The sequence below is a fragment of the Struthio camelus genome, chromosome 7 (genome assembly GCF_040807025.1).
Source record: "Struthio camelus isolate bStrCam1 chromosome 7, bStrCam1.hap1, whole genome shotgun sequence".
In the NCBI taxonomy this organism is placed as follows: domain Eukaryota; kingdom Metazoa; phylum Chordata; class Aves; order Struthioniformes; family Struthionidae; genus Struthio; species Struthio camelus.
Genome location: NC_090948.1, coordinates 44,230,015 through 44,299,304, shown reverse-complemented (window position 1 = coordinate 44,299,304; position 69,290 = coordinate 44,230,015). Strand labels below are relative to the sequence as shown.

Below are 69,290 nucleotides of genomic sequence, written 5' to 3'. Positions count from 1 at the left end.
GTGTCAGGAGGAGAGTGGTAAGTTGTAGGAGGTGAGGGAAAGGAAGACGGGAGTGCTTGTGGGAGAGCCGTGTGGATGTCAGGGGCAAAAGCGTGGAGGCAATGGTGCTCCCCGTGTGGGCCTGTACATGCTAGGCAGGCTTTGGAGGAGAGCGGCTGCTCCAGTCCGAAAGTGTGAGGAGGGCTGCTGTAGGTTGCAGGAGGTGAGTGGAAGGAGGGCGGGAGTGCTTGTGGGAGAGCCGTGTGGATGTCAGGGCCAAAAGGGTGGAGACAATGGTGCTCCCCCGGTGGGTCTGTACGTGTTAGGCAGGCGTTGGAGGAGATTGGCTGCTCCAGTCCGAAAGTGTGAGGAGGGCTGTCGGAAGTTGTAGTAGGGTAGGGAACGGAGGGTGGGAGTGGTTGTGGGAGAGCCGTGTGGATGTCAGGGTCTAAAGGGTGGAGGCCATGGTGCTCCCCGTGTGGACCTGTGCATGGTAGGCAGGCTTTGGAGTAGATTGGCTGCTCTAATGGGAAATTGTGAGGAGGGCAGTGGCAAGTTGTAGGAGGTGAGGGAAAGGAAGACGGGAGTGCTTGAGGGAGAGCCGTAGGCATGTCACGGCCTAAAGGGTGGAGGCAATGGTGCTCCCCGTGTGGGCCTGTACATGCTAGGCAGGCTTTGGAGGATAGCGGCTGCTCCAGGCAGGAAGTGTGACGAGGGCTGCTGTAGGTTGTAGGAGGTGAGGGAAAGGAGGATGGGAGTGCTTGTGGGAGAGCCGTGTGGATGTCAGGGCCAAAAGGGAGGAGGCAATGGTGCTCCCCGTGTGGGCCTGTACATGTTAGGCAGGCTTTGGAGGAGAGTGGCTGCTCTAATGGGAAAGTGTGAGGAGGGCAGTGGTAAGTTGTAGGAGGTGAGGGAAAGGAAGACGGGAGTGGTTGTGGGAGAGCCGTAGGCATGTCAGCGCCAAAAGGGTGGAGGCAATGGTGCTCCGCGTGTGGGCCTGTACATGTTAGGCAGGCTTGGGAGGAGATTGGCTGCTCAAGTCCGAAAGTGTGAGGAGGGCAGTCGTAAGTTGGAGAAGGGTAGGGAAAGGAGGGCGGGAGTGCTTGTAGGAGTGCCGTAGGCATGTCAGGGCCAAAAGGGTGGATGCCATGGTGCTCCCCGTGTGGGCCTGCACATGTTAGGCAGGCTTTGGAGGAGAGTGGCTGCTCCAGTCCGAAAGTGTGAGGAGGGCAGTTGTAAGTTGTAGGAGGTGAGGGAAAGGAAGACGGGAGTGCTTGTGGGAGAGCCGTGTGGATGTCAGGGCCAAAAGGGTGGAGGCAATGGTGCTCCCCGTGTGGGCCTGTGCATACTAGGCAGGCGTTGGAGGAGAGTGGCTGCTCCAGGCAGGAAGTGTGAGGAGGGAAGTGGAAAGTTGTAGGAGGTGAGGGAAAGGAAGACGGGAGTGCTTGTGGGAGAGCCGTGTGGATGTCAGGGCCAAAAGGGTGGAGGCCATGGTGCTCCCCGTGTGGGCCTGTACATGTTAGGCACAGGTTGGAGGAGATTGGCAGCTCCAGTCCGAAAGTGTGAGGAGGGCTGTCCTAGGTTGTAGGAGGTGAGGGGTAGGAGGATTGGAGTGCTTGTGGGAGAGCCGTAGGCATGTGAGGGCCAAAAGGGTGGATGCAATGGTGCTCCGCGTGTGGGCCTGTACATGTTAGGCAGGCGTTGGAGGAGATTGGCTGCTCTAATTGGAAAGTGTGAGGAGGGCAGTGGTAAGCTGTAGGAGGTGAAGGAAATGCGGATGGGAGTGCTTGTGGGAGAGCCGTAGGGATGTCAGGGCCAAAAGGGTGGAGGCAATGGTGCTCCCCGTGTGGGCTTGTACATGTTAGGCAGGCTTTGGAGGAGAGTGGCTGCTCCAGTCCGAAAGTGTGAGGAGGGCAGTGGTAAGTTGTAGGAGGTGAGGGAAAGGAGGATGTGAGTGCTTGTGGGAGAGCCGTAGGCATGTCAGGGCCAAAAGAGCGGAGGCCATGGTGCTCCCCGGGTGGGCCTGCACATGTTAGGCAGGCTTTGAAGGAGAGTGGCTGCTCCAGGCAGGAAGTGTCAGGAGGAGAGTGGTAAGTTGTAGGAGGTGAGGGAAAGGAAGACGGGAGTGCTTGTGGGAGAGCCGTGTGGATGTCAGGGGCAAAAGCGTGGAGGCAATGGTGCTCCCCGTGTGGGCCTGTACATGCTAGGCAGGCTTTGGAGGAGAGCGGCTGCTCCAGTCCGAAAGTGTGAGGAGGGCTGCTGTAGGTTGCAGGAGGTGAGGGGAAGGAGGGCGGGAGTGCTTGTGGGAGAGCGGTGTGGATGTCAGGGCCAAAAGGGTGGAGACAATGGTGCTCCCCCGGTGGGTCTGTACGTGTTAGGCAGGCGTTGGAGGAGATTGGCTGCTCCAGTCCGAAAGTGTGAGGAGGGCTGTCGGAAGTTGTAGTAGGGTAGGGAACGGAGGGTGGGAGTGGTTGTGGGAGAGCCGTGTGGATGTCAGGGTCTAAAGGGTGGAGGCCATGGTGCTCCCCGTGTGGACCTGTGCATGGTAGGCAGGCTTTGGAGTAGATTGGCTGCTCTAATGGGAAATTGTGAGGAGGGCAGTGGCAAGTTGTAGGAGGTGAGGGAAAGGAAGACGGGAGTGCTTGAGGGAGAGCCGTAGGCATGTCACGGCCTAAAGGGTGGAGGCAATGGTGCTCCCCGTGTGGGCCTGTACATGCTAGGCAGGCTTTGGAGGATAGCGGCTGCTCCAGGCAGGAAGTGTGACGAGGGCTGCTGTAGGTTGTAGGAGGTGAGGGAAAGGAGGATGTGAGTGCTTGTGGGAGAGCCGTGTGGATGTCAGGGCCAAAAGGGAGGAGGCAATGGTGCTCCCCGTGTGGGCCTGTACATGTTAGGCAGGCTTTGGAGGAGAGTGGCTGCTCTAATGGGAAAGTGTGAGGAGGGCAGTGGTAAGTTGTAGGAGGTGAGGGAAAGGAAGACGGGAGTGGTTGTGGGAGAGCCGTAGGCATGTCAGCGCCAAAAGGGTGGAGGCAATGGTGCTCCGCGTGTGGGCCTGTACATGTTAGGCAGGCTTGGGAGGAGATTGGCTGCTCAAGTCCGAAAGTGTGAGGAGGGCAGTCGTAAGTTGGAGAAGGGTAGGGAAAGGAGGGCGGGAGTGCTTGTGGGAGAGCCGTAGGCATGTCAGGGCCAAAAGGGTGGATGCAATGGTGCTCCCCGTGTGGGCCTGTACATGCTAGGCAGGCTTTCGAGGATAGCAGCTTCTCCAGGCAGGAAGTGTGAGGAGAGCTGTTGTAGGTTGTAGGTGTTGAGGGAAAAGAGGGCGGGAGTGCTTGTGGGAGAGCCGTAGGCATGTCAGGGCCAAAATGGTGGAGGCAATGGTGCTCCCCGTGTTGGCCTGTGCATGCTAGGCAGGCTTAGGAGGAGATTAGCTGCTCAAGTCCGAAAGTGTGAGGAGGGCAGTCGTAAGTTGGAGAAGGGTAGGGAAAGGAGGGCGGGAGTGCTTGTAGGTGTGCCGTAGGCATGTCAGGGCCAAAAGGGTGGATGCCATGGTGCTCCCAATGTGGTCCTGCACATGTTAGGCAGGCTTTGGAGGAGAGTGGCTGCTCCAGTCCGAAAGTGTGAGGAGGGCAGTTGTAAGTTGTAGGAGGTGAGGGAAAGGAAGACGGGAGTGCTTGTGGGAGAGCCGTGTGGATGTCAGGGCCAAAAGGGTGGAGGCAATGGTGCTCCCCGTGTGGGCCTGTGCATACTAGGCAGGCGTTGGAGGAGAGTGGCTGCTCCAGGCAGGAAGTGTGAGGAGGGAAGTGGAAAGTTGTAGGAGGTGAGGGAAAGGAAGACGGGAGTGCTTGTGGGAGAGCCGTAGGCATGTCAGGGCCAAAAGGGTGGAGGCCATGGTGCTCCCCGTGTGGGCCTGTACATGTTAGGCACAGGTTGGAGGAGATTGGCAGCTCCAGTCCGAAAGTGTGAGGAGGGCTGTCCTAGGTTGTAGGAGGTGAGGGGTAGGAGGATTGGAGTGCTTGTGGGAGAGCCGTAGGCATGTGAGGGCCAAAAGGGTGGAGGCAATGGTGCTCCCCGTGTGGGCCTGTACATGTTAGGCAGGCGTAGGAGGAGATGGGCTGCTCTAATTGGAAAGTGTGAGGAGGGCAGTGGTAAGCTGTAGGAGGTGAAGGAAATGCGGATGGGAGTGCTTGTGGGAGAGCCGTGTGGATGTCAGGGCCAAAAGGGTGGAGGCAATGGTGCTCCCCGTGTGGGCTTGTACATGTTAGGCAGGCTTTGGAGGAGAGTGGCTGCTCCAGTCCGAAAGTGTGAGGAGGGCAGTGGTAAGTTGTAGGAGGTGAGGGAAAGGAGGATGTGAGTGCTTGTGGGAGAGCCGTAGGCATGTCAGGGCCAAAAGAGCGGAGGCCATGGTGCTCCCCGGGTGGGCCTGCACATGTTAGGCAGGCTTTGAAGGAGAGTGGCTGCTCCAGGCAGGAAGTGTCAGGAGGAGAGTGGTAAGTTGTAGGAGGTGAGGGAAAGGAAGACGGGAGTGCTTGTGGGAGAGCCGTGTGGATGTCAGGGGCAAAAGCGTGGAGGCAATGGTGCTCCCCGTGTGGGCCTGTACATGCTAGGCAGGCTTTGGAGGAGAGCGGCTGCTCCAGTCCGAAAGTGTGAGGAGGGCTGCTGTAGGTTGCAGGAGGTGAGTGGAAGGAGGGCGGGAGTGCTTGTGGGAGAGCCGTGTGGATGTCAGGGCCAAAAGGGTGGAGACAATGGTGCTCCCCCGGTGGGTCTGTACGTGTTAGGCAGGCGTTGGAGGAGATTGGCTGCTCCAGTCCGAAAGTGTGAGGAGGGCTGTCGGAAGTTGTAGTAGGGTAGGGAACGGAGGGTGGGAGTGGTTGTGGGAGAGCCGTGTGGATGTCAGGGTCTAAAGGGTGGAGGCCATGGTGCTCCCCGTGTGGACCTGTGCATGGTAGGCAGGCTTTGGAATAGATTGGCTGCTCTAATGGGAAATTGTGAGGAGGGCAGTGGCAAGTTGTAGGAGGTGAGGGAAAGGAAGACGGGAGTGCTTGAGGGAGAGCCGTAGGCATGTCACGGCCTAAAGGGTGGAGGCAATGGTGCTCCCCGTGTGGGCCTGTACATGCTAGGCAGGCTTTGGAGGATAGCGGCTGCTCCAGGCAGGAAGTGTGACGAGGGCTGCTGTAGGTTGTAGGAGGTGAGGGAAAGGAGGATGGGAGTGCTTGTGGGAGAGCCGTGTGGATGTCAGGGCCAAAAGGGAGGAGGCAATGGTGCTCCCCGTGTGGGCCTGTACATGTTAGGCAGGCTTTGGAGGAGAGTGGCTGCTCTAATGGGAAAGTGTGAGGAGGGCAGTGGTAAGTTGTAGGAGGTGAGGGAAAGGAAGACGGGAGTGGTTGTGGGAGAGCCGTAGGCATGTCAGCGCCAAAAGGGTGGAGGCAATGGTGCTCCGCGTGTGGGCCTGTACATGTTAGGCAGGCTTGGGAGGAGATTGGCTGCTCAAGTCCGAAAGTGTGAGGAGGGCAGTCGTAAGTTGGAGAAGGGTAGGGAAAGGAGGGCGGGAGTGCTTGTGGGAGAGCCGTGTGGATGTCAGGGCCAAAAGGGTGGATGCCATGGTGCTCCCCGTGTGGGCCTGCACATGTTAGGCAGGCTTTGGAGGAGAGTGGCTGCTCCAGTCCGAAAGTGTGAGGAGGGCAGTTGTAAGTTGTAGGAGGTGAGGGAAAGGAAGACGGGAGTGCTTGTGGGAGAGCCGTAGGCATGTCAGGGCCAAAAGGGTGGAGGCAATGGTGCTCCCCGTGTGGGCCTGTGCATACTAGGCAGGCGTTGGAGGAGAGTGGCTGCTCCAGGCAGGAAGTGTGAGGAGGGAAGTGGAAAGTTGTAGGAGGTGAGGGAAAGGAAGACGGGAGTGCTTGTGGGAGAGCCGTAGGCATGTCAGGGCCAAAAGGGTGGAGGCCATGGTGCTCCCCGTGTGGGCCTGTACATGTTAGGCACAGGTTGGAGGAGATTGGCAGCTCCAGTCCGAAAGTGTGAGGAGGGCTGTCCTAGGTTGTAGGAGGTGAGGGGTAGGAGGATTGGAGTGCTTGTGGGAGAGCCGTAGGCATGTGAGGGCCAAAAGGGTGGAGGCAATGGTGCTCCCCGTGTGGGCCTGTACATGTTAGGCAGGCGTTGGAGGAGATGGGCTGCTCTAATTGGAAAGTGTGAGGAGGGCAGTGGTAAGCTGTAGGAGGTGAAGGAAATGCGGATGGGAGTGCTTGTGGGAGAGCCGTGTGGATGTCAGGGCCAAAAGGGTGGAGGCAATGGTGCTCCCCGTGTGGGCTTGTACATGTTAGGCAGGCTTTGGAGGAGAGTGGCTGCTCCAGTCCGAAAGTGTGAGGAGGGCAGTGGTAAGTTGTAGGAGGTGAGGGAAAGGAGGATGTGAGTGCTTGTGGGAGAGCCGTAGGCATGTCAGGGCCAAAAGAGCGGAGGCCATGGTGCTCCCCGGGTGGGCCTGCACATGTTAGGCAGGCTTTGAAGGAGAGTGGCTGCTCCAGGCAGGAAGTGTCAGGAGGAGAGTGGTAAGTTGTAGGAGGTGAGGGAAAGGAAGACGGGAGTGCTTGTGGGAGAGCCGTGTGGATGTCAGGGGCAAAAGCGTGGAGGCAATGGTGCTCCCCGTGTGGGCCTGTGCATGCTAGGCAGGCTTTGGAGGAGAGCGGCTGCTCCAGTCCGAAAGTGTGAGGAGGGCTGCTGTAGGTTGCAGGAGGTGAGTGGAAGGAGGGCGGGAGTGCTTGTGGGAGAGCCGTGTGGATGTCAGGGCCAAAAGGGTGGAGACAATGGTGCTCCCCCGGTGGGTCTGTACGTGTTAGGCAGGCGTTGGAGGAGATTGGCTGCTCCAGTCCGAAAGTGTGAGGAGGGCTGTCGGAAGTTGTAGTAGGGTAGGGAACGGAGGGTGGGAGTGGTTGTGGGAGAGCCGTGTGGATGTCAGGGTCTAAAGGGTGGAGGCCATGGTGCTCCCCGTGTGGACCTGTGCATGGTAGGCAGGCTTTGGAGTAGATTGGCTGCTCTAATGGGAAATTGTGAGGAGGGCAGTGGCAAGTTGTAGGAGGTGAGGGAAAGGAAGACGGGAGTGCTTGAGGGAGAGCCGTAGGCATGTCACGGCCTAAAGGGTGGAGGCAATGGTGCTCCCCGTGTGGGCCTGTACATGCTAGGCAGGCTTTGGAGGATAGCGGCTGCTCCAGGCAGGAAGTGTGACGAGGGCTGCTGTAGGTTGTAGGAGGTGAGGGAAAGGAGGATGGGAGTGCTTGTGGGAGAGCCGTGTGGATGTCAGGGCCAAAAGGGAGGAGGCAATGGTGCTCCCCGTGTGGGCCTGTACATGTTAGGCAGGCTTTGGAGGAGAGTGGCTGCTCTAATGGGAAAGTGTGAGGAGGGCAGTGGTAAGTTGTAGGAGGTGAGGGAAAGGAAGACGGGAGTGGTTGTGGGAGAGCCGTAGGCATGTCAGCGCCAAAAGGGTGGAGGCAATGGTGCTCCGCGTGTGGGCCTGTACATGTTAGGCAGGCTTGGGAGGAGATTGGCTGCTCAAGTCCGAAAGTGTGAGGAGGGCAGTCGTAAGTTGGAGAAGGGTAGGGAAAGGAGGGCGGGAGTGCTTGTAGGAGTGCCGTAGGCATGTCAGGGCCAAAAGGGTGGATGCCATGGTGCTCCCCGTGTGGGCCTGCACATGTTAGGCAGGCTTTGGAGGAGAGTGGCTGCTCCAGTCCGAAAGTGTGAGGAGGGCAGTTGTAAGTTGTAGGAGGTGAGGGAAAGGAAGACGGGAGTGCTTGTGGGAGAGCCGTAGGCATGTCAGGGCCAAAAGGGTGGAGGCAATGGTGCTCCCCGTGTGGGCCTGTGCATACTAGGCAGGCGTTGGAGGAGAGTGGCTGCTCCAGGCAGGAAGTGTGAGGAGGGAAGTGGAAAGTTGTAGGAGGTGAGGGAAAGGAAGACGGGAGTGCTTGTGGGAGAGCCGTAGGCATGTCAGGGCCAAAAGGGTGGAGGCCATGGTGCTCCCCGTGTGGGCCTGTACATGTTAGGCACAGGTTGGAGGAGATTGGCAGCTCCAGTCCGAAAGTGTGAGGAGGGCTGTCCTAGGTTGTAGGAGGTGAGGGGTAGGAGGATTGGAGTGCTTGTGGGAGAGCCGTAGGCATGTGAGGGCCAAAAGGGTGGATGCAATGGTGCTCCGCGTGTGGGCCTGTACATGTTAGGCAGGCTTGGGAGGAGATTGGCTGCTCTAATTGGAAAGTGTGAGGAGGGCAGTGGTAAGCTGTAGGAGGTGAAGGAAATGCGGATGGGAGTGCTTGTGGGAGAGCCGTAGGGATGTCAGGGCCAAAAGGGTGGAGGCAATGGTGCTCCCCGTGTGGGCCTGTACATGCTAGGCAGGCTTTGGAGGATAGCGGCTGCTCCAGGCAGGAAGTGTGACGAGGGCTGCTGTAGGTTGTAGGAGGTGAGGGAAAGGAGGATGGGAGTGCTTGTGGGAGAGCCGTGTGGATGTCAGGGCCAAAAGGGAGGAGGCAATGGTGCTCCCCGTGTGGGCCTGTACATGTTAGGCAGGCTTTGGAGGAGAGTGGCTGCTCTAATGGGAAAGTGTGAGGAGGGCAGTGGTAAGTTGTAGGAGGTGAGGGAAAGGAAGACGGGAGTGCTTGTGGGAGAGCCGTAGGCATGTCAGGGCCAAAAGGGTGGATGCAATGGTGCTCCCCGTGTGGGCCTGTACATGCTAGGCAGGCTTTCGAGGATAGCAGCTTCTCCAGGCAGGAAGTGTGAGGAGAGCTGTTGTAGGTTGTAGGTGTTGAGGGAAAAGAGGGCGGGAGTGCTTGTGGGAGAGCCGTAGGCATGTCAGGGCCAAAATGGTGGAGGCAATGGTGCTCCCCGTGTTGGCCTGTGCATGCTAGGCAGGCTTGGGAGGAGATTGGCTGCTCAAGTCCGAAAGTGTGAGGAGGGCAGTCGTAAGTTGGAGAAGGGTAGGGAAAGGAGGGCGGGAGTGCTTGTAGGTGTGCCGTAGGCATGTCAGGGCCAAAAGGGTGGATGCCATGGTGCTCCCAATGTGGTCCTGCACATGTTAGGCAGGCTTTGGAGGAGAGTGGCTGCTCCAGTCCGAAAGTGTGAGGAGGGCAGTTGTAAGTTGTAGGAGGTGAGGGAAAGGAAGACGGGAGTGCTTGTGGGAGAGCCGTGTGGATGTCAGGGCCAAAAGGGTGGAGGCAATGGTGCTCCCCGTGTGGGCCTGTGCATACTAGGCAGGCGTTGGAGGAGAGTGGCTGCTCCAGGCAGGAAGTGTGAGGAGGGAAGTGGAAAGTTGTAGGAGGTGAGGGAAAGGAAGACGGGAGTGCTTGTGGGAGAGCCGTAGGCATGTCAGGGCCAAAAGGGTGGAGGCCATGGTGCTCCCCGTGTGGGCCTGTACATGTTAGGCACAGGTTGGAGGAGATTGGCAGCTCCAGTCCGAAAGTGTGAGGAGGGCTGTCCTAGGTTGTAGGAGGTGAGGGGTAGGAGGATTGGAGTGCTTGTGGGAGAGCCGTAGGCATGTGAGGGCCAAAAGGGTGGAGGCAATGGTGCTCCCCGTGTGGGCCTGTACATGTTAGGCAGGCGTAGGAGGAGATGGGCTGCTCTAATTGGAAAGTGTGAGGAGGGCAGTGGTAAGCTGTAGGAGGTGAAGGAAATGCGGATGGGAGTGCTTGTGGGAGAGCCGTGTGGATGTCAGGGCCAAAAGGGTGGAGGCAATGGTGCTCCCCGTGTGGGCTTGTACATGTTAGGCAGGCTTTGGAGGAGAGTGGCTGCTCCAGTCCGAAAGTGTGAGGAGGGCAGTGGTAAGTTGTAGGAGGTGAGGGAAAGGAGGATGTGAGTGCTTGTGGGAGAGCCGTAGGCATGTCAGGGCCAAAAGAGCGGAGGCCATGGTGCTCCCCGGGTGGGCCTGCACATGTTAGGCAGGCTTTGAAGGAGAGTGGCTGCTCCAGGCAGGAAGTGTCAGGAGGAGAGTGGTAAGTTGTAGGAGGTGAGGGAAAGGAAGACGGGAGTGCTTGTGGGAGAGCCGTGTGGATGTCAGGGGCAAAAGCGTGGAGGCAATGGTGCTCCCCGTGTGGGCCTGTACATGCTAGGCAGGCTTTGGAGGAGAGCGGCTGCTCCAGTCCGAAAGTGTGAGGAGGGCTGCTGTAGGTTGCAGGAGGTGAGTGGAAGGAGGGCGGGAGTGCTTGTGGGAGAGCCGTGTGGATGTCAGGGCCAAAAGGGTGGAGACAATGGTGCTCCCCCGGTGGGTCTGTACGTGTTAGGCAGGCGTTGGAGGAGATTGGCTGCTCCAGTCCGAAAGTGTGAGGAGGGCTGTCGGAAGTTGTAGTAGGGTAGGGAACGGAGGGTGGGAGTGGTTGTGGGAGAGCCGTGTGGATGTCAGGGTCTAAAGGGTGGAGGCCATGGTGCTCCCCGTGTGGACCTGTGCATGGTAGGCAGGCTTTGGAGTAGATTGGCTGCTCTAATGGGAAATTGTGAGGAGGGCAGTGGCAAGTTGTAGGAGGTGAGGGAAAGGAAGACGGGAGTGCTTGAGGGAGAGCCGTAGGCATGTCACGGCCTAAAGGGTGGAGGCAATGGTGCTCCCCGTGTGGGCCTGTACATGCTAGGCAGGCTTTGGAGGATAGCGGCTGCTCCAGGCAGGAAGTGTGACGAGGGCTGCTGTAGGTTGTAGGAGGTGAGGGAAAGGAGGATGGGAGTGCTTGTGGGAGAGCCGTGTGGATGTCAGGGCCAAAAGGGAGGAGGCAATGGTGCTCCCCGTGTGGGCCTGTACATGTTAGGCAGGCTTTGGAGGAGAGTGGCTGCTCTAATGGGAAAGTGTGAGGAGGGCAGTGGTAAGTTGTAGGAGGTGAGGGAAAGGAAGACGGGAGTGGTTGTGGGAGAGCCGTAGGCATGTCAGCGCCAAAAGGGTGGAGGCAATGGTGCTCCGCGTGTGGGCCTGTACATGTTAGGCAGGCTTGGGAGGAGATTGGCTGCTCAAGTCCGAAAGTGTGAGGAGGGCAGTCGTAAGTTGGAGAAGGGTAGGGAAAGGAGGGCGGGAGTGCTTGTAGGAGTGCCGTAGGCATGTCAGGGCCAAAAGGGTGGATGCCATGGTGCTCCCCGTGTGGGCCTGCACATGTTAGGCAGGCTTTGGAGGAGAGTGGCTGCTCCAGTCCGAAAGTGTGAGGAGGGCAGTTGTAAGTTGTAGGAGGTGAGGGAAAGGAAGACGGGAGTGCTTGTGGGAGAGCCGTAGGCATGTCAGGGCCAAAAGGGTGGAGGCAATGGTGCTCCCCGTGTGGGCCTGTGCATACTAGGCAGGCGTTGGAGGAGAGTGGCTGCTCCAGGCAGGAAGTGTGAGGAGGGAAGTGGAAAGTTGTAGGAGGTGAGGGAAAGGAAGACGGGAGTGCTTGTGGGAGAGCCGTAGGCATGTCAGGGCCAAAAGGGTGGAGGCCATGGTGCTCCCCGTGTGGGCCTGTACATGTTAGGCACAGGTTGGAGGAGATTGGCAGCTCCAGTCCGAAAGTGTGAGGAGGGCTGTCCTAGGTTGTAGGAGGTGAGGGGTAGGAGGATTGGAGTGCTTGTGGGAGAGCCGTAGGCATGTGAGGGCCAAAAGGGTGGATGCAATGGTGCTCCCCGTGTGGGCCTGTACATGTTAGGCAGGCGTTGGAGGAGATTGGCTGCTCTAATTGGAAAGTGTGAGGAGGGCAGTGGTAAGCTGTAGGAGGTGAAGGAAATGCGGATGGGAGTGCTTGTGGGAGAGCCGTAGGGATGTCAGGGCCAAAAGGGTGGAGGCAATGGTGCTCCCCGTGTGGGCTTGTACATGTTAGGCAGGCTTTGGAGGAGAGTGGCTGCTCCAGTCCGAAAGTGTGAGGAGGGCAGTGGTAAGTTGTAGGAGGTGAGGGAAAGGAGGATGTGAGTGCTTGTGGGAGAGCCGTAGGCATGTCAGGGCCAAAAGAGCGGAGGCCATGGTGCTCCCCGGGTGGGCCTGCACATGTTAGGCAGGCTTTGAAGGAGAGTGGCTGCTCCAGGCAGGAAGTGTCAGGAGGAGAGTGGTAAGTTGTAGGAGGTGAGGGAAAGGAAGACGGGAGTGCTTGTGGGAGAGCCGTGTGGATGTCAGGGGCAAAAGCGTGGAGGCAATGGTGCTCCCCGTGTGGGCCTGTACATGCTAGGCAGGCTTTGGAGGAGAGCGGCTGCTCCAGTCCGAAAGTGTGAGGAGGGCTGCTGTAGGTTGCAGGAGGTGAGGGGAAGGAGGGCGGGAGTGCTTGTGGGAGAGCCGTGTGGATGTCAGGGCCAAAAGGGTGGAGACAATGGTGCTCCCCCGGTGGGTCTGTACGTGTTAGGCAGGCGTTGGAGGAGATTGGCTGCTCCAGTCCGAAAGTGTGAGGAGGGCTGTCGGAAGTTGGAGTAGGGTAGGGAACGGAGGGTGGGAGTGGTTGTGGGAGAGCCGTGTGGATGTCAGGGTCTAAAGGGTGGAGGCCATGGTGCTCCCCGTGTGGACCTGTGCATGGTAGGCAGGCTTTGGAGTAGATTGGCTGCTCTAATGGGAAATTGTGAGGAGGGCAGTGGCAAGTTGTAGGAGGTGAGGGAAAGGAAGACGGGAGTGCTTGAGGGAGAGCCGTAGGCATGTCACGGCCTAAAGGGTGGAGGCAATGGTGCTCCCCGTGTGGGCCTGTACATGCTAGGCAGGCTTTGGAGGATAGCGGCTGCTCCAGGCAGGAAGTGTGACGAGGGCTGCTGTAGGTTGTAGGAGGTGAGGGAAAGGAGGATGTGAGTGCTTGTGGGAGAGCCGTGTGGATGTCAGGGCCAAAAGGGAGGAGGCAATGGTGCTCCCCGTGTGGGCCTGTACATGTTAGGCAGGCTTTGGAGGAGAGTGGCTGCTCTAATGGGAAAGTGTGAGGAGGGCAGTGGTAAGTTGTAGGAGGTGAGGGAAAGGAAGACGGGAGTGGTTGTGGGAGAGCCGTAGGCATGTCAGCGCCAAAAGGGTGGAGGCAATGGTGCTCCGCGTGTGGGCCTGTATATGTTAGGCAGGCTTGGGAGGAGATTGGCTGCTCCAGTCCGAAAGTGTGAGGAGGGCAGTTGTAAGTTGTAGGAGGTGAGGGAAAGGAAGACGGGAGTGCTTGTGGGAGAGCCGTAGGCATGTCAGGGCCAAAAGGGTGGAGGCAATGGTGCTCCCCGTGTGGGCCTGTGCATACTAGGCAGGCGTTGGAGGAGAGTGGCTGCTCCAGGCAGGAAGTGTGAGGAGGGAAGTGGAAAGTTGTAGGAGGTGAGGGAAAGGAAGACGGGAGTGCTTGTGGGAGAGCCGTAGGCATGTCAGGGCCAAAAGGGTGGAGGCCATGGTGCTCCCCGTGTGGGCCTGTACATGTTAGGCACAGGTTGGAGGAGATTGGCAGCTCCAGTCCGAAAGTGTGAGGAGGGCTGTCCTAGGTTGTAGGAGGTGAGGGGTAGGAGGATTGGAGTGCTTGTGGGAGAGCCGTAGGCATGTGAGGGCCAAAAGGGTGGATGCAATGGTGCTCCCCGTGTGGGCCTGTACATGTTAGGCAGGCGTTGGAGGAGATTGGCTGCTCTAATTGGAAAGTGTGAGGAGGGCAGTGGTAAGCTGTAGGAGGTGAAGGAAATGCGGATGGGAGTGCTTGTGGGAGAGCCGTAGGGATGTCAGGGCCAAAAGGGTGGAGGCAATGGTGCTCCCCGTGTGGGCTTGTACATGTTAGGCAGGCTTTGGAGGAGAGTGGCTGCTCCAGTCCGAAAGTGTGAGGAGGGCAGTGGTAAGTTGTAGGAGGTGAGGGAAAGGAGGATGTGAGTGCTTGTGGGAGAGCCGTAGGCATGTCAGGGCCAAAAGAGCGGAGGCCATGGTGCTCCCCGGGTGGGCCTGCACATGTTAGGCAGGCTTTGAAGGAGAGTGGCTGCTCCAGGCAGGAAGTGTCAGGAGGAGAGTGGTAAGTTGTAGGAGGTGAGGGAAAGGAAGACGGGAGTGCTTGTGGGAGAGCCGTGTGGATGTCAGGGGCAAAAGCGTGGAGGCAATGGTGCTCCCCGTGTGGGCCTGTACATGCTAGGCAGGCTTTGGAGGAGAGCGGCTGCTCCAGTCCGAAAGTGTGAGGAGGGCTGCTGTAGGTTGCAGGAGGTGAGGGGAAGGAGGGCGGGAGTGCTTGTGGGAGAGCCGTGTGGATGTCAGGGCCAAAAGGGTGGAGGCCATGGTGCTCCCCGTGTGGGCCTGCACATGCTAGGCAGGCTTTGGAGGAGAGCGGCTGCTCCAGTCCGAAAGTGTGAGGAGGGCTGTCGGAAGTTGGAGTAGGGTAGGGAACGGAGGGTGGGAGTGGTTGTGGGAGAGCCGTGTGGATGTCAGGGTCTAAAGGGTGGAGGCCATGGTGCTCCCCGTGTGGACCTGTGCATGGTAGGCAGGCTTTGGAGTAGATTGGCTGCTCTAATGGGAAATTGTGAGGAGGGCAGTGGCAAGTTGTAGGAGGTGAGGGAAAGGAAGACGGGAGTGCTTGAGGGAGAGCCGTAGGCATGTCACGGCCTAAAGGGTGGAGGCAATGGTGCTCCCCGTGTGGGCCTGTACATGCTAGGCAGGCTTTGGAGGATAGCGGCTGCTCCAGGCAGGAAGTGTGACGAGGGCTGCTGTAGGTTGTAGGAGGTGAGGGAAAGGAGGATGGGAGTGCTTGTGGGAGAGCCGTGTGGATGTCAGGGCCAAAAGGGAGGAGGCAATGGTGCTCCCCGTGTGGGCCTGTACATGTTAGGCAGGCTTTGGAGGAGAGTGGCTGCTCTAATGGGAAAGTGTGAGGAGGGCAGTGGTAAGTTGTAGGAGGTGAGGGAAAGGAAGACGGGAGTGGTTGTGGGAGAGCCGTAGGCATGTCAGCGCCAAAAGGGTGGAGGCAATGGTGCTCCGCGTGTGGGCCTGTACATGTTAGGCAGGCTTGGGAGGAGATTGGCTGCTCAAGTCCGAAAGTGTGAGGAGGGCAGTCGTAAGTTGGAGAAGGGTAGGGAAAGGAGGGCGGGAGTGCTTGTAGGAGTGCCGTAGGCATGTCAGGGCCAAAAGGGTGGATGCCATGGTGCTCCCCGTGTGGGCCTGCACATGTTAGGCAGGCTTTGGAGGAGATTGGCAGCTCCAGTCCGAAAGTGTGAGGAGGGCAGTTGTAAGTTGTAGGAGGTGAGGGAAAGGAAGACGGGAGTGCTTGTGGGAGAGCCGTAGTCATGTCAGGGCCAAAAGGGTGGAGGCAATGGTGCTCCCCGTGTGGGCCTGTGCATACTAGGCAGGCGTTGGAGGAGAGTGGCTGCTCCAGGCAGGAAGTGTGAGGAGGGAAGTGGAAAGTTGTAGGAGGTGAGGGAAAGGAAGACGGGAGTGCTTGTGGGAGAGCCGTAGGCATGTCAGGGCCAAAAGGGTGGAGGCCATGGTGCTCCCCGTGTGGGCCTGTACATGTTAGGCACAGGTTGGAGGAGATTGGCAGCTCCAGTCCGAAAGTGTGAGGAGGGCTGTCCTAGGTTGTAGGAGGTGAGGGGTAGGAGGATTGGAGTGCTTGTGGGAGAGCCGTAGGCATGTGAGGGCCAAAAGGGTGGATGCAATGGTGCTCCCCGTGTGGGCCTGTACATGTTAGGCAGGCGTTGGAGGAGATTGGCTGCTCTAATTGGAAAGTGTGAGGAGGGCAGTGGTAAGCTGTAGGAGGTGAAGGAAATGCGGATGGGAGTGCTTGTGGGAGAGCCGTGTGGATGTCAGGGCCAAAAGGGTGGAGGCAATGGTGCTCCCCGTGTGGGCCTGTACATGCTAGGCAGGCTTTGGAGGATAGCGGCTGCTCCAGGCAGGAAGTGTGACGAGGGCTGCTGTAGGTTGTAGGAGGTGAGGGAAAGGAGGATGTGAGTGCTTGTGGGAGAGCCGTGTGGATGTCAGGGCCAAAAGGGAGGAGGCAATGGTGCTCCCCGTGTGGGCCTGTACATGTTAGGCAGGCTTTGGAGGAGAGTGGCTGCTCTAATGGGAAAGTGTGAGGAGGGCAGTGGTAAGTTGTAGGAGGTGAGGGAAAGGAAGACGGGAGTGGTTGTGGGAGAGCCGTAGGCATGTCAGCGCCAAAAGGGTGGAGGCAATGGTGCTCCGCGTGTGGGCCTGTACATGTTAGGCAGGCTTGGGAGGAGATTGGCTGCTCAAGTCCGAAAGTGTGAGGAGGGCAGTCGTAAGTTGGAGAAGGGTAGGGAAAGGAGGGCGGGAGTGCTTGTGGGAGAGCCGTGTGGATGTCAGGGCCAAAAGGGTGGAGGCAATGTTGCTTCTCGTGTGGGCCTCTGCATGTTAGGCAGGCGTTGGAGGAGAGTGGCTGCTCCAGGCAGAAAGTGTGGGGAGAGCTGTTGTAGGTTGTAGGTGTTGAGGGAAAAGAGGGCGGGAGTGCTTGTGGGAGAGCCGTAGGGATGTCAGGGCCAAAAGGGTGGAGGCAATGGTGCTCCCCGTGTTGGCCTGTGCATGTTAGGCACACGTTGGAGGAGATTGGCTGCTCTAATGGGAAAGTGTGAGGAGGGCAGTCCTAGGTTGTAGGAGGTGAGGGAAAGGAGGACATGAGTGCTTGTGGGAGAGCCGTAGGCATGTGAGGGCCAAAAGTGTGGAGGCAATGGTGCTCCCCGGGTGGGCCTGTACATGTTAGGCAGGCTTAGGAGGAGATTAGCTGCTCAAGTCCGAAAGTGTGAGGAGGGCAGTCGTAAGTTGGAGAAGGGTAGGGAAAGGAGGTTGGGAGTGCTTGTAGGAGTGCCGTAGGCATGTCAGGGCCAAAAGGGTGGAGGCCATGGTGCTCCCCGTGTGGGCCTGCACATGTTAGGCAGGCTTTGGAGGAGAGTGGCTGCTCCAGGCAGAAAGTGTGAGGAGGACAGTGGTAAGTTGTAGGAGGTGAGGGAAAGGAAGACGGGAGTGCTTGTGGGAGAGCCGTGTGGATGTCAGGGCCAAAAGGGTGGATGCCATGGTGCTCCCCGTGTGGGCCTGCACATGTTAGGCAGGCTTTGGAGGAGAGTGGCTGCTCCAGTCCGAAAGTGTGAGGAGGGCAGTTGTAAGTTGTAGGAGGTGAGGGAAAGGAAGACGGGAGTGCTTGTGGGAGAGCCGTAGGGATGTCAGGGCCAAAAGGGTGGAGGCAATGGTGCTCCCCGGGTGGGCCTGTGCATACTAGGCAGGCGTTGGAGGAGAGTGGCTGCTCGAGTGCGAAAGTGTGAGGAGGGCAATCATACGTTGGAGGAGGGGAGGAAAGCGAGCTAGGAACTTGTGAGTGTTGCCTAAGCATGTGAGGGTGCCATGGGTTGAAGCATTGCGCCACTTGCTGGCCATTTTCAGTGGTGCGGAATTGGTTGGAGGAGGTTGGCAATGCTGGTGGGGAAATGAGAGGAGGGCAGGCGTTGGTTGTATGAGGGGCGGAATGCGAGCTAGGTACTTGTTGTAAATGCGCCCTAAGGATGTGCGAGTGCCATGGGTTGAGGCATTTTGCCGCGTGGTGGCCGTTTAGAGTGGTGCGAAAGGTGGTTGTAGGAGGGTGGCAATGCTGGTGGGGAAGTGTGAGGTGGGCAGGTGTAAGTTGGATGAGGGTAGTGAGTGGAGGGCGGGAGTGCTTGTGGGAGAGCCGTAGGTGTGGCAGGGCCAAAAGGGTGGGCCCTTTGCTGCTCCTTGTGGGGGCCTGTGCATGTTCGGCAGGTGTTGGAGGAGAGTGGCTGCTCGAGTGGAAAAGTGTGAGGAGGGCAGTGGTAAGTTGGAGGAGGGGAGGAAAAGGAGCTCAGCAGTTGTGGTGAGTGTGGCCTAAGCATGTGAAGGTGCCATGGGGTGAGGAATTGCGCCGCCCTGGGGTCGTTCTGAGTGGTGCGGAAGAGTTTGGAGGAGAGTGGCAAGGCTGGTGGGCAATTGTGAGGCAGGCAGGCCTAAGTGGGAGGAGGTGAGGGAAAGGAGGAGGGGAGTGCTTGTCGGAGAGCCGTAATTGTGGCAGGGCCAAAAGGGTGGAGGCAACGGTGCTCCCCGTGTGGGCCTGTGCATGTTCGGCAGGTGTTGGAGGAGAGTGGCTGCTGTAGTGGGAAAGTGTGAGGAGGGCAGTGGTCGGTTGGAGGAGGGGGAGGAAAGCGAGCTCGGCACTTGTTGTCAGTGTGCCCTAAGGATGTGAAGGTGCCATGGGTTGAGGCATTGCGCTGCCTTGTGGCAGAGCCATATGCATGGCAAGGCCAAAAGGGTGGGTGCTCTGGTGCTCCTTGTAGTGCCTGTCCTTGGTAGACAGGTGTTGGAGGAGGGTGGCTGCTCTAGTGGGAAAGTGTGAGAAAGTCTGGGACTGAAGGTATGTGCCCCACAGTAGTGTAACATCGCTCCCGTCGCTGTGCTCTGTGCAGGAGCCTGAACGGCAACTGAATGGTTGCTGCACCTCCACATTCAAAAACATGAATGTTTTCATTTTTTCATGTCCTTTCCTGCAGGAAGTGCAGCTACCTCAGTGTGCATGCGCGCACCTCAGCGGCAGCTGCTTCCAGACATTCATTGGCATTGAGACAGTTACCCTGGTAGGCCAGCCAGACTTCCTTAGAGTCTTGGCTTTCTGGCCTGGAAAGCATTTCAGTGCTTTACAAGGGCCTTTCGGGCCGGCCTGTGTGCCTCTTCAGGACTCCTACCTTCTCCTCTGGGGCTTGCTTCTCCCCCTCCTCCAGGTACTGTGGCTCAGCACAGCCTGCACAAGGCAGGTCCCCATCCGCAACCTCAAGGGGCTGCAGCTTGGCCAGCGCTTCCTCTTCTTCCTGCTTGATGGCCACACAAGCTTTCTCCAGCACTTCCTCAATCAAGTCTTCCACCATGGGCTGGAGCTCAGCGTCCAAGTCGCACTGGCACAGCTGGGCGTCAGTGGAACAGGGAGAAACCACCTGAGAGCACTGTCATTCTTAGCCTCTTAGCCTCTCAAGGAGAAAGGAGGAGGGGCAAAGCACTTGTGTTGAAGGCAGTGCTGGCAACTGCAGGGGGCGGCCCCCTAGGGCAGCTGTCGCAGGAAGCACAAGCACAGCCGCGGGCTACAGGACGAGTGGGCCGGCGGGAGGTCGAGCCTGTCGCATAGGCCCAGCAACTCAACAGACCTCCTCACAGGTCTCCTCCTCCTTGGCAGCTGCCAGGAGGAGGCAGAGTGCTCCCCTGCACCTCCTGCCTGCTCCTCTAGGTCTTGCCAGCCCCGCTCAGCCTGCATGCTAGCGCTATGGGGGAGAGCCTGCCCCAGCGCTGTAATCTGGAGCTGAAAGCAGCACGGCCACCGCATCTGCAGAAGCACCTTGCGCGGTGCTGCCGCTCCCCTCGCAGCAGACAGAGGAAACTACGGGCTTTTGCTTTCTCTGAGGAGAAGGTGCCCGACGGTGCTGCTCAGTTTTGCATGAGCAAGTGAGCTGTCCCCACTGTGCAGGGGACAGTGCTTGGGGAGAGTGCTTGCGGCCTGGAGTAGGGCCCAGCCTACCTCTCCTTGTCCTCCTTGTGTGGCCACATCTCTTCCTCGTGCTGTTTTGGCAGAGCGGGGCGAGCGGGGTGGGGCCGCAAGTGCAGCTTCCTGACTGGCCCCGTGCACCACTGCTGCGCACTGCCGAGGCTCTTCTGCGTGCAGCTCTGGGAAGCAAAAGCAGGAGGACTGCTGCAGCCTGGATGCTGTTCAGCTTTCCACTGGAAGGCATGCTTTTTACAGCTACGATTCAGCAGGGCAAACTGTCTCCATGGGGTGGGCAGCAAAAGGACTGCTGCGCAGGAAAGCAACAAGCCCCAACTCCAGAGGCCCACCAGCTTTGGCTGGCTGTCAGGGCTTGCAGCCCCCGCTCTCCACGGTGTCTGGAAGGGAAGTCTACCTCTCGGGCTCGTCCCGGAGAGACAATTGACCGCGGTCAGGAAAGGAGGGCCAGGGCATCCCCCGGCTTATCAGCATTTGTCAGTGGGAAGGGGAAGAGACCAAAATTTCCACAGCAGGCAACCTCCTTGCTTGCCCTACGGGACTCCCTGGCAAAAAGCTGCTGTGTGCGTTGTTGGAAGCGGTGCAGGTGGCTCAGCGGGGCTGCAGCAGAGGGAACGCTCAGAAAGCCAGGACCACATCTGTCTAGCCTGTGCTGCAGCCGTCTTCCTGGTTTGCAAGACAGCCCAGCCGGAAATGATTTCCAGGGGCAAAACCTTCGGCCCTGTGCCCATGGTGAGGCCAATGCCCGCTTTCACACTCTTCCTGCAAAGACATGGTCTCTGCTTTCCTATTCACCAGCAGGGGGGGTTTTTCAGATGCCTCTCTGAAGAGCAGCCTGTGAGAGCCACCTGCTCGCACGCTCCTGCTAAAGCAAGGAGTCCAAGAACATGTCTTGACACTACCTGGAGGGGGAGAGCCAGGAAAGCCTCCGCGATCCTGAACTCTGGCTGATGCTACCAAGCTCAACATTGACTACGCTGTGCAGGTGCCTCTGGGCGAGCCAGTTTTTGGTTTGGGGATGAAAGTCAAGGCCGTGCAGCCGTCTACCTGTCTGCCCTTTGGCGTGCTTTCTGGCTGCCGCAGGCGCGGGCGTTGGGGGCCGCATCCGCCTCTGCACTCGCACTCCGGCCGGTCGTCGTCCCACTGCTTCTCACTGGCTTGCGTTCTTCCACCAGCCAGGCTGGGCAGCAGGGAGGGCAAGCATGTCACAAGAGACTTGCTATGCAACTGCCACGGCTTTCTCTCCGGGGCTAAGGAAGACTTGCTGCTTCCCTCCTGCAAACCTGCTCTTTCCTTTGGCTCGTCAGCGCCCTGACCCTGACGAGGGGGCTCTCGGCTCTGTAGCCCGCAGGGCTGGTGCTGTAGGCAGCACCCCAGGCGCTGCCCGCCAGGCACCCAGCCCAGGGCCCTTTCAGGCTGCTGGGGCAGCCACAAAAGGCACAGCCCCACACAAGGCACCCAAACGTGGCGGAGAGGGGACAGGCTGCCCTCCCGCACTCTCCTGCGCCACTGGCTAGTTCCTCCCAAACGCCGGCGGGGAGCAAGCGGCCGCTGTCTCGATGGCTTTGGCCCCTGCCAAAAGTGCCCGGGAGCCCTGGGGACAGCCCGGCTGCTGCCAGCCATGCCCGGCCCTTCCTGCCCAGGGCTGCCCACAGTTGCCTGCCAAGGGCTCTGCCCGCTCCCGGGCAATGACAGGCAGTGGGCAGCCCCGGGCTGCTGCCCCGCTGCTGCGAGCCGGCCCGCTCCTCCACGCTGCACCCCACCAGGCCCGGCGCACCTCCCGGGGAGCCGCCCGCCCTCTGCTGCAACACCTCCCACCAACACTCAGCAAGGGCCCAGCCCAGAGGGAGCCACCGCTTACCTCCACCAAAACCAACGTCTCCACGCTCTTGGCTGTCAGTGCCACCGACTAGGCAAGAGAACAAAGAGCCAACGTGAGCAACTTGTGGCAGGGGCTGTTTCCAAAGGCCCACTTGCTCTCTGGGTGCAGCAGAAACCCCGGGCACACTTACCAGATTGTAGAAGCCAACCACCTCGACGAGACGCCGAATGGAGGCCAGTCAGGTGACCCTGGGCTCCTGGGCTCCTCGGCTTTGCCTGGCCACAGGGCAGAGGCAAGGCAAGAGCTCTGTCACAGCCAGACCTCTCTCCCTCTCTCCCCTGCAAGCAGCCCACGCTTCCACAGCACCCTGGCACAGGAGACCTTCCCGCGCTTCTTGCTGGCAGCACTGCTCTCTAACACCCCCGCGGCCTGCTGACTACGCGCCTCTTCTGCATGGAAACGGGAAGTGGCAGCTCACAGCTCTCCATCCATGCAAGCAAGGAGCTGTGCTGACAGCACCGTGGCAGTGGGGTTACTTTGCAAGCGCAAGGCTCAGCAACTCGCACCGTCCTGCCCAGTGCAGGGGGTGCCCCTTTCCCCCAGCGACAGTGCGGGCAGAGCTGCCCCTGGAGCTCTCCACCCACTGCCTTCAGCCTTGTCTCGGCAGGTGGAATTCCCTGGCAAGGCTTACCTGAGGAACCTGTCGAGCCAGAGCTCCTTCACCTCCTGCGACCTGCAGAGAGAAGGAGAAAGAGCCTCACACCTCGCTGCTCCTCATCCTGCGGAGTGACGCGCGCCCCACACACATGCCCCCGCACCCCCTGGGGAGAGTGCCTGGGCCAGGCTTGAGCCTCGTGGGGCAGCACAAGGACTCACCACAAGTTCTGCCTTCCTCAGGCCTTGCAGAGGAGCTACTACTTGTCTTCCTGTCCCCTTCTCTTCTCGCCTTCCCTCACTTGAGGAGAGCAAAAGCCCTTGGAGCCCTTTGGCAGGGGAAAGAGGAGACAGGTGCAAGGGGCGAGTGCCCTGGCAGGGCAATGCGGCAAGGGGGCTGCAGCGTGAGGTGTTTGCAAGGGACAATCTCTGTGGTGGACAGTGGAGCCAGGGGGCCTGGGAGAGCCTCTGCCTTGCCTACGGCCTTGTGGCAAGAGCCTGCCCCTCTGTGTGAGCTCCAGCCCTCCTGCAAAGGAGCTTGCTCCCCTGCCTTCCCAGGAAGGCTCACGGCTCTGCCTCCACCCGCGGGCAAGCAGCACCGGCATCCCCCACCGCCAAACTCCCTGTGCCCAAGACTCACCCAAAAGTCACCATACACACATTGGTGAGCCAGGCGAGGATGAAGGTGTTGCTGCACTTGATGCCCAACTCCTCCTCCACTTCCTTAGGCCCACTTGCTGCCTCGTCCTCGCCGCACACCACCCACAGCTTGCTGAGACGCACCCGGTGCTTCAGCCAGAAGGTGGAGCCCCATCTGCAGGGCAAGAGAGCAGGGAGTGAGTTGCAGCTCACCCTTGTGGTGGGGGCAGCCCCAGCAGTCGTGCAGGCAGAGCCATTTCCCAGGGGCAGAGCCTTGGGGCAGCCCCCCGAGCCTCCCAGAGAGGCAGAAAGGAGCCTCAGTGCCCGGCCACCCAGAGAGGGCGCTGCCGACAAGGCACTGCTGGCAAGCGGGGTTGGCAGCCGCTGCGTCAGGGGCCGCTGCTCAGGAGGCCCCAACCACAAGGCTGCCCTTTTCCTCTGAAACCCCCCCAAATTAAAGGGACACTGGCTCTGCCCCTGCAGCTTAGGGACAGCCCTGCAGGGCAAAGGGTAAATAACACCGGTTCACTCCCAGCCCTGGGGGTGGCTTTCCCCACACCAGGGGGAATGGGAATCACAGAATCACAGAATCGTTTAGGTTGGAAGGGACCTCTGGAGATCATCTAGTCCTACCTCCCTGCTCAAGCAGGGTCACCTAGAGCATATTGCCCAGGATCACATCCAGACGGGTTTTGAATATCTCCAGCGAAGGAGACTCCAGCACCTCTCTGGGCAACCTGCTCCAATGCTCTGTCACCCTCACAGTGAAGAAGTTTTTTCTCAGGTTCAGATGGAACTTCCTGTGGTTCAGTTTCTGCCCGTTGCCTCTTGTCCTGTTGCTGGGCACCACGGAGAAGAGATTAGCCTCATCCTCTTGACACTCCCCCTTCAGATACCTGTACACGTTGATGAGATCACCTCTCAATCTTCTCTTCTCCAGGCTGAACAGGCCCAGCTCTTGCAGCCTTTCTTCCTAGGAGAGGTCCCCCTCCAGTCCCCCTCATCATCTTTGTAGCCCTCCGCTGGACTCTCTCCAGGAGTGCCATGTCTCTCTTGTACTGGGGAGCCCAGAACTGGACACAGGACTCCAGGGGAGGCCTCCCCAGGGCTGAGGAGAGGGGGGAGGATCACCTCCCTCGACCTGCTGGCAACACTCTGCCTGATGCACCCCAGCATACCATTGGCCTTCTTGGCCACAAGGGCACATTTTTGGCTCATGCTTAACTTGTTGTCCACCAGCACTCCCAGGTCCTTCTCGGCAGAGCTACTTTCCTGCAGGTCAACCCCCAGCCTGTCCTGGTACCTGGGATTATTTCTGCTTGGGTGCAGGATCTTGCACTTGCCTTTGTTGAACTTCAGGAGGTTCCTCTCGGCCCAGCTCTCCAGCCTGTCCAGGTCCCTCTGAATGGCAGCACAGTCTTGTGGTGTGTTAGCCTCTCCCCCCAGTTTAGTATCATCAGCAAACTTGCTGAGGGTGCACTCTGTCCCTTCCTCCAGGTCATTGATGAATATGTTGAACAAGACTGGGCCCAGGACTGACCCCTGGGGGACACCGCGAGCTACAGGCCTCCAACTTGACTCTGCGCCATTCACCACAACCCTCGGAGCTCGGCCATCCAGCCAGTTCTCCATCCACCTCACTCTCCACTCATCCAACCCACACTTCCCGAGGTCACCTATGAAGATGTGATGGGAGACAGTGTCAAAAGCCTTGCAGAAGTCCAGGGAGACAACATCCACTGCTCTCCCCTCATCTACCCAGCCTGTCATTCCATCATGGAAGGCTATCAGATTGGCCAAGCATGATTTCCCTTTGGTGAAGCCATGCTGACTACTCCTGATCACCTTCTTGTCCTCCACATGCTTAGTGAGGACCTCCAGGAGGAGCCGTTCCATCACCTTTCCAGGGATGGAGGTGAGGCTGACAGGCCTGGAGTTTCCTGGCTCCTCCTTCTTGCCCTTTTTGAAGACTGGCATGACATTGGCTTTCTTCCAGTCCTCAGGCACCTCTCCTGATCTCCAGGACCTTTCCAAGAGGATGGAGAGTGGCCTAGCGATAACATCCGCCAGCTCCCTCAGCACTCGTGGATGCATCCCATCAGGGCCCATGGATTTTTGGATGTCAAGTTTGGACAAAAGATCTCTAACCTGATCCTCCTCAACCAAGGGAGAGTCTTCCTTTCTCCAGACTTCCTCTCTTGTCTCCAAGGTCTGCAATTCCTGAGGACTGGCCTTAGCAGTGAAGACGGAAGCAAAGGCAGCATTCAATAACTCTGCCTTCTTCTCTATATCCTTTGTTACCAGGGCACCCGCCCCATTCAGCAGCGGACCCACGTTTTCCCTAGTCTTCCTTTTGCTATTGACGTATTTGAAGAAGCCCTTCTTGTTGTCCTTGGCATCCCTTGCCAGATTTCATTCCAACTGGGCCTTAGCCTTCCTTGTCGCATCCCTGCACACTCTGACAACGTCCCTGTATTCCTCCCAAGTGGCCTGTGCCCTTTGCTGCATTCTGTGTACTTCCTTCTTCTGTTGGAGTTTTGTCAGGAGTTCCTTGCTCATCCATTCCTTGCTCATCCAGGCAGGTCTCCTGCCCGCTTTGCTGGACTTCCCACTCAGAGGGATGCACCCATCTTGAGCCTGGAGGAGGTGACGCTTGAATATGAACCAGCTTCCTTGGACCCCTCTTCCTTCTAGGGCCCTACCCCAGGAGATTCCCCTAAGTAGGTCCCTCAAGAGGCCAAAGTTAGCGCTCCTGAAGTCCAGCGTTGCAATCCTACTCATTGCCCTGCTCCCTCCTCGTAGGATCCTCAACTCCACCATCTCACGGTCACTGCAGCCAAGGCTGCCCCCAACCTTCACCTCTCCAACTAGACCTTCTTTGTTTGTTAGGACAAGGTCTAGCAGCGCAACTCTCCTCGTTGGCGTCTCCACCACCCGAGTCAAGAAATTATCATCAATGCTCTGCAGGAACCTCTTTGACTGTTTGTGCCTAGCTGTGCTGTCTTGCCAACAGATGTCAGGGTGGTTGAAGTCTCCCATGAGAACCAGGGCCTGTGATCGTGAGGCTACTTCCAGCTGTCTGTAGAAGGCCTCATCGATGACTTCCTCCTGGTCAGGTGGCCTATAGTAAACCCCCACAACAGTGTCACCGACGTTACCCTGCCCTTTCATCCTTACCCATAGGCTTTCAACTTGCTCTCCATCCACCCCGAGGCAGAGCTCCACACGTTCTAGGTGCTCCCTCACATAAAGAGCAACTCCACCACCTCGCCTTCCTGACCTGTCTTTCCTAAAAAGCATATAGCCATCCATGACAGCATCCCAGTCATGTGAGCTATCCCACCATGTCTCTGTCACTGCAATGAGATCATGGCCCTGCAACCGCACACTGAGCTCTAACCCTTCCTGCTTATTCCCCATGCTGTGTGCATTGGTGTACAGGCATTTCAGAGAGCCAATTGAGCATGTAAGCTCCTCAGGAGAGGTGCAAGAGGAGCCTCCATAGCCATGTCCCATGCTGTCTCCCCTGGCTGCATGCACCCACCGGGGGCATCCTGACTTGAGTGGTGTTTTACTGACTCTCCTGCCACTATACCACTCCCCTTCCCCCATCTTGCCTAGTTTAAAGCCCTCCGTACCAGGCTGGCCAACCTGTTGGCAAAGACACGTGTGCCCCACTTGGTAAGGTGGATCCCATCTCTCCCCATCAGCTGTTGATCTTCAAACAGGGTCCCATGGTCATAGAAACCAAAGCCCTGTTGCCAACACCAGCGGCGCAGCCAGCTGTTCACTTGGAAAACGCGTCTACTCCTCCTCCCATCCTTTCCCCTCACAGGCAAGATTGAGGAGAAAACAACCTGGGCTCCCAGACCCTTGACCACCATCCCCAGAGCTCTGAAGTCCTGTTTGATGGTTTCCAGTTTGCCTTTCGTGTCGTTAGCGCCCACATGGAAGATCAGCAGAGGGTAGTAGTCCGACGCGTGGACAAGCCTTGGCAGTCTTTCCACGACATCCCTTATTTGAGCCCCTGGCAGGCAGCAAACCTCTCTGGACAAGAGGTCAGGTCGGCAGAGAGGTGCCTCTGTCCCCTGCAGCAGGGAGTCACCCACAACAATCACTCGCCGCTTCTTCCGGGGGTTCCTGCACGGCACAGGGTCTGCCAGGCCAGTTGCCTCCCTTGGAGCCGTGCCCAGCCTCTCCTCAGCTTGGAGGGCGCTAAACTTGTTCTTCAAGGGTAAGTCTTGAGGAGGAGCAAGAGCCTTTCTCCTTCTACGAGAGGTCACCAGCTTCCAGCCTTCTTCAACAGTGTTATGATGCACCTTTACACACGGTACTGAGCCCTCTGACTACTCCGCTGCAGTGGGGGGTGGATACTCCTGGAGCTGCACAGGCTCTGAGAATACCCTGTCACTCTCCTGCTCATCTTCTCGGATGCTACGCAGCCTACTGACTTCCTCCTGTAACTCCTTTATCTGGTGATGCAACTGGTCAGCCACAGCACACCTCACACAGGAGAGCCGACTGTCAGCCCAGGCCTCACGGAGAGGCCCCAGGCAGTCCCTGCAGCCTGACACCTGTAGGGCTGCATCTGCTGTCTGAGGGTCTGTCTGGATTGAAGCCTCAGACACAGCTGATGCAGCACCTCCAACAGCCACTGGGGAATGTGTTCTGCAGCATGTCATGACCATGCCCCGGGGAAGGACACACCACTGTAATCCCACAAAGCTAGCACACCTGATTACTACACAGCTTACACTTTATACAGTTTAAGGAACAGTTATCAGTATAGTTACTGTATATGACAACTACATTGTCATCCTTATTCTTTTTGGTTCTGTTAGGTCTCATCTTCATTTGAAGTCACAGTATCCTCTTTTTGTACTACGCATGCTCTATGGGGAAGGGGCTTTGATCAGCAGGGGACTTCCCTGCTTGTGGGTGGTTTTTTTTTATTATGCTAATTTGGATAGCTCACCCATAGTTCAAGTAGTTCTCTCCTGTTTATCAACTGTTTTTGTTCTCTTCAGGTTTATTTGGGAACTTCCTTATCTGGTTGCCTTATAGTGTTGTCTTGCTCCTTCCTTCAAGCCTTGTTTTGTTAACTACCTGTTTTGTTAACTACCTGTGAAAGACTGAATAATACCCTAATCTCCTTTTTTTCCATACCTCCAACACTCAGGCACAACTCTCCTCATAATCACCACCAGCAGACACGTGCCTCCCACTGGCCTCTCTGACCCTCATCCAGGAATGACCTCACAATCAGCAATAGTAGCCAGCTCCCTGGCTCAGGCTTCTGAGACATTGAGGAGGAAGTGATTTTACCACCATCAACTGGATCAAAGTTCCTGGCAGTTGTCTATTATGCACTGAGGCAGAAGTTACCTCAGAACTAGCAACAGTAGTTAGGGGCCCAGCACTTGCCCATCAGACACTGAGGGCTTATAACCTCATAATCAGCTCATAACCTCAGCTCATAAGGGCTCATAATCAGCTCATAACCTCCAACGATAGCCGTGCACCCAAAAATCTGTCTTCTCATGCCTACATTCAGAAGAGACCTCACAACTGCCTCAAAGTGTGAGTAGATGTAGTGTAAGTTTCAGTAGGAGAGGAAGCCAAGCAGGACGTGTCTTGTGGGGCTGCCCTAGCCATGCAAAGGAAAGCTTGGTATGTCAATAACTCTTCCCTGTGTGCTCTGTTTTGTTGCGGTACCTTGGAAGAGGGGTGGAACTGCTTGTAGCAAGTTATGAGGAAGTCTGGAATAAGCTTTTGCAGGGAAGGTACCCGTGACGGAGACTTTTCTTAGCTCAACCCAGCATGCTAAAGCCCAAGTGGTGTGCCTGGAACTCTTCCCTGTGAGTTCCGGTTGGTGGGGAAGTCACTGGAGCAGGTTAGCACTGCCAGTAGCCAGCTGTGACTATCGTTGGTGTAAGCTTTGTGACTTTCGTTAGCCATAAGCTTCAGTTTTTGTTTGGCTCCCCTAGGCATGTGAAGGCTAGATTGACATGTCAGGGGCTCTTTCATGTGAGGCCTGATTGGTGGGAAGCAATTTTTGGCAGTGTGACACTGCTGGTACTAAGCACTGAGTGGGCCTGGTGTAAGCTTTGGCATGTCAGGCAGTCAAGAAAGGTCGTACTCATGGGGTGGCTTAGGCATGCAATGGGAAGCTTCAAGTGCCAGAAGATCTTGCCTGTGCACCCTGGTTGGTGGGGAACTGTTTTAGCATGTTGGTACTGCTGGTAGTAATCTGTAAGTAGACCTGGTTTAAGTTAAGGTAGTGGAGATGTCCGATCAGGGCACTTGTTTTGGGGCTGCCATAGATATGGCCAGGCCAGATCAGCTGCCAATGGTTGGGGGCGGGAGGGCTTCTGTGTGAGCCCTGCTTTGTTGTGAAGCCATTTCAGCAATGTTGCACTGCTGGTAGCAAGGTTTGAACAGGCCTCATGTAAGTTTTAGAAGGGGAGTCACCTGAAAGGGGCACTTCTTTTGGGACTGCCCTAGGCATGCCAAGGCAAGTTTCGCATGGAAAGAGCTCTTCCCTGTCAGTCTTGCTTGGCTGAGAATCCATTTTAGCAGGGTGGCACTGCTGGCAGTAAGCCATGAGTAGGTCTGATGTAAGCTTTGGCAGGGTAGGTAGCGCAGAGGAGCACTTGTTCTGGGGCTATCCTAGGCATGCCAAGGTGAGATTAGCATGCCAAGACATCTTCTGGGGGATTCTTGCTTGGTGGTAAAGCAGTGTGACACTGTTCGTAGGAAAATGTGCATAGGCCTGGTGTACCCTTTGGCATGGCAGGTAGCCAAGAGAGGCAATTTTTGTGGGGCTGCCCTAGGCATGGAAATGAAAGCTTTGCATTTCTTCTGTGTGAGCCCTGGTTCGTCGGGAAGCTGTTTTAGCAGAGTGGTACAGCTGGTAGCCAGCTGTGAGCAGGCCTAGTGTAAGCTATGACATGGGAGGCAGCTGAGAGGAACATTTCTTATGGGGCTACCCTAGGCATGGGAAGGACTGACTGGCATGATAAGAAGTCCTCTTTGTGAGCCCTTGCTTATAGGGGAGCCATTGGAGTAGCGTGGGGCTGCTTGAAGCAAGCTCCAAACAGGCCTCATGTAAGCTTTGGCAGCAGAGGCAGCCATGAGATGTACTTGTTGTGGGCATGCCCTAGACATGCAAGGGAACGCTTTGCTTCCCAAGAGCTCTTTCGTGTGAGCCCTGGTTAGTGGTGGAGCCCTAGTAGGTGGGTGACACTGCTGGTAGCAAGCTCTGAGGAGACCTGGAGTAAGCTTTGGCAGGGCTGTGGGGCTGCCCTGGGCATGGCAAGGACCAAACGGCATGCCAAGAAGTCCTCCCTGTGAGCCCTTGCTAGTAGGGGAGCCGTTGGAGCAGAGTGGCACTGCTGGTATGAAGCCATGAGTTGACCTGAATTAACTGTCAGCAGGGGAGGCAGCCGAGAGGGGTAGCTGTTTTCGGGCTGCCCTGTCCTTGCCATGCCCAGATTGACTTGCCAAGAGGGCTTCTGTGTGAGCGTTGATTGTTGGGGGATGTGTTGTGGTACTGCTAGCAATAAGCTGTGAGTAAGCCTAGTGTAAGTTTCAGTATGGGAGCCATTTGAGCAGGACACTTCTTGTGGAACTGCCCTAGGCATGCCAAAGCCATATTGGCATGCCAAGAGCTCTTCCCTGTAAGCCATGGTTGGTGGGGGAGCCATTTTAGAAGAGTAACCCTGCTAGTGGGAAGACGTGAGTAGGCCTGGTGTAAATTTTGGCAGGGGAGGCTGCACAGAGGATCACATCTTGTGGAGATGCTTAGGCATGCCAAGGTCAGCTTGACATTCTGATAGCTCTTGGATGTGAGCCCAGGTTCATGTGGGAGCCATTTTAGCAGGGTTGCACTGCTGGTAGCAAGCCATGAATAGGCCTGCAGTAAGTTTTGGCAGGGGAGGAAGCTTAGAGGGGCCTTCATTCTGGGGCTGTACTAGGAATGCAAAGGAAGATTGATGTGCCGAGATGCTGTGGGAGCCATTTGAGGAGGGTGGCCCTGGTGGTAGTAAGCTGTGAGTAGGCCTAGTGTAAGTTTCGACATGGCCATAGGTAAGTGGGGCAGTTTCTCCTGTGTTGCACTATGCATGCAAAGGTACGTTTTTCATGTAAAGAGCTCTACCTTGTTAGCAGTGGTTAGTGGGGGAGCCATTGTACTAATAGGGTGACTCTCCTATTAGTAAGCTGTGAGGAGGTGTGGTGTAAGCTTCGGCAGGGGAGGTAGCCAAGAGAGGCAGTGTCTCGTTCTGCACTAGGCATGCTCAGGCAATGTTTTCAAGTAAAAAGAAATCTCTTCCATAGAAAGCTGGTGGGGGAGATGTAGCAGCAGAGTGATACTCCTACAAGTAAGCTGTGAGTGGACTTGGAGTAAGTTTTGCGAGGGTAGGAAGCCAAGATAGTCACTTGTTTTGCGGCTGCCCTAGGCATGCAAAAAACAAGACTGGCGTGCTGAAAGCTCTTCCATGTGAGCCCTAGTTGGTGGGGGAGCCATTTGAGCAGGGTTGTGCTGCTGGTAGCAAGCTCTGACAAGACCTGCTGTCTGGAAGCAGAGGAAGCCAATGGGGGAACTTGTTGTGGGGCTGCCCGAAGGCATGCAAAGGCAAGATTTTTGCATCAAGAGCTCTTCCCTGTGAGCGCTGGTTGGTGGGGGAGCCATTTTAGAGGAGAAGAACTGCAGGTAGTAGGCTGAGAGTAGGCCTGTTGTACGTTTCAGTGGGGGGGGAAATCAAAAGCACTTTTTCTGGTGCTGTACTAGGCATGCAAAGACAGGATTGGCATGCCAAGGTCACTTTGTGAGTACTGGTAGTCCAAGAGACATTGTGGGTGAGTTTTTTAAGCCGGCTAGTATTCCTTGTATTAGAGTAGTATCTGTGAGTGGGCTAAAAAACAGTCTAAGAAGAGGGAGGAAGTGTAGAAGGGTCACTGTTTTGAGGCTAGATAGCAGTTGAAGGGTACTTTGAAGGGCCCAAGAGACCTTGTCTGTGAGCTCTGGTTGTCGGTGAGCCATGTAAGCAGGATCACACTCCTTGTAGTAATCTGTGACTAGGGTGGCAGTCAGTTTGAGCTGAGGAAGGAAGTGCGGAAGGGCTGTTGTTCTGAGGCTGGAACAGGCATGCGAAGGCAACTTGGAAGGGCCCATAGACCTTATCTGTGAGCTCTGGCTATGGATGAGGCGATTAAGCAGATAAGGCGATTAAGCAATCCTTATAAGTAATCTGTGAGCAGGCTCGTGAGCAGTGTAGGCTGAGGGAGGCAGTGAAGGAGGGCTGTTGTTTGTGAGGCTGGAATAGGCATATGAAGGCAACTTTGAAGGGCTCAAGAAACCATATCTGTGGTCTATAGTTCTGGATGACCCATTAAATAGGGTAACTCTACTTGAAGCAATCTGGTAGTAGGGTCGTGGCCAGTCTGTGCTGAGGGAGGAAGCAAAGAGGGGCTAATGTGAGACTGTAGGCTCCGTGTGTGGAATAGCTAAAAGAACCTGGTCAGAAGGTGTTGGACTCGGACAATGTCAAGGATAAAAGGTTTGCACTAAATACAGTGGGACTAGAAAGTAAAACCCCTCTGAATGGGCACAATTTCAAGGCTCATGAGCAGAACTAAAAAGGAACAGCTGCACCTAACAGGAACAGGCTGAGACCTCTTCACATCCCGTGCCATGTAAAACTCTCTGTGGCGTCAATGAGTGTCTTGTCTTGGCCAGGGCAAGTCTGAATTTAGAAGGAAAACCATTTTATGGGCTCCCTGAGGTCTATATACTGAATTACTCGAAGCCTCACAGCATGGCAGGTGAAGTTGATAGGGCCATTAGGGAAACAACTTTATGTCATGTTATTTTGACAATTTGAAATATGTAAATAAAATTTAGTTCTTATGCTGTATAGTTTAAATCTTGGACAGACATACAGTAGATCTCAGGAAGGAGCGAGAGATGTAGCTGTTTTTTGTAGAAGCTGTGAATAGCCTGATGTTGCTGCATCTGTAAAATTTTGGTTCTATTTCGGTTTGCTTCTTCTACTTACTCTTAGAAATCCTAGCTGCCTGGCTGTTTTGATTTAGGGATCCACATAGTATGGATTCTGTGGTTCATATGGAAATGCCTCCCTGATGATAGCTTCCAAACTGATGCACTTTTTCTTAGAACCATTTACATTTAGCTGAGTACTTATCAGACACTTTTTTTCCTACAATTTATCACATGAAAATGCAACTCCAGTAACAGAGGTCTTGACTGTAACTATAGCTGGCTTTTCATAACCAGTTCAGTAGAATTATCAGTTCCCAAATTAAAAAGGTGAATACCCAGTACATTCATTTCATCCAAATAGCTTTCTAGAAATACTCTAATTAGAGCTCTGCCATCTAAAGGACTTGCTTCCATTGATGCAAGGAAACTGGAGAAGAGGCTAAATGACAAGCAGCTAAAACCGCTTTATTAACCTTCTGCTGTGCTGCTATGTATTACAGAAGTAAGAGGGCAGACTGTCTCATCCAGTATTTGGGGCTTAGATACCTTTGTTAACACCATTCCTTTCGTGGTTCTGCCTGAATCCACTTATTTCTTTCAGGGACACAAATGTTAGCTTCAGCTAGTCTCCAGTGGCTATAACAGATCCACCTCAGACTGGAATTTGTGCCATTCCTCCAGAATCTAGATCATTAATTAGGGACACTGGAAGAAAGATACGTACACTGCATAAACCTCCTTGTAGGTTTATTAGGAACTTCACCCATCAGCAAACTCTATGATCCCTTGAATGCCAAGCTAGGTAATTTGTTCCTGTGCACACAGACCCAAGACAGAGGAGTGCCAACCACGTGGAGGTCCACACCAGAGAAGTCTCATCTGTAACAGCTCTGGTCACTTTAAAGCAGCTTCACACCTGATGGGGGTAATATGTACTATTTTGTTGGGACAAATGATCAGAGAAAAATTGAAGTTTGAAGGGACCTCTGGAAATTGTTTAGTTAAACCCGCTGCTCAGAGTGAGATCAACTAGAGCAGGTGGCTCAGGGCCTTGTTGAGTCAGGTTTTGAACATCTCCAAGGATGGACATGCCACAGCCTGCCTGGGAAACCTTTTCCAATGTTTGACAATCATCATAGTGAAAAAGTTTTGTCTTACATTTAATCAGAATTTCCTCTATTTCAATTTTTGCCCATTACCTCTTGTATGGTTACAGGGTACCATTAAGAAGCATCAGGATTCATCTTCTTTATTCCCTCCTATCAGATATGTATATGCATTGATAGGATCCCACCAAGCCATCTTTTCTTGAAATTCAACGGTTCCAACTCTCTCAGTATCTCCTTGTATGTCAGATACTCCAGTCCCTCAGTCATCTTTGTGGTCCTTCAATGGACTTGCTCTAGCATGTCTGTCAGGGAGAAGCAAGACCAAGTCTGCTCCCTAAAGAAAAGTGAGCCAGGAGCTGAGGGCAGCACCAAAATAGGCTGGCCAACAGCCTCACCAATGGCATTCAGTTCCATGCCACTAGAGGCAGATGAACAGAGCAGGGTGGTGACAGCTACCAACAGTCCAGTCATCATTGGGTGAAAGCAAGGTAACAAAGATAGGTATAAAGTCAATACAGGAAATCCAAAAACAATTCAGGAACAGGGCTAGAGTCACCTAATATAGCTCAGGTGTGGACTAAAGGTCAGGCCTGAGCTTAAATGAAGCCCCTAGTAAGAGAGGTTGGTGCAGGCCACAGGTGAGGCTGGATGGGGTCGTCAAGGCCTCTTTGTGCTCTGATGGCCCTGAGATTAGCCTTCTCTTTGAGCAAGGTGAGCCTTTACACCTTATGAGGGCCTGGGTTTGGAGGGATGCTCGCTATGGAACGCCCTGAACTTGGCTGGAGCATACACATTGTCTAGTGGTTGCCAGGAACACTCCTTAGGCCCATAGCCCTGCCACTCAAGGAGACAGTGAAACTTCCCCTGAATGAGTTTGAAATCTGAAATTCACCTCACTTGGCACTCTATTTGGGTCATGGCTGCAGGAAGAGTAGTTTGGCACTGAAAGGGGTCTGGGTGATGAGTCTTCAGGAGGGAAAACATGAAAAACAGTAATTTTTTAGGGACTGTGGAAAGTCCAGACAGTAGGTCATCGAGAGCAGAGCTGCTTCCAATTGGAATACCAGCACCGCTGGGATGTCTGCCACCCTTTCACATCCATTCTGTGCTGGTGCATTGGTGTCAATATAAAGCACAGCATCGTTTCACAACTTTATGCTGAATGGTCAGAGACCATCTGCAGAAGTAATTTCTCCTCCAATTGTTGGCTTGGACTCCTCCGGCTCATCCTGTACTAGTCACCAGCCCTGACACTGCCTCCAGTTCCCATAAGCATATCCAACTCCTTCACACCATCTGTTTAACTCCTTGAAAAACTGACCAGGATGAGAGACCTCACCACCACTCCTGCCTCTGGCCCATCACAGGATCTCATCAGCACTGAGGTAGATGGCCTCTGCATCTTGTTCCTCCTTCTTATCAGGTGGAAATGCCACGCAGGAGAGAAGGGGAATGTACATGAAATGCCATTGGCAGGAGGCAGTGATTTTATCTCCAATGCTGAGGCAATAGGAGGTACCTTACCCCTAATCTTTTGGGATTCTGCTGCCTTCCCTTCTCTTTGCAATGTTCAGGAATCTACCTCACCTAACCACAGCAAAATCTGGGAAATCTCCAGACTGCTCCCCAATATTCCAAACAGCAGGAAGTTATATTTGTCCCAGAGGACCCCAGGGACTCATCTACTACAGAGGTGCCCACTTTCATGGTCTTAGAGGCATCTGGATAGCTAGTTCTTACCTCAGTAGCTCTGGGACAAGTCGTCCTGCTCCACATGAATTCCTCAAATTACCAGACAGAGACTTCTCACAATCTCATAGACCTTGGAGAACAACTCTTGCTGCCTGGTCCCCATGCCTATCAGTGAGGTGACACAATTTCAGCCAACTTTTCCTGAAAATTTCTTATTCTCTTGCCTGATAAGGAAAACAGACAGCAAATGCTGAGAGAAGTGTGGAGTAATGACTGGCAAATGGGAGCTCAAGAGTTCATGTGGCAGTTGTTCAGTTTTTGTAAACAGTGCTGGGCTTCTGCTTCTGTTTCCTGTTTCCTGATTAAGAACAGCTTACACCTTCAAATTTAACTATTTCTTGATAAAGGAATTTCTGACTCCTATTCAGCTCTTGCTGTGGGGCACCTAGAGAACTGTTACTGAAAAGCAACAGTGAACAGAATGTAGCAACATGGACTTGGCAGTTAATATAGAAAAGAATTCTGCTCAAGTCTACCTGGGACTGAAAGAGCTGGTGCAACCATGGTAGTGAAGTGTAACAGGGCATGATCCCTCGCATCGTAGGAAAAAAGACATTCCTGGACAACTGGACAACTCAATCCAGATGAAACTCCTAAGGGAGGACACAGCTGTCTAAAGTCTCTGACTGCCAGGAATTCCTGCTACTTCTCCCTGTGACTAGGACTGGGTGTAACAGTGGCCTCACCTGTGGCAGATGTAATTTTACATCATGTCACTGAGCTAATAGGTGAAGGACCAGTGGGAAGATGTGATTAGGCTATGCAGAATGAGGGAAGATAAGCAGGAGAGCAACAAATTCTTCTCAGAGACCCTAAAGAGGCAAGAGTTTGAACCCAGAGCTGTGCAGAAGGAGGTGAAGGTAGAGATGACACTTGAATGAATAGAAGACAGAGACTTCTGCGGTTTGATAGGCTAGCAGCTTGTGACTTTTGGAAACAGACGTAAATGTGCACTTGCAGGGTAGGAATAGTGCCCTCTTTCAGCAGAGGCCTCAATGGCAGGTGAGCCTGAATCATAGGTCAGAACCTAGAAGAAGTGATGGGTAATAACAGCTGGAGCAACACCAAGTGATTGCTCATCCATATAGATATCTATAACACCACCAAGGAAGACTTTGAGCCTCATCAAAAGTGGCTACAGGTCTGGGATGAAAGGAGCACAGGTGGTGCTCTCCATCTTGCTGCTAAAGTGGAGGAGTTTGGGTAGGAACAGACTAATCCTGCAGATCAATGCTGGTTGTGCACTGGTGTCACAGTCAGGGCTTTGACTTTTATGGCCACAGCACCCTCTTTGAGGAACAAGGACTGCTGAGGAGAGATAGGATCCATGTGGATTAAGTGGAGAAAAGACCGTCTTTGGCAGCAGACTTCAAACCTAGTGAGGAGGAGTTAGCAGCTAGGTTCATTGGGATATGGTGACCAAAGTCCCAAGAGATGTGAAGGTACAGCTCCAGGGAGCAGTATGAAGGAAAAGGCTCTCACACTTCTGAGGAAACAGCTCCACAATGGATACAACAGAGCCTGGAAAGGAATATATGCAGGGCATGCAACAAACAGGAAGAATGAGATGTCTGTGAACAGTCGGAGAGCTGTTAATTAGAGAGCCTTGGGATTACAGGGATCAGTGAACTAGCACAGAAGACTACAGTGCTGCAGCGCAATGGATATAGACTCTTTAGGAAATCAAACAGACATGCCAGGAGGCTAGCACTGATGAATAGTTAACTCCTAACCAAGCTCAAAACAAACAAACGAACAAGAAGAATAAAGAGGGTGGAAGTGGGAATGTTGTTCCCAGGAGGAACTGGGCCTGTTGCCTGCCACTGCAGGGATGCAATTAGGAAAGCCAAAGCTCTGCTGGAGTTGGTACTAGAAAAGGATGTAAATAGAGACAGTAAAGAATTTTGTAAGTAGTGTTATGGAAACAATTCGACTCTAGGTTTCCAAGGAGCAGAGTCTCACATACGTCTAGCAGTGAAATTAATTATTTATTTAAATAACAGTACAGCAAAGTAACAGCTTGAGCTGGGTGCCTCCAGGGAGGGACCCCAAACAAAGAAATGCTGGGGTAATTGTACTCCTTACAGTCTTATTTCGCAGTGACAGTATCTTCCAGTCTTCTTTACTGAGTTAGTGGTCTCTTTCCTTTTGATTGGTTCATGTCTACATCCTGGGAAAGTTGTCGTGTTCCCGCTTCGCAGTGCCTTATCTCATCCAAAGGTCGTTACCTCTGTCCATGGTGGTCTGCATCTTATCCAAAGGTTAACTGTAACCTCTGTTCATTGTGTTCTGAATCTTTGAGTGCTGATTCTAGCTGGTTCTGCAGTCGCATCCTCAGCAATGTCTCTCAAACTCATTTACAATTCAGTCCTGTGGCCTGCAGGCTTCATTTACTTTAGGCACTAGTGCTAAGCTGGGCCAGAGCTATAATAGCTCCCTTTTCTGTAAGTACAACGTTAGCATAAGGAAGACTAAGGAAAATATGTCCTACTGCTGGATGAACCAGGAAACCTAATGACAAAAGACATGGAGAAGGCCAAACGTACTCAGTGCCTTCCTTAGCCTTGGCTTTTACTGGTAAGGTTAGCCCTCAGGACTCCCAGCTTCCTGGACCTACTAGCGGAGCTGGTAGGAATGTGTTATTATCCACTGTAGAGGAGGACCCAGTTAGGAAGCACTTAAACCATTTTAGTCATATACTAGCCAGCCAACTGGACTATATGTGATTCATCTGAGGGTGCTGAGGGAGCTGGGCAATGTCACCATGAGGGCACTCACTATCATCTTGGAAATGCCATGCTGATTGTGGGAGGTTCCTGATCACTGGAGGAAGAGAAATGTCACACCCATCCTCAAACAGAGAAGAAGGAGGACAGAGGGAACTTTTGGCCAATCCGTCTCACCTCAGTCCTTGGGAAGGCTATGGAGCAAATGGCCTGGAAGCCATGTTCCTGAAGGAAAAGGTGATTAGGTAAGGATGGATCGACCAAGGGCAAATGACCAACCTGATTGCCTTCTACAGTGACTGAAAGAATGAATAAAGGGAGAGCACTGGATGCTGTTCGCCTTGATTTTTGCAAGGCCTTTGGCACAGTTTTCCAAAGTACCATTATAGTCAAACTGGTAATACATGTACTAGGAAAGTAGACTATAAGGTGGGCCAAAAATTGCAGGATTGCTAGGCTCGAAGAGTGATGGTGAACAGTATGAAATTCAATTGGCATAGACTGAAGGGATAGATTCCTCAGGGATGAGTAGCTGGGCTGATACTAGTTAACATCTTTATTAACAGGAAAGATGATGGAACAGAGAGTACTCTCAGCAATTTTGTGGATAATACCAAAGTGGGAAAGCAGTCAGTAAATTAGCATGTAGGGCTGCCATTCAGAGAGACCTCAAGAAGCTGGACAACTGGGCAGACAGGAATCTCAGGAAGTTCAACCCAGGTAAGTTTGAAGTCCTTCCTCTGAGATGGAAAAGAAAAACCCATGCAATGGGATACGCAGAGGGCTGCCTTTTTAGAGAGGAACTTGACAGGAAAGGATCTGGGGGGAGTCCTACTGTTGAAAGTTCAAGGTGAAGAGGAGTCAACAACATGCCAAGAAAGCCAGGTACTTACTGGGCTTTATTAGCAGGAGTGAGCAAGGTGATTCAGCACTTAAGACCTCATCTGGAATAATGTGTCCTATCTGGGATCCACAGGAGCAGAAAAGAGAATGGTTATGCCTTCATTAAAGTCCTGACGTTTGTTAATAATAGAAATTTTTCCCTTGATGGATCAATTCCAGGCATTTGTGGGGAAATATTTGCAGGATGAGATGGCACAGAAGGGTGTGTGTGTGTGTGGGGGTGGGTGGGTGGGGGTGTGTGACTGTAGTGTTTGAATGGGCCTCATACATACAGACAGACAGATCTCAGTTAACTGTTGCCCCCAGAGGAGGCAGAATCTGGGAAAACAGATCATTTTGATTTGAATTATAAGAAGAAGCTTATAACTTATAAAAGTTTTCTACTGAGATATTAGAAAAACAGGAAAAGGTGAGAGGTGGTTAATTCTTAACCCAGAAATTCTTAGTCAGCTGTGGACAGCAAATAACCACTATACTAAAGAAAAGACCAACATGCCTTATTGCTCTTTTCCAGTGCACAATACCTGAGAGGCGACAGCTCAGCAGGAGGTTTGAAGGCATGACAATTTTGGTGCTGAGAGACAGGTGAATCCAAACTACTCTCTCAAGGAAGACCATGCACGAAAAAAGATCCCCCCTGCATAAGACATGCAGAGCTTTCTCTGAGGAAGAACACTTTTCTATCCCAAATAAAAAGAATAGCCTTTGAGTTGTTTACTGGCTTATGATCATCAAGAGCAGATCAGAGTAAAGCTATGTATAAGTGCAAGCCTTGGCCCATCAGGGTTTCTCAGGACATATGCATGAGAATGGGAAGATCCAGTTTGCAAATAAAGCACAAGGACTGAAACATCTAAATAGAGGTCTCTCCATTCACCCTGGATGTTTCAGATCCCCTTACAGGTTCTGAGTGGCTAGGTAATATGGTCTGTGTAGTCTAGAGAGGGATTTGCTTGACTAGCCAGGCTTCACTGATAGTATTAACTAGTATGTGAGCCAGTTTCCTAACTACAGGCCTCTAGCACCATCTGAGATAATCCAAGGTATATGAAACATTTCTGAAGCTGGAAGAGGTGACAATAGCATTCTTTGGAGACCTGAGCCCTTCTGCTCCCAAGACGGGATGCCTGTCGTAACTCTAGACTCCTATATCTAGGAAACTGAATGAACACCCTGGTGTCTCTTAACTACAAGTCTCAGACAGTAAGTTCATAGGAAGTTATCTTATTTAGATGCCTCCATTTAAGTGTCTTAATCTTGAATTGTGTCCCACCTTTCTTTTCAGAGAGCAATGCTAAAAACGTCCTTATGAATGTCCATGAGCAGCAAATGTAACATCCTGAAGGGACAGGCCCTCCAAGTACTCAGGGTGAGGGCATGACCCCTTCTGTAAAGCTGCTGTATTCAATAGGGACTACCAGGCTGTGAGCACAGCTACTTCCAGGGACTCTAAGACAGATGCTTGAGGCAGAACTCAAGTGATTGATGAAGGGCCTCTATTTTAGGGGCTGTGGATTATCCAAATGCTGCTCCAGAAGCACATAGGTCTTCCACAGGTCCTGTGTCCCTTTTGCTTGCCCTATACAGATTCTTAGGGGAACTAGGGCAGCTCAAATGCCTGGAACCTTGTTTAGGTAACTTTATCCACCCCTATGGATCAGAATAGCTTCTATTCCACTTTCTTGAGATGGGATGGCTCACTTGGTGAGGGCAGATCAAAGTAATTCTCTCATCATTAGGGAAGTTCTAGCACACAGTTCAGTGGGAAGACTCTAGCTCTAGGAATAGAAGAGCAGGTCCTGTGAGCAGGAATGCCAGCTGACAAGCATAAATGGATGTGGCATTGTTAGAATGGAACCTGTTACATGGAGTGCCTTGTCTTCTCAGCAACAGTAAAAGAAACCACCTATTTCCCCTTCTTAATATATTTTAACATGTTCTGTTTTTCCCTTCTCATTTGTGTCCCTTCCACTGCCCAGCCTCTCAAGCTCCTCTCCAGCTGAAAGTATATTATGATCATTGTATTCAGTTACCTTTTAAGTTGTCTTTCTTCTATTAATTTGTCCTCTGACTCCATTTGTATTTTGGCTTCCACAGCCGGTGGGAACAAGTTCAGCTTTGTAACAGTGTACTGCACAAAAACAAACATATTTCCTTATGTCTTCACTAAGTTTCTGCAAGCCATTTCAGCTGCTGCTTCCAAGTTCCTGTGCTGTGCTGTGTTCCAGTGGTAATTCCTTAGTCAAACTCTCCATGGCTTTTAAATTATTTTATACCATAACATCTCCCCACATCTCTCTTTGGTGTACAACACCCACAGCCACATTTGTAGCAACTACCTGTTGGGTTTGCAGCGTCAGGAACCAGTTAGCACACCCAGTTAGACTGATCTGCTGGTGGTCTGTGAAGCCAGATTAATTGTTTCAACTTCCCACTCTCGGAAAAGAAGCAACTGGAGGGTTGAGGCCTTTTCAGCAACTGCTCCTGAGAGAACTCGTGAAATCATTAGTCTTGTGAAACCTTTGTTCCATATGTCCTTCTGGTTAGAGGGGCTGAGACCTTTGTTTTATTTTTGTTTTTTCCACATAAATTAGGTTTTGGAGGACAGTTGGCTCGCACTCTTCCTCCCTGCAAGACAGCATGTAACTTCCAGACATGCATTGATCATTTGGTCATTTTAACAGCAGTGGTGGTGCTTTAAAGTACTCCAAACCAGCAGATGCAGGACTACTGTAATTTTCTTCACTTCTTTGAGTGATACAGCATGTGGGAAGAGGCTATCTGGAGACTAGAGGAACTGCTCTAGCCATTAAAAACCCTTTGCTTTTTCTTATTGCTCTGCCTTCTGAGTGCTGGGACAGTTGACTGCTTTCCACTTCCTGTAGTGACTGGTAGGGTTCAGATGCTTAAGCTCTGCTGAGGCCAAAGCCCACCAAAGCTGATCTGACCTCTTAGCTGTGACTAGTTTTTCCGAGTTGCCTCTTCTAGCCATGTACTGCCTCTCTCTCTCTCTCCACACCTTACTCTTCTCGCTGTGCCTTGTGCTTCTCCTAACTCTTTTCTTCTCTGCCTCTGCCTTGTCTCACACTACTCCCCGCTCCAGCCATGAGCCTCTCCACACTCTACTCCTGACTTCCCTCCTGCTCTAACCATCCTCTAGCAGGTTTGTGTGCACTTGCTGCTTTTTTCAGCCCCCAGAAGAGTGGATGAGTGTCCAAAGCTCAGTATTTTCTTTCACCTTACAGAACAACTTCAACAACTTCCTCCTCACACACTTTGCAGGTGGCTGCTGCACAACATCCCCCACCCTTTTTCCTTCCCCTTCAGATTCTAACCTGGATGCTGCTTTCTTTGTTTGGGTTGTTGCCTCTCACAGAAACTTCTTGACATAGCTGGTTGGCCCAAACGTCTCTACACTCTAATAGGTACACACACTCTCCTCTGTATGCCATGTCTCTGTATGTCTTGTTATAGGAACGACTGTCAAGCATCATTCCACAACATGCACAAAACAATGGCATGGCAAGAACAGAAAACCCTCCAATTCCTGCTGAAGTGTTTTAACCCCCCTACCATCCCACTCAGTACCATACTGGACCTTGGGTCTCCCCTTTTCTTTGCGCATCTAGGGTCATTTGTTGCACCCTAAATCATTTTCTTGAAAATGCCCAGAAGGTTCCTAGAAGGGGTGGTGGGGAGAGGAAGGTTAAGGGAGTCTTTCTAGCTCTGCCAGAGGAACCATCCCTGGGAATTGCCCTGGCCCAGATCGTCGGGACATTGCTTAGACGTTGGCACTGACTACAGGAAGGAACGGAAATGTCACAATGCAAGGGGAACAGTATTTACTTTCAGTAAAATTGGTACAGACATCATCCTGGATAGATATATAATAAAAATGAAGACAGAAATGATACCCTTGAGAATTATGAAATCAGACAAAACTATACAGAAAGCATCATCAGTATACAAATCTCTATAAAGGATCTATGGAAACTGAATAAAAATCTCTTGGCATCCAAAGTGCATTCTTATACACCTCCACTGAATCCCAAAGCCCCAGAGAATGACAGAAGGAATTTCCTGGACTCATCCATATCCTCATTTTTTTCTGTTTATTTAGATTTACGGTGGTTGGGTAAAACTCAGCTCCTACTGTCCTGAGGATGACTGATCAGTCTCAGCCACATATGATCAGAATTGTTTTTGCCTAAACTGAAACAAACATTTTCTTGGTTCCTGCTTCGCTTTTAACATGCGCTACCCTAGTGATAGAACCATAAGGCCAATACCCAGGCTGTGGAGAGTCTTGATCAAAAGATGTACCCTATGTTCAGGCTGGGCTTGATTTTTCTTATGTGAGCCAGCTCCCGATAAGCTTCTTCACTGAATCCATATTTGTTCAACCTTTGGGGACAAGAAGGAAAGAAGAAGAAACTTAAAATCTACTATAAATACTTACTGTTTTCTAAAACAGCTGGCTGCCAGACCCATAACATTGCTGTTAAAGAAAGCTAAAACCTGTCAGCTTCAGGACCAAGAGGATTCTTCCTGTCCCAGTCCAATAGATGTGGCTGTTGTAGTTCCCATTTTTAGCTCTGACCAGTAACAACGTTAAGCATATGTTCCCAGTAGACACATGTGCACACATACACCCACACACTACACACATGGACAGCCACAAACACCAATACTCAGTCAGCAATGCTTTTACCAGCATCCACATAAACACCAAAAGCATATGCATAGACATGACTAACACAGTAAGTCCAACCCTGTTAATTGTCATAAATCAGATATCCTTAAATTTCATGTATTTTTATGCTCACTCTCCCTGCCCCCTACCTACTGCTCTCACTGTCCTCAGGTTGTTGTGGGGAAGGAAGTGGGAAGGAAAATGGCTGGAACAGTCTAAGCCTTTCCACTCCCTTAAAGCCCCCTACTGAAAAAAATTTATTTGTACTCGTGGCTCATACAATGCACCATCAGGATAAGCTCAGTACAGACTGCTGAGGGGACTGTTCTTCACTCAGGGGAAAAGTAAGGCTCCTGTTTTAATCGTCTTCTCAGACATAGAACACAGTGCAAGACCTGGTCTTTTTGAAGAAAGGATCTCACTTAGTCTAGGAATGATCCTTGACTCTTGAACCCTTGCCTATGAAGGGCCTTCTTCAGTGTGAGAGCCTTCTTTGTACAGTCCTCTTTCCACTGAAAGGAGACACAAAGCACCAAAGTTCACAGAAAGGCCTCCCTGTTTTTAAGAGGAGAATTCTGCTCTCATTGAAGACAGGAAGTAAAAGAGCTCTATGTCTCCAATCTCAGGTCTTTTTCCATGCACAAGCAAAGTCTAATTCTCAGCAGTACATTCTCTTACATTAACAAGCATCTAAAGAGAAGGTCGACTTTAAGTGATAGTTTTAGGGATGGAATAAAGCCGGTAATAAATTTCTGGACTGAAGCAGGTCTCAATTACATCTGCCAGTGCAGTACTCTGACTACCTGGCAATGCTTCCCCCACTTTCTCACCTGGCAAGTCTGGCCACTCACATCCAGAGAAGCAAAGGAAATCAGACTCATAGAGTGATACAGGAGGGAGGGGACCCCTGCTCATCATCTAGTCCAACCCCCTGCTCCAACTTATAGCAGGACCTGTAAGGGCCATGTCCTGTCAAGATTCGAATATCTCTAAGAATGGAGACATTATAACCTCTCTGGGCCCCTTTCCTAGTGTCTGACAACCCTCATGGAACCAATAAGTAAATAAAAGTCCTTTTATCTAATTGGAATTCCCTTCTTGCAAAGCTATGAGCATGGCCTCCTGTCCTGTATTAGTGCACTTCACAGATACCAGTAAGGTCCACCCTCTACTTTTTTTTTTTTTTTCTTATGACCAAACTGACCAAATTCACTCAGCCTCTCCACATGTGGCACATGCTCCAGTACCCTTAAAAACTTGGAGGCCTCTGCTGGACTTTTTCCAGTATAGCAATGTCTTTCTCATTCTGTGGATCCCAAATTGGACCCATTAATCTAGATGAGGTCTCACAAGTGCTGAATAGAGGGGAAAAAAATCACCTTCCACAACCTGCTGGCTACATCAGTTTTCAGTTCACCTCACTGTCCACTGATCTAATGCATATTTCATCACTTTGTCAATGGGAATGTCATGGAAGATAGAATTGAAAGCCTTGCTAAAGTCAGGATAAATAACATCCAGCACTCATCCACTGAGACGGTAATTTTATCATAGAAGGCTATCAAGTTCCTCAAGCATGATTTCGCCTTCATAAATCCATGCTGACTAGTCCCAGTCATTTTCTTCAATCTTTCCATCATGTTCCCAGGGATCGATGTGAAGTTTTTCTTCCTTATTTTAAATAACAAGGAGAGACACTTTTCTGGACCTGTTAGGTTGTCAGTCATCTGTGTCAGAAATTTTCTTTGACAGTCTGCAGATACCTCCTAGCATGATTGCATCTCTCAAGAGGATACAAGAGCAGGGCTTCTCCATGAGGAAAAGAGCTAGGAACCAAAGGTAACGTAAGCACAGGCAGGGTAACCCCTCACCAGAGTGCAGTCCCATAGGATCAGAACAGGCTGAGCATAGCAGGGGTGGCTTCAATCAGTTCCCTTTCTACGCAAAATGCACTTCTAGCAGCCAATATGGAAATTAGCTAGTCATACTCAGCACAATCCTGAGAGCTTCACTCCTTTTTAGCAGTTCTGCAGGAGCAAGTGCTTGGGGTACCCTCTTTTAGGGACTATTAATGCTATTCCAAAAAGGCTGGATGCAAGTTACGAATAAAATCACAAGGTTGACACTGTCAGCATCTTTCCATCCCAGAAAGAGTATCTCCCCAGAGTCAGTCTCATGCCCTCCAAAGCTCTCCCCATAGGACAGCCTGGGGAATGCTCAGAGGGGCCCCAAAGTTCCTTACCGAAATGCTTTCAGTCGGCATGCAGGGTGTTTCAGCCCCTCACACAACAGGTGCACTCCAGCATCTCCCAGGGCATTAGCACCCAGCCCTAGCTCCAGCAGGGTCTGGCTGGTGCGGAGCACAGCAGCAAGATCCCCACAGCAGGCATCTGTGAGACTGCAACCCCACAACCTGCAGAGGAGACACAGAGAGAGGGTTCAGGGGCTCAGGGCCCAGCTGCTTTGATAGCCCCACCCACCAGGCCCTCTCCTGGCCAATCAACAGTGACAATGGTCAGAAACCCTGCCATTAAGTGCCTAAAGAGGTGCTAGTGCTGGAGGCACTACCAGCTCCCTACACAGAGCCTTGGCTTCCACTCAGCCAATCCTCTCTGAGAATTGCTCAAATGGGGCTTTGGCCACGTACCTCTGTCCTGGCCAATCAGCAGTCAGGTGGGATGCCCCCAGTCCTTCCCCACCTCTCTCTGCAGGCCAATCTCAGTCCCAATAGCACTAATAGCTCCTCAACAGAGTCACCAGATAGTTCAGTGTGGAAGGGACCTCAGGAGGTCTCTATCCCAATCTCCTGCTCAAAGCAGGTTCAGCTTTGGGATTAGACCAAGTTCCTCAGCCCATTTTTATAACGTTTGTCCTCCAGCTTAGACCAGTCTCAGTGATGTCAAGAAAGGCACTGAACTGGAGGAGGAAATCTGCACAAAACAGTGCAACAAGCTCAGTCCAAGGCAGGCTAGTCTCTCAGTGTAACAACAACATTCTTCCATCCTTCTTACCCCTTCAGGGTTTATTTCTCTGGCCATGTAGACAGCCAGTGGTTGTATAACTGTAGCTGGCAATGACCATTTTTCATCCTGGGCGCTATAAGCCCTTTGGCCTTCTATGGAGACCTTGCAGGAACTGCTTTGTGACAGATATCACAAGTCCTCCTTGAGCTGAAGATTCACAAATCACCCCCACACAATTCCATTAGCCATGATCTGGAAATCCTCTTTTCAGCAGGCTCTCTCCTGCTGTAAGGTCTTTCTTTAAGCTATGCTCTTGCCACTAAAAGGTGGCATGGTTTCCTGTACTTTACAAGAAGCTAAGCCAAAGTTTAAAAGGCAAGCTTATTCCTCCTGGATGATGGGACGTTCAGAAAAGGAAGAGAGAGCATATGAGAGGTTAGAAAAGCCTCCTTCTGGACAAAAAATAAACTTTGTAATCCCCAACTTCCTCTTTTTAATGGAAAAAAAATGGTTAGTGATAGGGAATCTAAGGCCTGAAATTTCAGAGAGAAAAGTCCAGTGGGAGCACAACCCCAGCTGAGAGTGATATAAAAGAACTTCCTCTGGGTCAATCAAGGACACCCAGGAGAAGTCATGGATGAGGGGCATGACAGAGGAAATCTCTTGAGGAGTGTAGCAAGAGAACACCTGCAGAAGGAGTTAGGTGACTGGCAGAGTAGGTGATAGTAGAGACTGAAATCCATCAAGGCCGGACATGCATATTCTATTTTGTCAACAACGTCTAGCTGCTTTGCAGACAGCAGTTACTCAGGGTTAGCACAGCTCAGATAAGTAAATAGTTCTAGTAGATAAAAGGGGCCCTTAGGGTACCACAGAGTGAGTCCTGCTTGGGTGTCCAAACTGCATCCAGCAGCCTCCCATCAACAACCCCTCCAGTTCTCCATGCAGTTTACACTGTAAGTCCTTCACTACATCTACTTTGTTTAACCCTTCATATGACTTGAGTATCTCTCTGTGTTCATATCCAACCCTCTCTTTCCTACCTTGCGGTCACAAGAAGGGAGAACAAAAAGGGAATACTTACAAACAGAGAGATCTAGGGGGAAGAAAAGAAGAAAAAGGGAAAGTTAGGTTCTTGCTTAGAGTACACAGGCTTTAAAAGGAACAGACAGGTGAGATACTCTGAGTACAGCTGAAACATTGAAAGAAGAAGAAAGGCAAAGACACACTGAAATTCTTCTTTGAAAAGACAACACAGCCATGAAATACAGGCTCAATGTATGTTGCCAAGAGCAGGGATTCCAATGACATGATGACACCATTGCAGACATGGTTAACTGTGAGAAGAAAGGGCAGTGAAAGGGAGAGTAAGACAGCAAGCTCAGTTGAACTACTTGCAAGTGGCAGAGTAGGCACCTTTGTAAAGCCATGGATATTCAGGCAAACAGGTCTGCTGGGACATTCCTGCCTTCTGTTAGCCATATTGTGTGCTTGGGATGTTTCCCAAAGTCAAAGTCCTCTAATAAAGCCATTTTCAAGGAACTCTTCCTTTTCCAGTCTAATATCTAGTACAGACCTGTGCATTCATGGCAACATTTCTAAGTGTCCAAACATGCCTTAAAAAACTCTTTTCCCCTCTTCCTTATGTCTCTTTGCTGTCCAGCTGCTCTCTTGTTGCTCTAGTGGACTAACAAGCCTGGCAATTTTAATTGCCCAGCCTCCCTGCATTGCTTTCAGTGTCAATTTCCTGTTGGATTGGTTCCATAGGTCCTTCCATAAATACAGCTTTGGCCATTTTAGTGGATCTCCATGTTCTGCTGCCAAGAGTGGTTCAGCATTGGGATTTTTAGTTTCCTCAGTGTTCACTAGAATTATTGGTTTCTCTCAGGGCAAGAATCCTGTTTGCAATGGAGAGACCTACACCGAGCGATATGCAACAGCTGCCTGCCTTGAAGCTGGATGTCTATGCTCCCATAAAAAGTCAGGGAAGACTTAGTACTTGGAACTTCTGCTCTTCTGGAATGGAAGCCAGAGGCCAGAAGTGCTGTGTGGGTAGAACAGCTGACTGGAAAGGGAACTGTGTGACATGTGAACACATAACTGTGGCCTAAGGTGGACTAAGGACCTTGCAGATTCCAAGAGAGAGGAGATTGAATCTCCCTCTCAGTCCTATTCTGACTTTCCCAAAGAATATCCCTGCACTTAAGTTATTCATACAGGGATCATCTGTACTGCAAGAAGGAAAGGAACCTTCAGAGAACTTTTGTTCCTGGCAAGGGAGCAGATCTTATGCCAGAGTTAATCACCTCTGGTGAGTTGGGGGCTTCTTTCATTAGGTCACATGCTCTGCCATCTTCCAGCATTACTTCATCTAGGCTATCAGACACTCAGAGCCAAAGAAACAAAGCTCATGGAGATAAGGTGCCTGGGGAGGAGGGGGGCTTGCCATTTCCCATTCTATACAGAAGCATGGCAGGCTGAGAGCACAGAATAAGCAGTAAGGATAAGCAGGGTAAGCAGTGACCCAGCACCAAGGACACATATCACTCTCAGTCTTCCTTGACCTTGCAGGTGAAAGCTCCTTAGCTCCAAACACATACTTCCGCAAGCCTTCCTCACAGCACAGCCTGGGGAATGCTCAGAGGGGCCCCAAAGTTCCTTACCCCAGTGTCTGCAGTCGGCATGCAGGGTGTTTCAGCCCCTCACACAACAGGTGCACTCCAGCATCTCCCAGGGCATTAGCACCCAGCCCTAGCTCCAGCAGGGTCTGGCTGGTGCGGAGCACAGCAGCAAGATCCCCACAGCAGGCATCTGTGAGACTGCAACCCCACAACCTGCAGAGGAGACACAGAGAGAGGGTTCAGGGGCTCAGGGCCCAGCTGCTTTGATAGCCCCACCCACCAGGCCCTCTCCTGGCCAATCAACAGTGACAATGGTCAGAAACCCTGCCATTAAGTGCCTAAAGAGGTGCTAGTGCTGGTCTGTCAAGAGACAGAGCAAGGGAAGGACTGCCCCAGCCCTCTCCGTGGACCTATCTCAGCTCCACCCGGGCACCAAAAACCCCTCAGTCCCACCCAATCAGTACTGGGCCAATCAGGAGAGTGGTGATGAGGTGGGACTGGGGAGCTGTGCCAATCCCAGTAGGCCATGGCTGCAGGCAGCTGTGGGCATCCCTTGCCCAGGCAACTGGGCCCAGCTTGGCTGCTGCAGGCAGCTGGGCATCCCACTCTCCATCCCCCAGCCCCATACGCACCTGCTGGGCCCTGAGGGACCCATAGCCACCTGTTTCCTGGTTCTGCCTCTCCCCACAGGGCCCAGCTTTGCCCTCAGGCCTGGTCAGAGGTCCCTGCAAGGTACTGCACAGACAGTCTCATCCCTTTCTCCCTCTGAAAGCAGGGAGCTGAGGAAAGGCACAGTGGGCAGGAAGACATGGAACAATTATTTCTTCAGAACAACAGAGTGAAGAGAGCTGGGAAATAAGCTCTCCAAGCTCAGGAAAGCGCACCACAGCAATGGCTCCTGCTGGAATAAGTAAGCTAGTGCAAACTTTATCCCATCAGAAGACCTGCGATACAATGTTTGTATACAATATGATTGTCCTTGCAGGTGCATTTTGGCATTGCCCATACACAATTTTCTTTTGTCTAAGACCTTGCAGATACTACTTGGAGCTATTTAACATGAGTCCTTTTTCAGTGGAAGAAATACATTCTAATAGCTTTAATCTAATAACCCTTTACTCTCCTGGGTTTCCCACATTGTAGTGGCTTCCTTGTATTGACTCCCCATCTACCATAAGAAGTCATGATCTAATAAGACTTGCACTGAGTGGAGTTCCACGTCTTTTAAAGATATGCTTCTCTATCCTGAGAGTCAGAAGGGATTAATCTCAGGGTGAAAGAACAGTAGATTTTCTGTGTATAAAATCCTCCATAATGGGTGCAAGGTAAAGGAGGCAGAAAGGCATGAGCAAAGAGAGAGGACAAAGTGAGGAAGGACAGCAGTCTCACATAAAGATAGGGGAGAGGAGGGTTGGATAAAGAAGGAAAAGAAGGGGAGGGGGAAGGGGAAGGGGAAGGAGAAAGGGAGGGAAGGGAAGGGGGAAGGGGAGGGAAGAAAAGGGGAAAAGAGAGGAGAGGAGAGGAGTGGAGAGGAGAGGGGAGGAGAGGGAAGGGGGGACGGGAGGGGAGAGGGGCGGGGAGAGGAGAGGGGAGGGGAGGAAGGGTGGAATCACGGTGAATCTTTTTTGGAAATGATGGAGACATAGGGCAAGCATACAGCGAAGACAGAATGGAAGAGCGTCCTGCCATGTGAAATTCTATACCTAGGCACACATCTGTAGTGACATAAGTGCACTCTGTTGGGGGTGGTGCTCAGAGGCCTCTGGGATGGGAGCAGGAGGGCAAGAGGGAGAATGGAACAGACTAAAGGCATCAGGAGATCTTGTGGACACTGTGGGAATATCCTAAAGAGCATAGCAAGGAAGACTGTGAGTACTGGAGCTTGTCCTTTTCAGAAGTGGGGAGACAGTAACCTAATCTGTGGTGTATAAAGTGAAGAGGAAAACAATCTTCAGATCAGTCACATGATCTTCAAATATGAATTACCAAATAATCTCTGTCCCCATTGTCTCTTCAAACACTCTCTCTCTACTGTTCCCACTCCACCACTGCCTCTGGAGTCATACTGAGTTTTGGTAGACACTTTTATGAACCTATGCTTGGAGATTTTCATATTCATGGGAAAGCTATGTGTTCCTGGAAATAGCCACAAGGTATACCAGGAACAAATTTACTCCCAGAATTCTACATAAACGTCTGATATGAGATTTTTGTTTTTCAGATTCCAGAATGTGGGCAAATTGCCATGAAATATCAAATCATTTTGAAAAATCTCCCTTCCCCTTCAATTTTCTAATTCTCTTTTTTCTTTTTTTCCAAGTTTCTTGCAAATCCTGAAGAGCATTTCCTCCAGCAGTACCAATTTGCACAGCTCCCCAAATGACACCGGCCAGTTGCAATGGGCTCTCTCCAGGTCTCTCACAACTGAGGCTATGAACTATTATTTCATCAGGAAGGACCATCTCACTCATTACATGCTTGGTCTGCCTATGACCATGAGCCTGCCTCACCTTTGATATGCTACCAGGGCCTTACATCACATCACCCCCAACCCTTGCTTAGAAGCCCAAAATAGCATGCAAACTGAGGGTCTATGTTCCCTGTCTCTCTCTCCATGGCTGATGGAGGAAGACCAGGTTACTTACTTTACTATGGTCTCTAGTGGACTAGACAGGACCATCACCAAAAAGGAAGGGAGAATTCTTTTCCTTAAAGGCCTTAAAACTGAGCAACTCTGATGCAAACAATCTGTGGGAGCTGTTTGCTTGTGACCAGGACGAGCCCAAAGAGCATGTTTGCTCAGGGAGACTGAGAAGTTAATGAAGAGACCCTCAGGCAGGATAATAAAGGGTCTGCATCACTCTGATAGAAATGGAGGATGGGCACCATTGCTGAGGAACAGCCAGAGATTTCCAGTCTTTTCTATCCCTGGTCTTCCCTATTCGTTAGGGTCTTCTGAAGGCAAGAGTAAAACAATAGGAAATCCTGGACACAGAGATTTCCTGAGAGCTTCAACCCTGTGGATCTGGCTGCTAGTGCTTCCGTTGATGTAAACAGATGCATAGGGCTGGATTCTGATTCCTAAAAGGGGTTTTCCAGTGAGATATGGGATGCTGCAATGTAACTGAGACACACTTGTGGTGCTGAAAGGGGTGACATGGGACTTAGCATGCTAACCCTCTGGAGGGTTTTCTGGAGGCAAACCAGACTGTGTGGGCAAAGGAACTGACTGTAAAGTGAGTTGAGAGACTCACCACAGATATCAACACATTACCATGGCCACAGTGTGCTCATGCAGACTATGTGTACATCTAGAGTTAGGAGACTGAATTTCCAGCTCAGCACCAGGGAAGCTATCACAAAAAGTATCCCTAGATTTAACCTGGCTGTCCAGGGAGCCTCCATACAGCAGAAAGGGACATGCACGTTCAGAGGATGAGCAACCCCACAGGCAGGAAGAGTCTGACTCTGGAGTGATGAATCCCCTCCAGGAAGAGGTTTGATTCACAAGGACAGGCTGTATCACAGAATCACAGGATGGTTGAGGTTGAAGGGATCTCTGGAGATCATCTAGTCCAAGAACACTGCCCAGGACTGTGTCCAGATGGCTTTTGAATATTTCCAAGGAAGAAGACTCCACAGCCTCTCTGGGCAACCTGTTGCAGTGCTCTGTCACCCTCACAGTCGAGAAGTTTTTCCTCATGTTTAGATGGAACTTCCTGTGTTTCAGTTTCTGCCCATTGCCTCTTGTCCTGTCGCTGGGCACCACGGAGAAGAGACTGGCCCCATCCTCTTGGCTCCCTCCCTTCAGATACTTGCACACATTGATCAGATGCCCTATCAATCTTCTCTTCTCCAGACTGAACAGGCCCAGCTCTCGCAGACTGTCTTCATAGGAGAGATGCTCCAGTCCCCTCATCATCTTTGTAGCCCTCTGCTGGACTCTCTCCAGGAGTGCCATGTCTCTCTTGTCCTGGGGAGCCCAGAACTGGACACAGGACTCCAGGTGAGGCCTCCCCAGGGCTGAGGAGAGGGGCAGGATCACCTCCCTCGACCATGCTGGCAACACTCTGCCTAATGCACCCCAGGAGACCCTTGGCCTTCTTGGCCACAAGGGCACACTGCTGCCTCATGGTCAGCTTGTTGTCCACCAGCACTCCCAGGTCCTTCTCGGCAGAGCTACTTTCCAGCAGGTCAACCCCCAGCCTGTCCTGGTGCATGGGGTTATTCCTCCCCACGTGCACGACCCTGCACTTGCCTTTGTTGAACTTCGGGAGGTTCCTCTCCGCCCAGCTCTCCAGCCTGTCCGGGTCCCTTTGAAAGGCAGCACAGCCTTCTGGTGTGTCAGCCACTCCCCCCCCCAGTTTAGTATCATCAGCAGACTTGATGAGGGTGCACTCTGGGCCTTCCTCCAGGTGACTGAGGAATACACTGAACAAGACTGGACCCAGGACTGACCCCTGGGGGACACCGCTAGCTACAGGCCTCCAACTTGACTCTGCGCCATTCACCACAACCCTCGGAGCTCGGCCATCCAGCCAGTTCTCCATCTACCTTACTGTCCACTCATATGCCTGCCTTCCTTCAGTGCCTGCTCTTTTGGGCCTGCACACACTTGAATTAGCAGACCCCAATACTGCAGGGGCAGGTGCATGGAGGAGCATCCCCTTTATAGATGATTCATGCTCTTGTGGCAGGACAGGCTGGGAGCATGGAGTCTAGAGAGATTTCAGTCTCAACCTCTTTCCATCCCTGCAACCATCCACAGCCACAACTTCATCATATTCCCAGCCAGAGCAATACCCCAGGAGCCCAGTGTCCCTCACCCCAGTTTCTGCAGCCGGCAAATGGGATGTTTCAGCCCCTTGCATAGCAGCTGTACTCCATGGTCTCTCAGGGCATTTCCACGCAGTCTCAGTTCCGTCAGCGTCTGAATGGTACTCAGCACACTGGCTAGATCCTCACAGCAGGCGGCTGTGAGGCAGCACCATTCCAACCTGTCAAGGAGACATGCAGAGAACAGTGGGGCTGGTCACAGCATCGATGACAGACAGATCTACCCACCAGCAAGAACTTGGCAGCTATAGGGATGCAGCAGGAGCCCCACGTCACATTGCCTGCACACACATCCCTTGGCCAATGAGGGGCCAACACTGGAGGCTGTGCTCACTTCCTGCCCACTGTCGTGGCCTCCCATAAGCCAAATCCCTCCCAGAAGGGCCCAATGTGGGCTTTGGCCCTGAACCTCTGTGCTGGCGAGTCAGAAGCCAGGGGAGGGGAAGGACTGCCCCAGTCCGACCCCAGCCCTCTCCGTGGACCTATCTCAGCTCCACCCGGGCACCAAAAACCCCTCAGTCCCACCCAATCAGTACTGGGCCAATCAGGAGAGTGGTGATGAGGTGGGACTGGGGAGCTGTGCCAATCCCAGTAGGCCATGGCTGCAGGCAGCTGTGGGCATCCCTTGCCCAGGCAACTGGGCCCAGCTTGGCTGCTGCAGGCAGCTGGGCATCCCACTCTCCATCCCCCAGCCCCATACGCACCTGCTGGGCCCTGAGGGACCCATAGCCACCTGTTTCCTGGTTCTGCCTCTCCCCTGCAAGGTCCTACACAAACAGCTTCACCCCTGTCCCCCTCTGAAAGCATGAACATGGGGCATCTTGGGTAGCCAGTCCAAGGGCAAAGAGTCCTCCAAGGTATGAAGATTTCTTGGGAAGGGCTGACTATTTTGCCCTGCACTTGGGGTCCCTTTGCAGTTTCCCTTAGGCTATCTCCTGATGTTTTTATGCTCCTTGAAGATGCAGCGTTCCTAGCTTAGCTAGCTGCAGCTAAGCAGATATCTGAGGCAGCAACAGCCGTATGCAGCTCAAGGACTCTCTCAAGATGTATCTCACTCCCACTGCCACTCTTCACCCCTTGCTCTTCCCTTGAGGACCTTGTGCAGCCTTCCATTGTGAGCTCTTCCTGCCCCAGAAGAGAAGCATTTTTCTGAACTGTAGCCATCTGATCCTCCAGAAGTCCTATCTACAGGCTCTCTTATATCCCAGCAGCAATCCCAGGAAACAGCCTGGACACCCTTTCCAGATTCTAGAGAGTCTCTCTACTTTGAGGAGAAAAGGAAGTTCTCCTGGAAGGAGTCTCAAAGTACTCTGATGGGGCAAAGAGGTGGGAGAAACAGAGAAAGGAGGCTAAAAGTAGATGTGCTCATATGACAGCAGCTGGGAAAGAGAGGGTTCAGTGACGGAATCCCTTGGGGGAATGCTTGGGAGAGGATGCCTCATGGAGAACACATCTCCCGCACATTTAAAGGAGAGTAATGATTCATGGTTTAAAAGGAGATGGCCCCTTCAACAGGAAGGGAGAAGAAACTGCAGTTTTGGGAGTGGGTTCTCACTTCCAGTGAGGGAGGTGAACCCTAGTTTTGTTGAACTGTCCCAACACACTTGTGCAGTGAAATACATGGGAGAGCCCATCCCAAGTCTTTAATGAGGAAGGAATTCACTCCTATTCTAGCAACACTGGCACACAATCAGACTATGCTTCTTTCAAGACGGTGTTTATATTCCAAAGAGCCTTAGGGATCATCAGAGAAAGAGTAAACCCCTCCCCCACAATCCTAAAATATTTCCCACTGAAAAGGTTGGCAAAGTCCCACAACCTCCTCCATGTGTGATCTGCTGTAAGGGTGAATTAGTGCTTGTGCAGCTTCAGGGTGTAAAGATGCAGACATCAGAAATTATGTGTTGGCTTCCCTAATGTTTCAACGTGGCTGTTGAAATAGCCTTGGCATCTCCAAGGAACTCTCCTCCCTGCGCTCCGGATCATGTTGGGACTAGACTGAAGTGCCTGCAAACTGAAACCAACTGTGTGGCTGAGTCAACCTCAATCTGGGGTAAGGCTGTTCTGGGCCTTCCTTCTCCATCAAAATTCACTTTGATTCCAGACTATCAGCAGTTTCTGGAAGGAAGAGGTTTGTTGTGTGTCACTGCCAGACTTTTCTTGTATCATAATAATACAGCAGGAATTGAAAAGTAGTTCCTCCATCCCTTCGCTGCGAACAAAGTGCTTCAGGCTTCTTATTGCTGCCTGCAAAAGGCCCCCGTTCTCTCTCCCCCAACAACTGACAGACAGAACTCTCCCCTGGGGTCTTGTTTCTATGAGTTCGAGCTGCCTCTGTCTGAAAAGGGCCTGCAAAAGGTGGAGAGGAAAGAAAATAACAAGAAGGAAAAATGGGAAATGACAACAAGAAAAGTATGTACCAGTGCAGAAATATTGCTTCTTGGGTTTTCTTTCCCCTCACAAGCTTTTTTAAGGTCTAAAATTAAATCTATGCTGTCCAGGTACACAGGTGGCTACATAATAAAGAGGCTTTTCATTATTATCATATCATAATTTTGTACCTGGCTGTCATTCAGAGTGATAACAAACACAGTCTAGTGCAGTTTCCCATGAAAAGAGGAAAACATTCAGTAGGCCTACATTCTCCATTCTGTCAGCTTTTTCTTACTATCTCAAGGAAGATGTCAGTGTAAGGCCAGCTAAAAACAAAAAGGAGGAAACATAGTCTTTTTGTTGTCCTAAATCCTAACTGGGAGCCAGGGAGAAAGGTGATACAATGTGATCTACATATCACTCAAACGTGAATGAGTTTACACACAGAAAGGTATCTTAGAAATACTCTCATCTCCTAAATCTTTTCTATACTTAAATGATCTACTGTAACTACTTTGTCACCTCAGTCTTCCCTGATTTGTTCATTGGTATCAGTGACCTGGATGAAAACCACCTTGTTGAAGTGGAAGATCCTTCAGCATGTTCCGAAACCTCTTAGCAGACATTTGTTACTGTTGTAGGAGCATCAACAGAGTTGATCTGTTAGAGAGTGTATGAGGGAGCAACAAGAGAGAGGTTAGGGTTTCCTTGGCTTCCTCTTTTCTCTGAAAGAAAATAACTTTTTACCTTAGTATCTTTAAGGCACAGCTTGGATTCTTCAGGGATTGACAAAGCAAGTAAATAGGTGATTGCTTCACCTCTTCCTGTTTTTTTTCCCTAGAAATAAAGTATAAGTGAGTTTAATGTTGTTCTTTGGCTATAGTTTGCATTTATGCTTCACGAAAGTTAAAGTAACGCCTTCACAGCTGTGATGATGCATGACAGAATACTCTAAATTCCAGTTCAAACCAAATCTCCTTAATAAATAAATACAGTATCTCACCAATTGTATTTGAGTCACAGCTGCTTCCATGTGCACTGTGTATACTAAAGGGAACTACATACATTCTGTTCACTTATACTTTTGTCAGGATAACAATATTTCTCAGAGTTCTGCTACCTCCACATCAGAGTGCCAGTTGGGTGTCACACAGCTCTGTTTGAGAAAGACAAATTTGCTTGGACTGAACAGCATGCCACTGAAGCTGTTTTGCTCCTGATACCTGACCACTCTGGGGCCATTTCCTACTTCATAACATCATGCACCTATAACAGTAGACTCCTACAACAGTAATGTTATAGACCCACATTGAAGAAAGAAACAGGAAAAGTAGATTGAAATCACCTACCACACACAGCAGTTGATCTCTGAACACTCAGAGGGTTTCCCCTTAACTACCATGAAAAAGATGCTGGCACTCACAAACCAAAAATCAACAGTATGTTGTGTTCTGTTGCTGTGTACAAAGGGCAAGGGCCTGTATTTGTACTGCATGCCAGGGGAAATTCTTCCCTTGCAGTTCACTGGGTCTAGGTACCACCTCCAGAATACTCAGGGTCCAAAAAGTCCACATTTTGGACCAGTTTGAATGAGAGCATAACTGGGTTTGGAAAAAAAAAAAGGAACCTCAATAAAGAAGTAAGTTTTGCTGCCCATCTTAACTGAAGTGGAGAGCATGGCCTTACACTGGAACAAGGGACTTTGAAAGGTCACTGGACAGCTTAATTAGCTGCTCCCTTCCTGCTTCTGAAACATGCTGATGCAATGAGAACGTCTTTCCTCCAAGCCTTTAATTTCAAGACATGAACAAATAATGGGGGGCCAAATGGAAAGAAAACCTTGTGTGGAATTGCAGTTGTGTGGGCTTACACTTGAGACTAACACATCCTAATGTTAATGTGGACAAGTGAGCCAGACTAATCAGTATAGTTTCACCACAGTCAGAGAAGTGTCTTCTAGTTCAGTCTAATTCAGTCAGTGGTGACTACAGCATGATTTAACTTGACCAATCAGTGGTTGTCTATTTGAATGTTAAATGACTTGCATTCTGGGCTTCTTTGATTACAATTGGAGCTAAGACACTTAGCTGATAAGCAGATTCTTTTATTTATGTGCTTAGTTTTGAAATGACTCCCATTTCTAGTAACTAGTGGTACAACAGCCCATTACACTCCACCCAAAATAGCTTCCATCGCTGCACCTTTACTTTATGGAAAGTTCAGCCTTAATTATTTGATGAGTAATTCAATCATCTCTTTTCTACTTAAACTCTATCAGTTATTAAGAGAAGACTTAACAACACTTTCAGTTGTTAAGAGGGTATAACTTACAGATGTGACAGCTTTGCTAGCTGTTGGTCTAAGTGTTCTTCAAGGTCTTCGGAAACAAATGAGCAATAGCCCAGCTCAAGTGAGTCCAGTTTAGGCCAATTTTTTACACAGAATGAAAGAACCATTTGATCAAGTTGGCTAAAACTGATGTCTCTTAAATATATTCCAGTGAAATAATCCAAAGCAGTTTTCACGAAACTCCCATCTTGGATTTCATACAAACAGTGACAAGCCTCCAAATCATGAATCAAAGCTCTCTTCTCTGCATGAACAGCTAAAGCTGTTTTTTGATTAGTTTGAAGCCATATTAGTAATTCTTGCTTAACTTCAGATGAAATTTTGCACCCTGTTTCTTTCTCTATAATCTTTCTTTGTTGCTCATTTAAGAGACCAAAGAGGAACCGCACAGTTAACATGAAATCATGTCTAGAGTTTCCATAATTTTCTAACAATTTTTTCACATCCTTCTTAGGATCTACTGGCTGTTCTCTTATTTTGCCATCATCTTCTAGTATGTAGAACAGAGATGCAAAAAACTCTTGGACACTCAGATGAATGAAGCTGTAGGCGTTTCCACAAACAATGCCCTTCTGAAAAGTGCTCTCGTTCAGAAAGAGCGGGAGAACTTCTCTCTGATTTAGGAGGAATTCACTGATTTCCTCTTCCTCAAAGAGGACTCTCTGCTTCCAGATCCCATCAACAGCTAGGCAGCAAAGTCTCTTCAGGATAACATGCAAGTTCTGTTTTAGCTTGCTGCTCAGAGATTTTAGTAGGCTGGAAAGATAAAGGACATATATTCCTGTAGTTGTCTTGGACATTTGTGCAAGATCTTCACCACTTTCAAGTTGTTGTTTCATAACAGTACAGACAATCCAACACATGATGGGGATAAGGCACATGGTGAAGAGCATTTCATTTCCTTTGACAAACTGAAAGGCCTTTTTTCCCACTTCCTTATTTTCAAAAAACTTAATGAAATATTCCTCCCTCTCAGCTTCTGAAAATCCCAGTATTTCAGCAGAACATTCACACTCCAAGCACTGCTCCAGCTTCTGCAGGGCAGCTGGTCTTGTCGTGATCAGCAGGGAACATTCAGGGAGAAGGGTTTTGCTAAATAAACTGCTCAGGATGATTTCCACTGGCTTCATTTCCCAGGGATCACAGCAAAGATCATTTTGTGGTTGGTTCAAGGAAAACCTCAGTTCATCAAAGCCATCAATGATGAAGAGGAGATTTTCTGGCTTGCTCAAGATCTCTACAAGTGGGGGATTATTACTGGGACAGCATTTGGAGATCATGTCAGCTACACTCCCCTGCATGGTAAGAAGATTACCTTCCCGACAATGTATGTAGAAAACATAGTCAAATTGTCTGTAAAGCCCTCCTGCTGCCCAGTCCAGCATGATCTTTCTTACTGTCATTGTCTTCCCAATTCCTGCAGCTCCCAAGAGTGCAACAGTCTTTGGTATCTGCCTGTGCCTGTCAGGTTTAAAAAGATCTTCTATAGCAATGGAAGAATTCACTTGTTCCCGCATGATTTCCGCATGTCTCCTGCCCACAGCCATGATTTCATGTTCTTTCTTTTTCTCATGGCGATGTCCACTGACAAGAACCAGCCTTGTGTATCTGGAGTTCAAAGTCACTGTCTCACCAATACGAGCATTCATGTCTTTGATCCAATGGTAATTCTTTTGTACATGCTCTCTGTACTTTGTCTTGTAATCTAAATTAAAAACATGCAACAAAATAACTTCAAATCAAATTCAATGTTCATTCTTCTAAAATTACAACCTTTCAACCACAAAAGTATTGTACCCTCAGTTCATCTCAACTCTTTCATTTTAAAGGATCATCCAATAGGCCTTGTCCTCCCAGTCCTACTAACTGAAATGGCCACCACCCATAACTGAAATCCTATTATACGTCACGTGAATGCAACACTAGTGCTACGCACTCATATGATGCCCAGACATACCAATTCCCACCAGTGATCTCTGTAGCAGTACACCTTTTTCTTCAGGAGCATCTGCCAGCTACTTTCTCATTTCCATTCTGACCTTGCTGGGGCTGCAGGACTGTGAATACGATCATACTCTTTCTGGTGGTAGGTGGAGTATGTAGGTAGCAAAACCCAAACACAGCTTCTCCAGTGACACATACCTTGTGCTATTGAAGCAGGTGGTAGGCTGCATCTCAGGACTGAAAATGAAATTACATGTGACTGTTAGTAGAGCAGCATGACAGAGCATGTCAGTGACATGGCACACGGGAAGCCGGCAAATCCTCCTGGATTGTCTTCCTTCAGAAACTCCCCTAAAATCCCTAGGCCAAGGCAAGGCAGGAAGTGCAGGCAGAGAGAAGGTCTCTACAGACCATTGTCTCTTTCCACCATGGTCCAGGAGTAGGTGGCTGTGCAGGATACAAGGACTGTACCACAAATGGGCAGGAAGACCAATGGCAAGAGAAGTCTCCCTGCAATTCCATGCATGGCAAAGGAGCACACTGCGCTCCTCTGTGTTTTAGAAATTTAAATATGCCCTCTCTCACAGCTTTCATGAAGGTTCTCCTGTGCCTTTTCCAGGGACAATCAGAAAGAATCAGACAATCAGAAAGTATCAGTATCCACAGTTTCCTTACCTTTTCCTTTCTTCTCTTTCAGTTTAGCTGCAGTGTCTCTTTGGTTGATCCTTTCAAGCACACAGATAGCTACATCCACAGCAATGTCAGCTCCATAGTGGTCACACATATGGTCTGCAAGTTTAACTGGATCGTTGGCTTTCTTGAGCAAACTCTTGGAGAGATTGGCCATCCCATCATAATCAATATGTGATAATTTATATTTAAACTTCTCAAACATATCCAGCACAAGATCCTCCAGTGCTTCCAAAAGGAAATCCCTGGTATTCTTCTCGCCTGCCATCATAGTACGCCAAAGAAACCCTGGAAAACAGCAGAGGTTTAAAAATAAATTCTCTTCTAAGAGAGCTACCAGGCACTCTCTGGGATGAGACTCACTAGCTGTTACAGGGCAGCAGCTGAAGCCTCTGTGCTCCTAGAGCTAGTCTGCACACTGCCAGAGGCAGTGCTAGCTCTCCTGTGTTAATACATCCAGTGACTTGTGGGTCTGCAGAGCCTGGATCACCACACCTCACAATTACCCACAGAGCTCTCCTGCTTCCAACTCTGCACCTTCTTGGCCCCAGGTGCAGTGGGATGAAGTGCTCCTAGATCAGGGTGGTAGATGAGGCTTTCGCCAAGTGATGTGCTAGTATGTGGATAAAGTGGATTCTCTAGTCATGCCTGTCTGAACAGCTGTTGTCAAAACCCGGGAGGAGTTTCCACAGCAGCTGAGTTAGAGTCAGTTCATTGAGCAGTGGGACGCAGTCTGTGCATTGGCTACAAACACTCCTTTTATAGGGGACATATTTTCACTCTTTCCTTTGTGTGGTTTCATCTCAATGGCAAACAGTGAAGGCTACAGGATTCTCTAGGGAAAGATGAGTGTGAGAATTTAGTTTCATGTCTGCACAGCAAACATGTCAGCCAAATTCTGGAAATGATGCTCTGTTATTGTACTTGACTAAACTGGGTCATCCCCACCATCATTTCTACATACACTGGACTTTCCCCTCCACTTACTTACACTGATTTTGGAGCTACTTTCTGTTGGCTGGGGCACAGGCTCTGTGATAAGTATGGCTGAACCCAGCTCTGCACAGTCCAACTCTGGCAAACAAATGTCATCCAACTCCATCCTTGTGTCTTGGAGAGCTGCAACAACCTTTATTATGTTATATTACATTCTGATAGTATTACTGAGGACTAAATTTTTACGCTAAGGATCCTCTATTTTAGAGCACTACTGCTCTTGCCAATCATGATTATACTGTGCCATTACTTTATTCTCTTTCTGAAAACTTGTAGCGATACAACACACAAGTATTGATCTACATTGCCTCAAAATGCTAAAATTGCAAATATGTTCACCCACATTCAGTTCAGCTTTTATGAGCTAAAATGGCTCATCAGGGAGAGTGTGTGAAAGGGCATTCTTCAGGATGTAAAAATACAGTTTGGACTGGTGACAAACTTCTCTGGAGCTCGGTAATTACCATTCAGCAATTACAGTGGGAGGAAAAAGAGGACCTATTTCTTCTGGGAGTGTCTAAGTTCCTTATGTCCGCAGTTCTGCTGCAAATATTCCATGCAGCAAAAGTCTATGAAAAGTTGTGAATGCAGAAGAAAAGCTCTGCCCAGGGAGTGGATGAAGTTGAGAGCTTATGGGTAAGGATTAAAGGGCAGGGTAACATGAGTGACAAAGTTGTGGGAGTTTACTACATGGCACCTGATCAGGAGGAGGAAATCATCGATGAGGCCTTCTACAGACAGCTGGAAGTAGCCTCACGATTACAGGCCCTGGTTCTCATGGGGGACTTCAACCACCCTGACATCTGTTGGCAAGACAGCACAGCTAGGCACAAACAGTCAAAGAGGTTCCTGCAGAGCACTGAGGATAACTTTTTGACACAGGTGGTGGAGATGCCAATGAGGAGAGGTGTGCTACTAGACCGTGTACTAACGAACAAAGAAGATCTGGTTGGAGGCATCAGGATTGGGGGCAGCCTTGGCTGCAGTGACCATGAGATGGTGGAGTTCAGGATCCTGCGAGCAGGAAGCAGGGCAATAAGTAAGATCACAACCCTGGACTTCAGGAGAGCTGACTTTGGACTTTTCAGGGACCTACTTGGAGGCATCTCACAGGGTAGGGCCCTAGAAGGAAAGAGGGTCCAGGAGAACTGTTTAATATTCAAGTATCACTTCCTCCAAGCTCAAGACGGGTGCATCCCTCTGAGTAAGAAGTTCAGCAAAGTGGGCAGGAGACCTGCATGGCTGAGCAAGGAACTCCTGGCAAAACCCAAAACCAAAGAAGGAAGTCTACAGAATGTGGCAAAGGGAACAGGCAACTTGGGAGGAATATAGGGACATTGTCATAGTATGCAGAGATGCAATAAGGAAGGCTAAGGCCCATTTGGAATTGAATCTGGCAAACAATATCAAGGATAACAAGAAGGGCTTCTATTGCTAGGCCACTCTCCATCATATTTGAAAGGTCTTGGAGAACAGGAGAGGGGCCTGAGGACTGGAAGAAAGCCAATGTCACCCCACTCTTCCAAAAGGGCAAGAAGGAGGAGCCAGGAAACTCCAGGCCTGTCAGCCTCCCCTCCATCCCTGGAAAGGTGATGGAACAGCTCCTCCTGGAGGTCCTCACTAAGCATGTGGAGGACAAGAAGGTGATCAGGAGTAGTCAGCATGGCTTCACCAAAAGGAAATCATGCTTGGCCAATCTGATAGCCTTCCATGATGGAATGACAGGCTGGGTAGATGAGGGGAGAGCAGTGGATGTTGTCTCCCTGGACTTCTGCAAGGCTTTTGACACTGTCTCCCATCACATCTTCATAGGTGACCTCGGGAAGTGTGGGTTGGATGAGTGGAGAGTGAGGCGGATGGAGAACTGGCTGGATGGCCGAGCTCCGAGGGTTGTGGTGAATGGCGCAGAGTCAAGTTGGAGGCCTGTAGCTAGCGGTGTCCCCCAGGGGTCAGTCCTGGGTCCAGTCTTGTTCAGTGTATTCCTCAGTCACCTGGAGGAAGGCCCAGAGTGCACCCTCATCAAGTCTGCTGATGATACTAAACTGGGGGGGGGAGTGGCTGACACACCAGAAGGCTGTGCTGCCTTTCAAAGGGACCCGGACAGGCTGGAGAGCTGGGCGGAGAGGAACCTCCCGAAGTTCAACAAAGGCAAGTGCAGGGTCGTGCACGTGGGGAGGAATAATCCCATGCACCAGGACAGGCTGGGGGTTGACCTGCTGGAAAGTAGCTCTGCCGAGAAGGACCTGGGAGTGCTGGTGGACAACAAGCTGACCATGAGGCAGCAGTGTGCCCTTGTGGCCAAGAAGGCCAAGGGTCTCCTGGGGTGCATTAGGCAGAGTGTTGCCAGCAGGTCGAGGGAGGTGATCCTGCCCCTCTCCTCAGCCCTGGGGAGGCCTCACCTGGAGTCCTGTGTCCAGTTCTGGGCTCCCCAGGACAAGAGAGACATGGCACTCCTGGAGAGAGTCCAGCAGAGGGCTACAAAGATGATGAGGGGACTGGAGCATCTCTCCTATGAAGACAGTCTGCGAGAGCTGGGCCTGTTCAGTCTGGAGAAGAGAAGATTGATAGGGCATCTGATCAATGTGTGCAAGTATCTGAAGGGAGGGAGCCAAGAGGATGGGGCCAGTCTCTTCTCCGTGGTGCCCAGCGACAGGACAAGAGGCAATGGGCAGAAACTGAAACACAGGAAGTTCCATCTAAACATGAGGAAAAACTTCTCGACTGTGAGGGTGACAGAGCACTGCAACAGGTTGCCCAGAGAGGTTGTGGAAACCTGCCTGGCTGCAATCCTGTGCAATTTGCTCTAGAGGACCCTGCTTGAGCAGGGAGGTTGGACTAGATGATCTCCAGAGGTCCCTTCCAACCTTGGCCATTCTGTGACTCTGTGATTCTGTGAAAAGAAGGTCCTACTTTTGCTGCTGGTGGCTAAATGTGTATAAAAAAGTTAAAAACCCACAAGCTCAAAAGTGGGGGAATGGGACTAAAGGAATTATTAAGATGACTGAACATTTTGCATAATCCCCATTAGAGAATACAGCACTGCGGAGATGATTATATTTGCTCCTCTTTTCTTCAGTCAGAATAGATAGGCCTACTAAGATTTCTGTGTAAAATGCAGTTAAGCATTACCAAAACAGTTTATTTGAAGTTTCTGCTAAAATATTTTTTATTATGTGTTTTTTAAAAACTTTTTTTAGATTAATTCTACCACTCCTCTGCCTGTCGAGCAGAACACAAGCCCTCCCCCCACCATGTAGTTTCCCAGCACCTCTGTCTTTGCTTCTAATAAAAGACAAGAACATTCTGATGCATCATGTCACCACAAGGCTGTCATTCTCAATACTCTACAAGCCACAGCAGATATTGAACCCTTTGCCCTCCTGCTCAGTCCTCTATTGCTATCTCAGCAAGCCTGTAGCTGATGTTTGAAGAGCAAAAGTGAATGGAACAATATTAGCATTGCTAAGAGCAGAAGGAGGGATAGCAAGTCCTTCAAAGGAGGACCTGCTGCTGACAGCATTCTTTCCAGCACAGCCACAACCTCCTGAGAGATGAGGAAGTTCTGTCTTCTCTGTTCCCGGCTGCACCCTGCTGAGCAGAGCATTTCCGTTGTGATAAACAGAGCCAGGAAATAAAGGAAGCAACTTACAACTGTGACCCAGAGCACAGCGACTGGATGCTGCTCCTCCTCAGCTATCTAACAGCAAGAAGCCTCCACAAGGGCTGTGCCTCTCGAAGCTGTCTGTGCATTCCTAAACCTTCAGGTGTCATTGACACTTCTTTCATTCCTCCAGAAAATGAAACCCTTTTACCCTCCCCATATTGTTAATGTCCTTTCTGCGAACAGAAAAAAAAATTCAAGCTGCCCCCAGGAAAAAAAGCAGACACATGGTACGCTCCAACAGGCCTCCAGTGACAGGCTTGGCCGTCATACAGCTTAAACCAGATAAGCAAACATGCAGGTAAAGAGTCTGTTACTAATGCAGAGTGACCAATTCTGCAGATAGAGGCAGGTTTGGAAATACAATCGAACATCTTGGCCCAGCCACATAGCATCAAATCACACACACACCTGCTCCCCCACCCCCCCTACGGTAGCCAAATATAAGCACCACAGTCAGGCTAGGCAGCTTTGCAGGGGCCTGAGCACTCACTTGTCACCCTAGGACCACCGTTCCTTGAGCAGCCTTGCTCTGGAACTGTTGCTCCTTGCCACTGTTCCTTGCTCCAGGACAGTGTCAGTTCTCCTAGAAAATGTGTTCAAACCAAGAGCACCTACTGAACCCTTCTGGTTGGGCAGGAAAGCAAGAAATCCATAGGCAGGACCACAGAGTGCTCATGGTCAGACAGCTGGGTGAAGGGCTCATGACCCCCTTCTATAGGGATCACCATGTTGTGGCCTTATCTTAAGGCCAGGGAGAGCTGCATTCATGTCTCAGAGGGGCTGTTTCAGAGACACTGGCTGATCTGCCCATGAAGCAAGAGATGCTGCTGGACTAGGGCTTGGCTCTGGGACTAGGCTGACCCAAGTCCCATCTGCCATCTCCAGCACCTGCCCCCTAAGCCCTGCCTGGCACTGGGCAGCTAGGAAAGGGCTATGCCCCTCTACCCAGCTCAGATTCCCAGGCACAAGCATGGAGCGGGGCAGTACACAAACCCAGGACCCCCCGCCCCCACCAACCATCAGAGCTGTCCCTGCCCAGACCACCATGTGGCAGTGAGCAGCGCCCTGCAGTGCCCGACTGTGAAGTGCTCACCGTGTAGTGCTATAGAGCAAGTCCAGCAGGAGATGGGGATCCAAGGGTATGCTCCAGAGGAGTGGCTGGGCCAGGGAGCTGCGGAAGTTCTCTGATCCCTTCTCAGGCAGCGCTTCACTTTTTACAGGCAACTCCACATCTGCCCTCCTTCCTTCCCCACTGGGTGCTGAGCTCCACCTCCCCTTGGCCTGCATGGCCCAGAGACTCAGACACGCTGTGCAGGGGTCCAGCTGCACCCAGAGTCAGCATTCCTTGCTGACTCTTGCAGGTTCTGGCGGACAATTGGCAGGACGGAGGCCCTGAGCTGGGTAAGACAAACACATTGTGAGAGATGGGTTTGCAAGGCTTCACTCTTCACTCACTGGAAATTGTCTTTGGAGGTGGGAGTGAATTTGCCAAAACACAAATACCTGACAAATGATGACTTCCCAGATGATACACACAGGTAACCCCAGGAGAAATATGCTCTGTACTGAGGATGATATGCTGCTTTGAATGCAGGTCTCATTCCCACAGGTGCTACACTTGCCCACCATGTCCCTGTCACCTGAGCACCCCAACCTTAGCCTCTCTCCTGCCCTGGTGGAAATGACAAATCTTTCCCTTGCCCAAGGCCCAGAGCACTCCTTCCTGTGTCCACTTTCCCCACTTATTGTCAAGGGCTCATGTTTTCCCCCTGGGGCAGTGGGGATGCCCCAGCTGCTAGCTCCTGCTACATGTCCAGAGCTGCTGTTAGTTGAACCTCAGTCTGTTCTTTCCTGCCAGCCTTGGGTGGAAATGGGAGGGAGAAACTGTGCTTAACTAACCTGATAGCCCCCTACAATGAGACAACTGGCTTGGTGGATGAAAAGAGAGCGGTGGATGTTGTTCCAACTTGACTTTAGCAAGGTTGAACTGGAGACCAGTGACTAGCGGTATGTTCCAGGGTTTGCTACTGGGGCCAATACAGTACCAATACAATATGAAACAATTTTATTATGACCTGGATGATAGGACAGAGCGCATCCTCAGCAAGTTTGCAGACAACACAGAACTGGGAGGAGTGACTGGTACACCAGACGGTTGCGCTGCTACTCTCCGGGACCTCAACAGGTTGGAGAAATGGGCCAACAGGAACCTCATGAAGTTCAGCAAAGTCCTGCATGTGAGGAGGAATAACCCCATGCACCAGGAAGGGCTGGGAGCTGACTGACTGGAACGCAGCTTTGCAGAAAAGGACCTGGTGGACAAGCAAGTGTAACATGAATCAGCAATGTGCCTTTGTGGCAAAGAAAGTCAAGAGCATCCTGTGCTGCATCAGGAAGAACTTTGCAAGTAGGTCAAGGGAGGTAATCCTTCCCCTTTGCTCAGCACTGCTGAGGCCACATCTGGAGTGCTGTATTCAGTTCTGGGCTCCCCAGGACAAGAGAGACATGGGCATCCTGGCACAAGTCCAGGGAAGGGCAACAAAGATGATTAAGGAATTCAGGCACCTGTCATACGAGGAGAGGCTGAGAGAACTGGGAGTGTTTAACCTGGAGAAGAGAAGGCTCGGGGCAATCTTATCAATGTGTATAAATACCTGACGGAGGGGAGTAAAGAAGGTGGAGCCAAATTCTTCTCCGTGGTATCCAGTGACAGGACAAGAAGCAATGGGCACAATTTGAAATACAAGAAATTCAACTTAAACACAAGAAGAAACCTTTTTATAGTCAATATGTTCAAACACTGGGATAGGTTGCCTAGAGAGGCTGTGGAGACTGCATCCTTGGAGATATCCAAAACCTGACTGGACGAGGTCCTGAGCAACCTGCTCTAGATGACCCTGCTTTGAGCAGTGGGGTTGGACGAGATGATCTCCAGAGGTCCCTTCCAACCTATACTCTTCTGTGGTTTGGTGATTCTGTGACCCTCCTCCCCCATTCCCCTCCCCCCCCAGCCCCCCAAAATTAACACATCCACACAAACAAGAGGCAATTGCACCAAGCAAAAGTAACCTCTGAAGAATTAATGTATCACAGACTCATTTGGATACGGCATGAAAATATTTGAAATATAAATAATTTGAGGTCCAGAAAAGTCCTGATGAATGTAAGACAAAACTAAATGGACAGTGCATTTGGGACAGCTGGTCCCTAGACACTGTT

At 51.5% G+C, this 69,290-nt stretch overlaps 1 protein-coding gene across 8 annotated transcripts; it reads right to left on the bottom strand.

Annotated features, from left to right (window-relative positions):
• Positions 1-37,348: 37,348 nt before the first annotated feature.
• LOC104154125 (NACHT, LRR and PYD domains-containing protein 3-like) lies at positions 37,349-67,316 on the bottom strand. Of its 8 annotated transcripts, XM_068951146.1 has the most exons (11): positions 67,165-67,296; positions 64,807-64,953; positions 62,403-62,530; positions 61,397-61,699; positions 60,920-60,958; positions 58,760-60,482; positions 57,176-57,265; positions 54,046-54,216; positions 49,262-49,432; positions 45,878-46,048; positions 37,351-43,346 (listed from the first exon to the last, which is right to left on the bottom strand). In XM_068951146.1, the coding sequence occupies exons 4-11, from the start codon at positions 61,680-61,682 to the stop codon at positions 43,253-43,255; spliced, it is 2,745 nt and encodes a 914-aa protein (XP_068807247.1). In that variant the 5' UTR covers positions 61,683-61,699; positions 62,403-62,530; positions 64,807-64,953; positions 67,165-67,296; the 3' UTR covers positions 37,351-43,252. The 8 variants fall into 8 exon arrangements, 7 of the variants coding, with proteins under 7 accessions (XP_068807250.1, XP_009688664.2, XP_068807247.1 ...); XM_068951147.1 differs by lacking the exon at positions 62,403-62,530; XM_009690368.2 differs by lacking the exon at positions 64,807-64,953 and having other exon boundaries at positions 67,165-67,295.
• Positions 67,317-69,290: the final 1,974 nt, after the last annotated feature.

Bases quoted from the DNA above. Each gene is read 5' to 3' on its own strand.
- LOC104154125 (XM_009690366.2), bottom strand. From the start codon at position 61,682: ATGATGGCAGGCGAGAAGAATACCAGGGATTTCCTTTTGGAAGCACTG. The intron at 60,483-60,919 runs GTATGTGTCACT...TTTTTAATTTAG, and splicing joins ACCTGCTTCAATAGCACAAG to ATTACAAGACAAAGTACAGA. The intron at 46,049-49,261 runs GTAAGGAACTTT...TCTCCTCTGCAG, and splicing joins TGCCGACTGCAGACACTGGG to GTTGTGGGGTTGCAGTCTCA.